Source organism: Pleurodeles waltl, chromosome 1_1 (assembly GCF_031143425.1).
Source record: "Pleurodeles waltl isolate 20211129_DDA chromosome 1_1, aPleWal1.hap1.20221129, whole genome shotgun sequence".
Classification (NCBI taxonomy): domain Eukaryota; kingdom Metazoa; phylum Chordata; class Amphibia; order Caudata; family Salamandridae; genus Pleurodeles; species Pleurodeles waltl.
The window spans coordinates 261682792-261754880 of record NC_090436.1 but is presented as its reverse complement, the minus strand read 5'-3'; positions in this window follow the sequence as shown (position 1 = coordinate 261754880).

Sequence of the window (72089 nt, the reverse complement as noted above, 5' to 3'; positions counted from 1 at the left end):
ACAATCAGTGCTGCAACCATAGGGGCCCCTTTACAACCCTTGCCCTGGGTACCACTGGTACCAATTACTAGGGACCTACAGGGGTGGTAAAGCTCTTGCCAAGTGGCCTATGCAATTTGACATATAGTTTAAGAGAAAGAGCATAAGTACTGAGGTCTGTTTAGCAGGCGTCAGTACCCTAACAGGTAAAAAATAACAACATCAGCAGTTTAAGTAGGGCAAAAAGTGGAGGGGGCATCTGCAAAAGAGGCCAGTTTCTTACAGCATCCTTCCCTGATCCTCCCTTCCTTTCCCATGCATCCCCCTGTTATTGCAATAGCACGTGTGACAATACTGTTAGCCCTTGTTGCACTATTATATATCCCTCTTCACTTTGACTTATACTTAGTCTCTCTATCTTACCATTGTTCCTTATATTAAAATAAATAAACAAAAGTTGCAAAAATAAAATAAAAGATCAACATCATGAACACAATTTATAATCAGTTTTGTGTTCACACATAATCAGCATTGGCTACAATTTTGGCTGATCTTAGGCGTTTGGTCAACAAGTTTGGCAAAGTTGCCCTTGTACTTCAAGGTTTGTCTGCAGCCTTCGATACAGTACCATATGGCAGCCTACTTCCTATTGGCTAAAATGGCCACTACAGGTCATGATCCTTTCTGAGTCACCTTATATCTGGCACACCAAACAGGCCATTCTTTTCCCCCATGTGTACTGAACTGGCACTAACATAGTTAGACAGAAAACACAGTATCCTTCTGTTGTTTTATTGGTAACTGTTCCAAGTTATATTTTCACTTAATCAATAGATTTTTCTCATTTGTTTTTGTAGTGTTGCACAATAGACAGCTTCACCGCCGAGACAATTTGTTTGCAGTAACTCTAGCAACTGGCAATAGTCGGAAGTACTTCAGTCCATGAGTGTAAGTGTAAACATCTGCACTGAGAGTGCACACCCTGGGAGCAGCAAGTGCCTAAAATCAAGCTGTGGTCAAGGTAGTGAAGCAAAATGGTATGGAGGCTATTTTTCTCACTGACATTCCATTCTATTGCACCTGGGAATACACATTCTTCAAATGGCTCCCTTCAGTACATTTCTGTGTGCAAGCATTGATAAAATGATCTCCTCCCACTAGAAAAACAAATATTTATTCCTCTGAGTCGATATGTTCATTCTTCATTTGAAAATAATGGGAGTGGAGTGCAAAGCATCTTTGGAAATGTGCTGTAAAATGGCCACACTCCCTTCAGAGGGTTGCTTGCATGTACAGCAGCACCAGTTTTCATGATTTAATTCACATGGGCATGAATTATTTTAAACAAACTATGGGGGTTATTCCAACTTTGGAGGAAGTGGTAATCCGTCCCAAAAGTGACGGTAAAGTGACGGATATACCACCAGCCGTATTACGAGTCCATTATATCCTATGAAACTCGTAATACGGCTGTTGGTAAATCCGTCACATTTGGGACGGATTACCACCTCCTCCAAAGTTGGAATAACCCCCTATGTCACAAATTTTGTTGACACTATGGCCCTCATTCGGACCTTGGCGGGCGGCGGAGGCCGCCCGCCAAAGTCCCGCCGTCAGGTTACCGTTCCGCGGTCGAAAGACCGCGGCGGTAATTCTGACTTTCCCGCTGGGCTGGCGGGCGGCCGCCTTCAGGCCGCCCGCCAGCCCAGCGGGAAAGAGGCTTCCACGATGAAGCCGGCTCGGAATCGAGCCGGCGGAGTGGAAGCTGTGCGACGGGTGCAGTTGCACCCGTCGCGTATTTCACTGTCTGCGCAGCAGACAGTGAAATACATTTAGGGGCCCTCTTACGGGGGCCCCTGCAGTGCCCATGCCAGTGGCATGGGCACTGCAGGGGCCCCCAGGGGCCCCGCGACCCCCCCTACCGCCATCCGGTTCCCGGCGGGAGAACCGCCGGGAACTGGATGGCGGTAGGGGGGGTCGGAATCCCCTCGGCGGCGCAGCTAGCTGCGCCGCCTTGGAGGATTTCAATGGGCGGCGGTACACTGGCGGGAGCCCGCCAGTGTTGCCGGTCCGACCGCGGCTTTACCGCCGCGGTCGGAATGCCCATTGGAGCACCGCTGGCCTGTCGGCGGTGCTCCCGCGGTCCTCCAACCCGGCGGTCATGGACCGCCAGGGTTGGAATGACCACCTATGTTGAAAGGTTATATTTTGTGGTAACGTTGACCTAATTTCCACTAGCATATACCTAAAGAGGAATACATACATATCAATCAATCAATCAATCAGAGTTTATAGAGCGCAGCTACTCACTCGTTAGGGTCTCAAAATGCTGGGGGAGTGGGGTGAAGGATGCAACGGAGGTGGATTAGAAAAGCCATGTCTTCAGTTCCTTTGTGAAGCTGGGGAGGGAGGTGGTTTGTCTGATGTGGATGGGTAGAGTCTTCCAGGTGGTTGCGGTGTGGTAGGAGAAAGAGCGTCCTCCTGTTCTGGTTTTTCTGATGCAGGGTACTTCTGCGAGGGAGAGCTGGGCTGAGCGTAGGGTCTTGCGGGGGTACGTGGAAGTTGAGTCACTGGTTAAGGTAGGCAGGTCCGGTGTTGTGGAGGGCTGAGAATTTTGAAAGTGATTCTTTTTTCGATAGGGAGCCATTGCAGTGTGCGTAGGTGTTGTGAGATGTGGCAGTGTCGGGGTAGGCCGAGGATCAATCTAGCAACGGCATTCTGGATGTTTTGCAATTTGCGGGTGAGTGTTTTGTTGATTCTGGCATAGAGTGCGTTGCCGTAGTCCAGTCTGCTGGTGATGAGGGCATGTGTGACGGTCTTTCTATGATTGAGGGTAATCCATTTGAATGTCTTGCATAGGAGGCAGAGGGTAGAGAAGCAGGTGGAGGTGACTGGGTTGATCTGATGGTTCATGTTGAGGTCGGGGTCCAGGATGATTCTGAGGTTTTGTGCATGGCTGGTGAGGGTGAATGAGTTTCCGAGGGTGGGTGGCCACCAGGAGTCACTCCATGCATTGGTTTGGGGGCCCAGGATGTTTACCTCATCTTGTTTGTGCTGAGTTGAAGGCAGCTATCTCTCATCCAGTTGGTGACTGCTTCCATGCCCTCATGGAAGTTGTGTCTGGCTTTGTCTGGTTCATTGGAGAGGATGAATTGGGTGTTGTCAGCGTAGGAGATGATGTTTATTCCGTAGCTTCTGACGATGGTAGCTAGCGGGCCATGTAGACATTGAACAGCGTGGTACTGAGGGAGGATCCTTGAGGCACTCCGCAGGTGGAGGGTGTGGGTTCTGAAAGGTATGGAGGGAGTCACACTCATTGCATTCTGCCAGATAGTAAGGACTGGATCCAGTTGAGGGCCTTGTCTCTAATGCCGGCTTTGTGAAGTCTTCTTTTCAGGGTGTGATGGGAAACTATGTCGAACGCTGCCGAAAGGTCAAGTAGGATGAGTGCCACCATCTCTCCCTTGTCCAGTAGGGACCGGATGTCATCTGTTGCGGACAGGAGGGCTGTTTCGGTGCTGTGGTTTCACCTGAATCTGGATTGGGAGATGTTGAGGATGTTGTGGCTTTCTAGAAAAGTGGTGAGTTGGCTTTGACAGTTTTTTCTATGACTTTTGCAGGAAATGGAAGTAGGGAGATGTGCCTGAGGTTTTTGAGGTCGGTGGGGTCAGCAATGCTTTCTTGAGGAGGGGGTTGTTCTCGGTGTGTTTCCAGTCATCGGGGAAGGTGGCGGCAGCTAGTTAGCAGTTGATGGTGAGGCAGAGCTTGGGAGTGATGGTGTCTGCAGCTCTGTTGAAGACGTGATGAGAGCATGGGTCCGTGTGGGCCCCGGAGTGGATGGACTTTGTGGTTTTCAATGTATCTTCAGTGGAGAGGGGTGTCCAGGTAAGAGATAGTGGGTTTGTTGGTGTTGATTGTTGGGCGGGGGTTCGGCGCATGGGTTGTCCTTGTTGAAACTGTCATAGATGGACTTGATTTTATGGTGGAAGTAGGTGTTGAGTCTGTTGCATAGATGGGATGTCCATTGTCTCGTTGTTGGGTTAGGCAAACTCCTTGATGATGTTGAAGAGTTCCTTGCTGTTGTGTGGTTGTGAGGAGATCCTGTCTTGGATGACCTTCTGTCTGGTGTTTCTGATGAGTTGGTGGTCTGCGGTGGTGTCAGCTTTGAAGTTGCAGTGGGCTTCTGGGGATTTAGGTGGTCATTATGAACATGGTGGTAAACACCACCCCGCCGGTAGTGGCAATAACTACAGCCAACAAGCTGGCCGTCCGGACCGCCAAATAATGAAGCACAAGAGAAACAAGTAGCGGTCCATCCACACCCCGCCATAATTGTAGTTCCGACGAGGACGAAGGAAGCCACCCACAGGCCAGTGGAAAGGACCTACCTGCCCACCAAATATTGAAGCACAAGACTGCCAGCGGTTCCAGGGCGGGAACCACAGAAACAAACAAAATAAAAGGAAACACTCACCGAAGGCACACACAACACGCCGACATGGAGAGAGAGTTGAAAATAATTCCAGTGCTGCTCCTTGCCCTTTTACCTCCACGACCGTCACCGCCGATGAAGACGACAAAGGTAAGTACCGCAACTTAGTGCACATGGGAAGAAAGGGCACAATTACACACCCCACCCTGCAACGCACTCCCAACCCCTCCCACCATCGCACACCATACACACCAGAGCAAGATGTACTTACCCGAAACAAGGCAACAAAGACCTACACCAAAGTACACACATGTGCACACAACACCCCCACAGTGAAACGATGAACAACACCACCATATTGGGTCAATAGCACAACTGGGCACTGAAAGTTTATTAAAACAAAAGAAAGTATTGGCCAAATAAGGCCATTGGCCAGTCCATTGTAAACACCCTGAAGTGGCAAAATAAGCCAGACTTGACTCCCACATGTACACAGGGTACTCCACTGTAAAGGGACATGAATGCGGCAGCCAGGCACCTCAGGGAAGAGGGGCAGGGGTGGCAGGGGTGGGGACTTACATTTGGAAGGGGGGCTTGAGCTTAGGATTGGGAGGTGGAGGGGGTTTGGGCTTGCACTTGGAAGGTGGGGGAGTGGGCTTGGACCGGGGGGGTGGCAGAGAGACCTGGGGCAACACGGGCTTCTTCTTCCCTGGGGAAGGGGCACAGGAATGGGAAGGGTGGACTGGGGTGGACTTGGACGTGGAAGAAGTGGACTGGGCAAGAAGATGGGCACGTTAAGAGACGAGACGGGGTGGGCCAGTGAGTTCAAACAGGTCAATACGGTAGAGGAAAAGCTTCTTAGGGGCAGTTGGGGGGGATTTGGATGAAGGTCTGGGAATGGAGGTTGAGGGAGTGCTTGTACCAGGTGTAGGTGTGCCAGACGGGGATGCAAGTGCCTGTAAGGTATGTTGATGTGTGGTGGATGTGTGTTGTGTGGATGTCAGAGAATGTCTGAGTGTTTTTGGAGGAGGGGGTGTACACAGTGGGAGAAGACCGGCTGCTGGTGTAGATCGATGTTGTCTGGGTGTCTGCAGGTCTGGTGAGTGTGCTGCAAGCGTCTGTGAATGTAGTTGTGGTGAGTGCAGATGTGGTATCTGGGGTGCATGTCTGGATGTCAGATGTTGTGGTGACTACATGAATGGGGCTAGCAGCAGTGACTGATGGTTCAGTGCTTGTGGGTGTGCATGGTGAGGTGACAGACAGGGAGACGGGGTAGGTTGATACTCTGGGTGAAGTGGATGTTGTTGTCTCTGCTTTGGTATGTTGGGTGTGTATATGCCTGTGGTGAGAAGTGTGCTGCTTGTGTTTCTCTGTGTGCTTCTTGTGTGTTGATCTGGCTGCATGGCTGTCTGGACGTGTGCTTGGGGTGGGTGAAGGGAGTGGGGTGCAGGAAGGGGTAGAGGTGGTGTGAGGGGTGACGGAAAGACCAGGGACACTGGCTGCCCTCAAAGAGGAGGCCAGAGCCTGAAAAGATCGCTGTAGGCCAGACTTGGCACCGAGAGTGCCTTCCAGGTATGCATTGCTGCATCTGGGATGTTAGCCCCTGGATGGCATTCATGATGGTTGTCTGCCCTACAGAGATGGTTCTCATGAGGTCAATAGCCTCCTCCGTGAGGGCAGCAGGGCAGACTGGGGCAGGGGATGAGGTGCCTGGGGCTTAGGAGATGCCCACCCTCCTGGGTGAGAGGGCATGGGCAACTAGGTGTGAATAAACTGGGAGGGCGGAGATTGCATGGGGGGTGGCAGAAGATGACATAGAATGGGTGTGCCCAGTAGGGTCTGCCACCACCAGGGAGCTGCCATCGGAGGAGGTATCAGAGTCACCACCTCCAGTGGTAGTTGCCTCCCCGTGGTACTCCACTTACCCTTCAACCCCCTGGTCCCCTTGGCGTCCACCAACTCTGCCTCCTTGGAACCGTGGGCTGCTGCATCCCCACTCACGGGTGCCACTGCTCCCTCGCCAGTTGACGCTGATGTACACAAAAGACACAAGAACACAGGGGTGGAGAGACAAAACATAGGAAAACTTTGTAAATACCTGAAAGAATGGACATCCCTGGCTCACACACACTCCCATCAAGGTCCCACACCGACATGCAGCACCTACAACAATAGTCATGACTGTGCCCCTGACTAGTGGCCACTACCCCAGAAAACACCACATTATTCACATGAAACACGGACCAGTAAACTGTGTGGTGTACACACATGGGAGACCATGCCCAGATAATGCACTCACCTGTCAATGAGCCCACAAAGTATCCCAGATTACAGAAAGGTGAAACCCCCATGGGCCTATTGGTACTACACAAACATGCCCTCACACCATCCCCGGGTCTTTGAGGGGGCAGGACTGCAGGAACACACCTGTCCGAGTGCCTGGCACTAGACAGCATACATACCACAGCACCCAAACACATCCATCACAGTGGTATCACAACAGTGTTGTTACTCACCCCCTTGTGGCTGCTGTGCTGCCTTCAAACGCCCATCCAAATCCAGATAGGCCACCGCCAGAATGCGGGCTATTAGGGGGGCAGGGTCCGACGGGCACCCCTTCCTCACTGGGAGGCCTTCCCAGCTGCGCCTCCCCGGTCTTCCTCACCCATCGCCTCAGGTCCTCCCACCGCTTCCGGCAGTGGGTGCTCTGCCAGTTGTAGACCCCCAGGGTCCACACTTCCTTGATGATGGATTACCCCAGACCCCTTTTCAGATGAGCACTGGCCTGCATGGGACACAGAGAGCAGAAAAACAGACGTCAGTATGTGAACTCCGAATATAGATGACATGTCGTCCCCTAGGGAACGGCCATTCTTGAAAGCCATGTTATCAACTCACATACAGTACTTCCCAGACAGTCTACGGCTGGGCAGACACAAATCAAACACACATGCATACAGGCATCCGCCACAATCACATACATCCAAGGATGACATCCACCAACTCACCTGCTCCTCTGGTCACCCATACAACTTGGCATATAGGGGTAGGACGCCTTCCACCAGATTCTCCTGTTCCTCTGTGGTGAATTCCAGGACCTGTTCCCCTGTGACCCGTGCCATCTTAGGGACCAGAGTCAGGACACAACAGCACACGCAGTGGAGTACTGCCCTGCACGGGAATCAGTAGTCAAGTGTCAAGGGTCTGACAACATGGCATACGTTCCTCGGCGGTGTGCTCCATCACAGTACATTACACTCGGCGACAATCATGATAGACCCATGTTCTCCATTGCCAACCATGTTATCCGATGATTGGGTGCACAGCGGTGGACACCGCCTTCCACTGTGACGACTACCCCCAGCGGAATGATGACACTTCCACTCCCTCATACCTGGATGGCAGAAGGCTGCCATCTTGCTACTACTACGTCATCATTACCTGGCCAGGGGCCCCATTACGAGCCTCCTAGTCTCCGACCTTAGTCGCTTGCTGATATGACTTTCTGATCCTCACAAGCACCCATCTTTGGAAATGTATTCACACTGGGATGCCATTACAACAGAGTTGACTCTGCACACATTTGCCTGACGGTGTACTTAACACTTAGGCCCATATTTATACCTATTTAGCATCGCATTTGCGCCACTTTTTGACACAAAAGCAGTACAAACTTACAAAATACAGTTGTATTTTGTAAGTTTGCACTACTTTTGCATCAAAAAATTATACAAATGCGGCGCTAAAAAAGTATAAATATGGGCCTTAGCGTCTGTCTGTGTAACATACGTGTCCCACATTAATTGAAACAGTAACATCATGTGTTGCAGGTGTATGTGTGCCCTTCATATGTGTTCCTTCCTCCCCATAGGTACAGACCCATGTGGCGAAGGAGAGCCCCATTTGGAAACCGTGGATGAACATCACATCATTGTCACCTACAGACTCAATCGTGCTACAATCTAAGATCTTTGTGCTTTACTGGACCCTGTACTGAGACCGGCTAATCGTAATCAGCATGCTATCCCTACTGAAGTACAAGTGATATCTGTACTCCATTTTCTGGCAACGGGCTTATTTCAGGTGACAGTGGGCATGGGGGCAGGGGTCTCACAGCCAATGTTTAGCCTCATCCTGTCAAAATTCTTGGATGCATTCGTCCAACACAAGCTGACATATGTACAGTTCCCCATAGGGCTGAACTTTCTGCAATCAAATCTGGATTTTATACCTTTGCTAACATCCCACATGTGATAGGTGCCATTGATGGAACCCACACAGCTCTCATACCCCCAGGAGTGAATGAACAGGTGTACAGGAATCAAAAGAACTTCCACTCTATGAATATATAATTGGTGTGTACTGCTGACCAGTACATATCACATGTAAATGTCATGTTCCCAGGCTCAGTCCATGATTCCTTTGTCCTGAGTAACAGCAGTGTACCACACTTGATGGGACAACTACAAGGGAACAGAGGATGGCTCATAGGTGAGTGTGTATGACAATGGTTCTCTACATGGGTGACAGCCATCCAATATGTATGTGCAGTCAGTTCATTGTGGTCCTGTTTACGTCCACTTTTGCAGGTGATTCTGGCTATCCCAACTTGCCATGATTCCTGACACCAGTGAGGAATCCCAGGACAGATGCAGAGAGGAATTATAATGAGGCCCATGGACGTACTAGGAGGGTGATTGAGCGCACTATAGGTCTCCTGAAGGCTAGATTTCATTGCCTCCATCGCTCTGGGGGATTCCTGTGCTATGTCCCTGACAAGGTGTGTAAGATAGTGGTGGCAGGCTGCATGCTGCACAACTTGGCTGCGAGGATAGCCACCCCCCTTCTAGAAGAGGAGGGTGCTGTCCAACCAGCCTAGCAACCTCAGGGAGGGGATGAGAGTGATGGTGAGGAAGAAGAGGGGGAAGATCTTATCTCCAGGACCCAGCTGATCTGCCTGTACTTCCAGTGACCCTAAAGTACTGTTGAATGATGATGTTGTCTTCACTGCATAGTTTCAGTCTGACTCATGTAATTGGCAATGTGGTGTCTATGGTCATTGACACTGTTAACTGAGTACTGAAGTGGCATGTGCCAGGGAACCCAATATTGTGTACACTGTGACTTACTTCAGACACTACAGTGCGTGGGATGCCCTCCTGCAAATAAAGCTACGATTTCGAAATTGACTGGCTGATGCATACAAACTCAATTTTATCTCATAATGACGAGGGACATTCGATTTGAGTACATATGTGTTTTTATTAAGTGACACAAATTTGGTATATCATTCTACAGTGATAGGGAGTGGGCTCATGGTGCATATCCATGCTCTGGTGCATGTGCTCACCTGTTGGTAGAACTGGGTTTTGGTCCATGTGTCCATTGGTAGATGGAGTTTTGGTTGTGGCAAGTCAACAAGGTAGCACAGTGGCACACACGGGAAACAGTTCAGGGCAGAGTCACATCTTAGCGGTGGCCTTGGTCTTCGCTGGTGTTCCAGTGCCATGTCTGGGTCTGAGAGCATGTTTGAGTGACTGGAGCTGGGCTGCATGGCTAGGGGTGCTGGTCTCTTCTGGCCGTGCCACCAGTCCAGTAGCTGATGCAGTTGTAGATGGCAAGGCAGTGTCCTGGCTTGCAGGTGGTATGCTCCCAGGACCTCAGAAATAACCTCCTGGACTGCAGCATCCATCCTTTGGCTTCCCCCCTGGGCCACTGATGCCATCCCACTGGCCCATGTCCCCTCTGCCTGTGTCCCCTGCAGGGTGGGGTGTACTGCCTTTCCACCTTCGTTGGCCCTGCCAGTGGGTGGAGGTTGCGGGATTTTTGGATATTTGTCTCTTTGGCATCATAATCCGGCGATGTCCAGTTTTCCACCACTGGCGGTCTTCTGTTCTCCGTTGCCACGATGGTTGGCGGTGTCTGCCGCCGTGTTCACAATGAGGGCCTTAGTGTTTCTCCAGATTTTATCACAGCGGTGACAGGTGCGTCTTGATTCCTGGAGTTCGTGGGTGAAACAGATGACTGTCTTTGCATGGGTGTTGTTGTTCTTTTTGAGGGGGGCTATGGTGTTGGCCTAGTCGGTGATTCACTTGTGGAAGGTGCATGCTGCGGTGTTTGGGTTCTCATAGCGTACAATGATGGGTGTGGCAATGGAGAGGGCGGTGGTGAGCTGATTGTTGGTTATTCTTGTCAAGTTTCTATGCGATTGCTGGGGCTGGGGTCTGGTGATGGTGGGTGAGTTGAAGGTGAAGTGGATGCATCAGTGATCTGCCAATGGGAGTTCTGTGGTGTGGCTGAATGTAGCGGCAGTCCCTGTGGTGAAGATGGATCAAGGGTGTGTCCTGCCAAGTGTGTTGGCTCTGTCAAGATCTGTCAAAGTCCTATGTAGTGCAATGTGTTGATGGTGTGCCTGTTAGTCGAACCTATGCAACTTGCTCTTTTACAAGACATGTGTGTCTTAAATTACTGACTATGTGACAGATTCCATTGTGTCTACCAACACTGTTTGTGTGTATGACAATGCTTTTTACATGTATGATGCTACTGTGTATCTGTCATCACTGTCCTTGTGAATAATATAGCATTCTAAACATTTGAAATTGCTGTCTATCTGATTTCACCACCTGATTGTCTCCCATCAATGTGTTTTTACATCACTCATTGGGTGTTTGCCAACACTGTGTGTCTGATGTTAGTACCCTTGTGTCTAATATAAACTTGCATGGATCTGCCATCTAATTTGTTGCCTGCCATCACTGTTGGAATATATGTGACTGCTGTCTGCGTGTCTTTCATTGATCTATGTGTTTGCCGTCACTGTCTGGCAAAGTTGTCTGTATATCTTACATTATTTACGTTAGCTGACATCACTCGTCATGTGCCAAATATTATGGCCTGTCTGACGTTGTTGCCTTTCTGACTGACATTGAGCTTATGTGATAAATAGTGTAGTGGAAGGCTACTCCCATTTACCACGGAATTGAAAGGGCCCCAAATACTTGTAAGAACGTGGAGGAAATATCACATGACCACCTCAGATTTTCCAGGACCTTGTTTCTGGCTTATATTAGGAGTCTGGTCCCTGTGACACTGCTATTCAGTGCAACAGTGGATGTGCTGTGGCTCTGAAAAATGGTATGGGCAAAATAGTTTTTTTTACCAAATTAGTCTATTTTACTTTCCTGTAGGGCCACAGAGCAATATGTGATGCTAGAATGTACCAATGGCATACTAGGTAAATGCCATGTGTTGACTACAGTGCATTCTTTCACCACCTCTACATATGACATACAACGTACCTTGAAGCACCACCATGCTCTGGTACTCCTAAACTTTAAAGTCATTGCAGTAACACATGACAAGGAAAAGTGACTACTTGGTCTATTTGTATAAATCAATGTCACCCCTTTGTATGCCTTTCAGAAACTTATAGCAGAGTGCTTAATGTATAAAAAAGTGTTGCACTATTTATTTGAAATATGTACCCTTATAGTGACATAAGGCTTAAAACTAGTTTTCACAGTGTAGAGAAGGCTAGATTTTCCATGTGGAGAGTTAGGTGTGATGAAAATATTTATTTCACATATTTGCTTGGGAAAATGCTAGCAAAATGAATCAAAGTTAATTTTCACTTAGTATTCAAAATAAGATTTAATGGTGTGATTAGAGTTTGATAACCTTAGTGGAAATGTAATTTTATTAAATTGTAGTTTGGAGTGCCAGAGATGCGTAATATTTTTTATTTTATTTATTGCACCTCCAGAGGCCAATACACACTCCTGGCTCGAGTTAACAAGAGGGCAACATCCTAGGCTCTGGATTCAGCAGAGTAGGGGTATTGTTAACAACTGACCACTTAACAGGGATTGTCCCTGCAAGAGGGGTACAGATCAACTGGTAACAAAAATGACATCCTTAGCACATCTTTTTATGACTTGCTTATTCCAAAATGGGCTGACAGGATCTGCCTCCATTTATATACTCACTCATAGATACTTTGGCTCCCACCACAGCAGGAGGGAGAGCACATTTGCACCATGACAAAGCAGTGGAAACCTCCTCTAAATGAAAGAGAGTCTAGGGGCCTCCCTAAATCTATGCTAGAGTGACAAAAGATCCATCCATCATGAATTTAATGCTTCTAAGAATTTGTGTAGTAAAATTTGAGAAAAATGCTGCTCAATATAGTGGACATATGGCACAAAGTTACCAAGGCCTCAGCAGGGGAATTTATCCGATCTATGGCTAGAGTGCAGGATAAGACTGCCATCTCACGACTAGCTCATCAAGACATACCTGGGCTTGGGAAGACTACTAATGAAGAAGAAGCTCTTCTTGAAGAATAGGATTCAGACATTCATGAATCCTGGTAGAAGAAGAGAAATTAAGGCACCCCACCCTGTCTGGCACTCAGAGACCTGAATTGCTCTCTAAGGGTCCAGTGACTGACCTCTTATTTATTTTTTTTAGGCTGGAGAGAGACCGTGTCCCTGGAAACCTGCCCTGAGGACCTGGGGACTTTCCCAGTAGTTGGGGAAAAGTGGGAAATATTTCAACCTCATGACGACTGGGAAGAGGTACTTAAGTTTAACCAGTGAAGCTACACCCAAGGCTGGCAAGCAGGTCAGGGTCTCGTGGTCCAGGTTTTCTGCCACACAGGGAAATAGGTTCAGGGTAGCCTCATATAAAACATAGCTGACCATGTGGCACCCTGCCAAATTGAAGCACATAAGGACATATTTGCTAAGATTTTGAACCATGTTTGCACCACAAAAGTGAGGCTAAACATTATTTACTAACACTGGTAGAGCAGATTTTGCATCAAAAGATTGCACCCATTTCAAACAGGTGCTATCATGGGAAAATTATTTTATTTCGCCTTCTTTCCCACTTTGCATGTGTGTTGAACTGTACAGCACACATACAAAGTGGGAAATGTTTTGAAGTTAGTCTAAGCATAGTATTTAGTGCTGGAAGGGTATCCTTCCAGTACAAAACCTCTGCTAGACACATGCAGACACCCTTGCACTAAGGTGATAAAATATGTGTGTGGAGCACAGCAGCAAATTTCTACAGCAGAGCTAGGGACTGAGGAGGAGAGTGCCATGTCTCTGTAAATATGGCGATCTCCTGCTCTCTCCTTTTCATGCAGCGCAGTGCAGTGCAGCATCTTTGGTTACTGTGCTGCATGAACATTGAATATATCTGGGTCTTAGTCTGGCCCTTCTGGAGGAATCTGAGAGCCAAAAAAGTGACAAAGTTCCAGGGTAAGACAGCAAATCCACCTCGTGGGTAGCTATGAAATTCAGGGCTAGATTTATTAGAAAATAATAGTGCACTGTGCCAAATTTGGAGGCGTTTCGCACCGTCATTTTCAAAATGCAGGGATGCACCATATTTACTAAAATATGGCACACCCCTGTGCTTCCCCCTGTGCTGGTGCTAAATTTGATGCTGTGCGCCAACGCAGCAACACTTGCACCATAGTGCAAGGATGGCTGCATTGAGGGAAGGATTGTTTTTGTGCAGGAAGAAACATCTTCCTGCACAAAAACAATCTTAAATGGTGATTTGTTCTTTCTATGTGTGCTGCAGAATTGCAACACACATAGAAAGAGCAAAAAACAAGGAGAAATTAAAGCATTTCTCCTCGTTGTGCCATGCCCCAGGTATTGCATTAGATTTTGGCGCAGCCTCAGGTTTAGGAAAACTCGTAAATTAGAGGCAGCATCTGTTAGGACTGGGGTCTTTTGTTGGCAGTCAGTTTACCCCCTGTCCAAGCAAGGACCCTCACTCTAGTCAGGACAAAGGAGAATCGCACTCAGTTAACCCCCGCACACCCCCTTGGTAGCTTGGCACGAGCAGGCAGACTTAACTTCAGAAGCAATGTGTAAAGTACTCGTACCAACACACAGTAATACAGTGAAAACACTACAAAATGGACACCACACCAGTTTAGAAAAATACGCAATATTTATCTAAATCAAACAAGAGAAAAATGACAAAAATCCAACGTACACATGTCAAGATATGAATTATAAAAGGGGTAGGGCCCATAATTATACTTTTTGACACAAAACTACGCGAATGCAGTTTTGCAACAAAAAGTATAGCGCCAACTTGCGTCATTCAAGAGCGCCAACCGGGAGCCAAATTTATGGAATCCTGCAAGCCGGCGCAAAGGGTGGGCTAGTGTCTGGGAAAATGACGTTAGTCGGGTGCGGGTGACAGTATAGGGGATAGGGGTTTTGCACCAAAAAAGTATGCTAGGCTGGTTAGAAGCAAAAAAAATGCCTTTAACCACCCTAACATCATTTCCTGACTCAAAACCATCCACACCAGATGACTCCTGTCTTATAAAAGACAGGAATCATGCCCACCACCTCAATGACCAGCACAGGGGCCAAGGGTCCACTGGGCATGGCTATTGAACCCAGAGAAATGTGGGGGGGGGGGGGCGTTTCAGGGCCCCAATGGCAATTAAGAAAACATTTTGAAATACTTACCTCTACCTACCCTACTTACCTGGGAGGGGGTTCCCTCATCCCCTGGTGTCCCTCTGGCGTGGGTGGGGGTGTTCCAGGGGTTTGGGGTGGGCACCTGTGGGCTCTTTCCATGGTGTTTGACCATGGAAGTGGGTCCACAGGTCCTCTAACACATGCCCTTACACAGGTGATAAATAATGACACTAAGCAGCCTTAGCGCCATTATTTAGGCCCACATCCCCCCATATGCACCATTTTGCAGTGGAGGATTAATAAGGTGCTAGGGGCTTTGAGTCATGTTTTTTGACGGTAACGTCTACCTTGCTGATTGACGCAAGGTAGTTTCATGCATCCAAAAAATGACTTTAACTCCAATATTTTGACACCAGACGGGTCTAGAGTCAAAATATAAATATCGAGTTAAGTTTGAGCTGAATTTGCGTAGAACAAATTACGCAAATTCAGAGCAAACAAAGTATAAATATGCCCCTAAGAGTCTTAATCCTTAGAAAATAGTGAGAATGCTGTTGTTACACAAAGAACCTGGTTAGTGTAAAAAATAAAGAAACACGGGTGAGCGTGCGTCGGGAAAGGGTAGCGATGCGTCGATTCCTTACTTACAAGTGAGGCCGTGCGTTGTTTAATTCTCCGATCGTGTCAACGATGCTTCGTTTTTCTCCCTTGCATCAGAGCAATGCATCAATTTCTGAAAGGAGCACATCGGATTCGCGCAGAGTCGGGTTCAATTGGACGCCAAGGGACGATGCATGGGAAATCTAGTCGCACAGTGTAAGAAAACAGCATTGCATGGGGTATGCATCTCATTATCAGCCTCCGTAAGCAGGTATTGCGTGTCATTTCTCCAACCGCAATGCATCAATCTCCCAGCCGCAATGCACATGGAGCATAGATTTTAGCCACAAAGCTGGTCGTGCATTTTTTAGCACCGGCATTGCGGAAGGTGCGTCGAAAACTTCCCTGCACGACATTCTGTGATTGGTTTTTCAGTTCTTCTCTGCCAACTTCACCTTTCAAGGGCCCAGGGACTGCATAGGGCACCATTTGGCAGGGCAAAAGTCTCAGCAGAGAGTCCAGGTGCTGTCAGAGGAAGTCTTTGATGGCCCTGAGTGTTCAACAACAGTAGGCAAGCTCAGTTCAAGCCCTTTGAGATTCTTCTCAAGCAGGAATGCACAATGAAGTCCAGTCTTTGTCCCCTTTCACAGGCAGAAGCAGCAACTGCAAGATAGCCCAACAAAACACAGTCACAGGCAGGGGCAGCACTTCTCTTCAGCTCTTCTCTTTGGCAGAGATTGCTCTTGAATCCAGAAGTGATCTAATTTTCAGGGGTTTTGGGGTCTACTACTTATATCCCTTCATGCCTTTGAAGTAGGCAAACTTTAAAGGAAAGTCTCTCCTATTTGTGAGATCTTGCCTTGCCAAGGACAGGCCCCGGACATATACCAGGGTGTTAGAGACTGCATTGCGGGAGGGCCAAGGACAGCCCTTTCAGGTGTGAGTGACCGCTCCTTCCCTCCCTCCCAACACAGATGGTTCATCAGGCTATGCAGGCTACACCCCAACTCCTTTTGTGTTACTGTCTAGAGGAGAGGTGCAAACAGCCCAAATGTCAAACTGACCCAGACAAGGAATCCACGAACAGGCAGAGTCACAGAATGGTTTAAGTTAGAAAATGCCTAGTTTCTAAAAGTGGCATTTTCAAACCTACACTCAAAAAACAACCTTTACCAAAAGATGTATTTTTAAGTTGTGAGTTCAGGGACCCTAAACTCCCCTTTTTTATCTGCTCCCAAAGGGAATATACACTTTAACAATATTTAAAGGCAGTGCCCGTGTTAACCTATGAGAGAGATAGGCCTTGCACAGTGAAAAAAGGATTTGGCAGTATTTCACTTTTAGAACATGCAAAACACATTGGTATATGTCGTACCTTAAACATACACTGCACCCTGCCCATGGGGCTACCTAGGGCCTACCTTAGGGGTGCCTTATATGTATAAAAAGGGAAGGTTTAGGTCTTGCAAGTGGGTACACTTGCCAAGTCAAATTGGCAGTTTAAAACTGCACACCCAGACACTGCGGTGGCAGGTCTGAGCCATGTTTATAGGGCTACTAATGTGGGTGACACAACAAGTGCTGCAGGCCAACTAGTAGCATCTGATTTACAGGCCCTGATCACCTCTAGTGCACTGTACTGGGGACTTACCAGTAAATCAAATATGCCAATCATGGATAAGCCAATTACACATACATTTTACATCAGAGCACTTGTACTTTAGCACTGGATATCAGTGGTAAGGTGCCCAGAGTATCAAAAACAGCAAAACAGAGTCCAGCACACATCAACAACCTGAGAAACAAAGGCAAAATGTTACGGGAGACCACACATAGGATGCCAAGTCTAACACGTGCCCTCCCCAGCTGAAAGTGGGGAGCAACTACCCAACCTCATGGGAGTTCACATCACTAAGGTGGAAGAGTCTGGACTGACCATCAGCATTGGCGTGTTCTGTACCAGGGCGGTGTTCCACCATAAAGTCCAGCCCCTGTAGGGAAATGGACCATCCTCAACAGTTTTGAATTCTCACCCCTCATCTGCAATAACCATCTGAGGGGTCTATGGTCAGTCTGAACCCAGAAGTGAGTCCCAAACAAGTTGGATCTTAGCTTCTTCAGCACCCAGACCACAGCAAAAGCTTCACACTCTATTGCACTCCACCTAGGCTCCCTGGGAAGTAACCTCCTGCTAATGAAGGCTACAGGTTGATCTAGGCCCTTTCCATTAAGCTGTGATGGTACTGCTCCCACCCCATGCTCTGAGACGTCTGTTTGCACAACAAACTCCTTGGAGTATCCGGTGCCTTTAGCACAGGTGCTGTACACATGTCAGCCTTCAGGGCATCAAAAGAGGTCTGGCAAGCCTCTGTCCAGATCACCTTCCTGCGTTGCTTCTTGGAAGTCAACTCATTTAAGGGGGCAACAATGGTGCCATATCCCTTGACAAACCTCCTGTATTAGCCAGTGAGGCCTAAAAAGGCCATCACCTCAGTCTGGGTCTTGGGTGGCTCCCAAGACAGAAGGGTGTCAATTCTTGGCTATAGGGGTGCCACCTGACCACTCCCTACCTGGTGTCCCAAATACACCACTGAACCTTTCCCTATTTGGCACTTAGAGGCCTTAATAGGGAGGCCTGACTTTTGCAGGGCTTCCAACACTCTGCAGAGGTGCTGCAGGTATTCCTCCAAAGTGGAACTGAGCACTGCAATGTCATCCATGTAGGCTGCCCTGTAGTCATCCAGCCCAGTCAACACCTGGTTGACCAACCTCTGAAATGTGGCAAGTGCATTTTACATCCCAAATGGCATCACTTTAAACTGGAAGTGCACACCTGGGGTAGAAAATGCTGACCTCTCCTTAGCCCCCTCAGTTAGGGCAATCTGCCAATACCCAGACTTCAAATCAAATGCGCTGAGGTATTTGGCAGCTCCCAACCGATCGATGAGCTCATTAGCTCAGGGTGATGGGGTAATTGTCAGTTTTAGTGACCGCATTGAGACCCCGATAGTCCACACAGAACTGGAGTTCTTGGGGGGCAGCAGGCACACCTACCTTTGGGACCAAGACCACAGGGCTGGCCCGTGAACTGCTAGAAAACTCAAGTACCCCTAGGGTTAACATCTTAGACACCTCATCTTTGATGCTAGCCCTGACCTTATCAGTCACCCTGTAAACTTTTTGTGTAATGGGTGGACTGTCCCAGTGTACACGAGTGGGTGACCCCTGTGATCAAGGAGAACAGGGAGGCAAACGGACTGAATACCTGGCGACAGTCCCTCTGGTGTTCAGAGGTCAGGGAGGGGTCGAGGTAGAGGTTCACTGCCTCACAGTCCCATCCTTCTCTCCAGCAGACAGGAGGTCAGGAAGAGCCTCACTCTCTTCCTCAACCCCATCATCTGTCGCTAGGAGCATGGACAATTCAGTATGGTCAAAGTGTGGCTTGAGGCAGTTCACATGCAGACCCCTCAAGGGGTTCCTGGGTGTCTGCAAGTCTACCAGGTAGGCGACTTTGCTTTTGCAGTCCACCACCTTAAATGGCCCAGTCCACTTGCCCTGGAGCACCCTAGGCTCCACTGGCACCATTACCCACACTTTTTGCCCATGCTGAAAATCGATCAGAGTGGCATTCTGGTCATATCACCGTTTCATGTCTTCCTGGCAGGCTACTAGGTTCTCTTGTGCAAGAGCTCTGAAGCGGGCAGTCGGGTTTCTGAAGACCAGCATGTAACTAAATATATCCTGGGGAGGTTTACTGGCGGTTTTCACTAAGCCCTCCTTCACCAGACTCAAAGGTCCCCTGACAGGATGGCCATACAGTAACAAAAAAGGACTAAATCCAAGCATTTTTTGAGGCACCTCCTTGTAGGTGAACAGAAGGCATGGCAAGAGGAAGTCCCACTTTCGCCTCTTTTAAGGTGAGGTTGAATCTTTCAAACAGACCATTGCTTTGGGGGTGATAAGGTGTGGTGAACTTAAACGTTTACACACTCCTGCCACAGAGATTTCATAAAAGTAGATATGAAGTTGGTACCTCATCATATACCACTTCGTTGGGGAACCCCATGCGGGTAAAAACCCTCATCAGCACATGACCCACCACAGGGGAAGTGATTGACCTCAGAGGAATGGCTTCCGGGAACCAGGTGGCATGGTCCACCAAGACCAGGATGAACCTGTTGCCCATGGCTGTCTTGGGATCCAGAGGCCCCACAATGACAATACCCACCCTTTATGTGTGTTGGTAAAAGTACTTTACACATTGCTTCTGAAGGTAAGCCTGCCTGCTCGTGCCAAGCTACTAAGGAGGTGAGCGGGGGTTAACTGAGTGTGATTCTCCTTTACCCTGACTAGACTGAGGATCCTTGCTTGGACAGGGGGAATCTGACTGCCGACCATAGACCCCATTTCTAACAGCATCAAAATGCAATGGATGTTGCTGTGGCACACCCACAGCAACACCCATTACACTCCCCTTCCACACAAAGTGCTGCTTGTGAAGGGGCTGTATTTACAAGGTGGCGGTAAGCTACAAAAAGTGGCTCTTAAATATGCCCCTCAGATTTTTAATATATAGAGCTTTTAGCACTAAAACCAATAGCTGAAGCTGGAGCATTATGAAGATGTATCTGGCTCTCAAAGATAGATTTTTACATTCAAGTCAGAAGATAAAAACTTTGAAAGAGATGGCTCACTTGGTGTATCCGACCTCTGCTCAATCACTGTTGGCCTGATATTGTCGTAGGTCCTTATCAACTATAAACTGATATGTGCTTTATTTAACTAGGTGCTTTTTTGTCCTAAAGCTTTAGAAAATCATATATATAGTTCACCTAATCCAATTTGAATGATTCTAGCCTCTTGTTGCTCATTATTATTTTCTCTATTTTTCTAAATTATGTGTGTCCTTTACTTTAAAATTGTTGATACACCTTGAACTGACCAAATGCGTCCTTGGGGATTGCCTGCTGCTTATGCCATAGATACCAGAGACTGAGCAAACATTCTGTAAAACTGTGTTTGTCTTCACCAGATAGTGATTATTTAGTTGATAAGAGTCCCCCCAATTATTTACCCAATTTCTGCATAAGCATTACCATCAGGATGGTAGAACAGTCACAAGCCACCAGCAGGGCCAACAACATTGCAGCAAATTTGCCGCAGTCATCTGTGCACTCATGTTACCTGTCCAACTATACATACAACCTCAACCATAACTCTTTCATTGATGTAATTGCTCACCATTTATTACTAAATGCACTTAGCAAATCATGCCGAAAGTTTCTTGTAATCACTTGTCCATTTACTAATGTCTCACCTTTCATTTGTCCATGTACTCGGTCTCTCACCCTTTCATTCATCAATGTACTCAATCATTAGAGCACTTAACCATTGATTGACTCAGTTGGCATTCACCCAGTTTCCAATTTGCATGATCGAACATAAAGAACTGCCAAAGTAATGAAGAAGTACTTTCATTTTGAAAATCCGCTGCTTCAAGTCTAGAAAATGCTTATATAGAAGAACCTTTTAAATACCAGACACAATGCTTTTAAATGCCCTACCATATCTATTTTACCTTACATAATCTACCGTTGCACAACAGTTGTAGCATACCTACATGACTAATGTACTGCACCTGCCATAAGTCACCTACCACATGTACCTACTTAACCTACCGACCATAACACCCTTACATACTAATCCTATGAAACCTACCTACTATCCCTTCCAAATCTTACCACAGTTTCAACTTATCCAACATACATACCCTACATACCTATGTGTTGTACCTACCTACCAACTGTGCCTACATATCTATGAAACCTACCTACCACAACTTCCATACCTACCTACCAGCTATGCCAACCTGCCATGTCTACAATACCATAACTAGCTGTTATATTTACCTATTATGCCTACCATAGCTCCTACAGCCTGCTACAGCAACACAATTTGGCAGCCGTAAGGGGCATCTAGTAACAGCCTAAGGTACTGCTTTCTGCACTGAGATAATGTTGATTGCAGCTTTTAAAGGCCCATTGGCTTTGTCGATGCTTTTTACAGTTATAGTCCATTCATAAGCACACACATAACAATTTTGTGCTTCTACTTGCCTCTCTAGGCTCTAAAGCCCGCACTCAATGCACATCATACCATGATTAATTAGGCCTGGGCTAAACATAATTTACACTGGAATAAGTTGTGTAATTTATACCCTTGTTAGGAATTCCTGACCTCCAAAAAAAACATTATCCTACATCGTAGAACTCTAAGTGTGGCCGTGTGGAAGCAGTACAAATCACCAGAACACAAGCAGCTGTTGTTTGTGGTGCTTGGGCTTTTCAAACTATTTTTTAAGCAAAATGCATTTTTGCGTCAACAATTGATGCAATGTAATGACATTTTCCTGAAATTTAATGTAATTATGCGAAAGCGAAATTATGCACACCCCTCTGCAAAATCCCAGATTTCTCCTAATATATCCTACAATCGGACAGTAGACAGAAAAAGAGAGCTGGTGGCACTTCTAGGACATAATGATCTTGATTTTAGGGAATGAGTCCTGAGAAGCTTGGGTTTCATTACATTAAGATGAGTAACCATAAACATTTGTCATTTTAGCACCAAGAGACCCAAGACTTGGGTAAACTTGCAATTTACAAATACATGTTATGTTACGTAAAGTTGTATTGCGTTTGTTGGAAATGGCCTTTTTTGCAGGGTTATCCCCAAACTTTTTGCCTTCTTCCTCCTATTTTTTCAGGTCTGTTTTTGCTGTTTTATTGTCTCTGCGCACTTTACCACTGCTAATCAGTGCTAAAGTGCAAGTGCCCCTACAAAAATTGTATTGTTGATTGGTTTATTCATGATTGGCATATTTGATTTACTGGTAACTCCCTAGTAAAGTGCACTAGAGGTGCTCAGGGACTGTAAATCAAATGCTACTAGTGGGCCTACAGCACTGGTTGTGCCACCCACATTAGTAGCCCTGTAACCACAGCTCAGACCTGCCACTACAGTCTCTGTCTGTGCAGTTTTAAACTGCCAATTCGACTTGGCAAGTGTACCCACTTGCCAGGCCTAAATCTTCCCTTTTCCTGTATGTCAGGCACCTCTAAGGTAGGCCCTAGTTAGCCCCAGGGGCAGGGTGCAGTGTATGTTTAAGGTAGGACATATACTAGTGTGTTTTATATGTCCTAACAGTGAAATACTGCCAAATTCGCAAGGCCTATCTCTCTAATAGGTTAACATGGGGGTTGCCTTTAAATATCCTTAAAGCGCAGATTCCCCTTGAGAGCAGATTAAAAGGTGGAGTTTAGGGTCTCTGAACTCACAATGTAAAAATACATCTTCTATTGAAGTTGGTTTTTAAATTGTCTATTTGAAAATGACACTTTTAGAAAGTAGGTATTTTCTTGCTTAAACCATTCTGTGACTCTCTCTGTTTGTGGATTACCCACCTGGGTCAGTTTGACAGTTGGGCTCTTCATACCTCTTCTCTAGACAGTGACACAAAAGGAGGGGGGAGGTGTAGTCTGCATATCCCGATGAGCCATCTGAGTTAGAGGGGAGGGAGGAGTCGTCATTCACACCTGAAGGGACTGTGCCTGCCCTCACACAATCAGTCTCCGACCCTTCTGTGTGTGTCTGGGGCCTGGCCTGGACAAGGAAGGATTTTGCAAACACTTGAGAATTTGCTTTGAAGTTTGCCAACTTCAAAGGCAGAACAGGGTATAAGAAGAAGCCCCAGACTTTTAGACTCTTTCTGGAATCAAAAGGAACCTCTGCCCAGGAGAAGAGCTGAAGAGCTGAAGCAGGATTACTGTCCCTTTGCTGTGCTGCTTTGCTGGACTGGCCTGCAGTTGCTGCTTCTGCCTGCAAAGAGTGCAAAGGGTGAACTTTGCTGTGTGTCCTGCTTGAGAAAGGTCTCTAAGGGCTTGGGGTAGAGTTTCCTCCTGTTGGAAGTCTCAGGGACACCAAAGACTTCAGTTTCCTCGACCTGCAGAACTGAGACTGTCGACTGCAAATAACTTGCAAAAAAAACCTAGAATATCACAGAGTCTTGCACACCAAACCACAACACTAAGAACCAACTGGAATACTCTCAGTATTCAGCTCCAAAACATGCAAAACCGCTAACTATGCTAGGCCCGATCGACCTGTAATCGCATTAACTCACTAGGCCCAAAATAAAACTTCCTTTGGAACGATTCTCTCCTAAAAATGCACACTACTATTTCACATCCCCAGCTATCAGTGACAGTAGCCATACCACTCTGCTATGAGCAGAACACACCCTAACTGAACAGCAAACACATGACAAACTGGGCCTATTGAATAACATTGGAAATACAAACTTCAAAACAGGCCATTCTCAACCTCTTCCACTGGATTGATTCTTATGAAACTAACAGGGACATAACTCCCACTCATCCCCAACTGGCACAAAAATCCACAACCCCCTAGCTTCACTCCAACCGACTTGCACCCCAGCCCTGCCCATACATGAGCAAAACATTTCCCAGCCGAAAACAAACACAGATGCACGGAAACACACTGAGACAAGCTGAATCACAGCTCAATTCATTCCAATGCACGGAAACACATCCTAACTCTGAACCCAAGCCATTTCGGCCCGATAACGCACACAAAACCATGCCAAATACAACCCACTCTCATTCCAACAACCCAATTCTACACATAGCTGAGATAAACACCCAACCCTGAGCCCTTAAATACAGGAACTTAGCCCTGAACCCTAAAATCTATCCCTGAACCCTAAAAACCCAGCCATGAACCCTAAAACCCAGCCCTTGTTGTCTCAGTTGCATCACCAAGATGCTCCCGCCTTCTCCCTGTACTCGTGCATGATCTGCCGTATGTGGGTCAGTGCCATCTATGCCACCACCATGTACAAGCTATTGACTTCAGGTTTTTTCCCCATTAGGGGCAGTTGATCCGAGGGGGTGGGGTAGGCTTGACATGTCTTTGAAAAGATTTGTTTGTCCTTTTCCAATTAAATCCTCTTATCAACAGCTTCAGAGTGTGCAATGCCAACACCCGCATCAACATGCCTTGTACGTATGCCTTCCCCACTGCCCCCCCAAGAGCATTTGGGGGTCAGGTGTGTGACAGAGTCTTCGCCAAACCGCTCCAACATCAATCTGACACATGCAGGTCAGGGTCACAGTGGAAACCCAGAACAGGTCGTGCCATGACTCTGAGCCGTGAACAAGAGAGATATCAGTATATTCCCTGTCCATGGGATAGAGGAGGTGCCACACATTATGGAAGGAGTGATCATCCATGAAGTTACAGAGCACAGCTTGGTCATTATCCTGTCACAGGGTGGGCTTTGCTGACTTACCCTGAAGAGGATCCAGGATCAAATTCCAGTCACTACCAATGATGAGTTTATGGGAGCCAAATTACATAAGTAACCTGTGGAGATGGGAGAGCCAAGGGTGTTTAGCTTCCTCTCCCTCAGGGTAACAGATGGATCAGGCAATCAGGGTTTGATTCAGCATATAGTGATCATGGTCATCCGACAAGGATATGAGGTCTCAGACCGCAAATCATTTGTGGAACAGGAGCACCACTTTTTCCTGAGAGGAGAGACTTGTCGGGCCTAGTCATAGGCAGGCCCTTATTGAATCCAGTCTTGTTTGAGTTGCACCGATTCCTCCGCTGTAAGATGCATTTTCTGCATAAGGACAATATGCAGATGTTTGAAACCTAAAAAGGTGAGGATCTTCTTACTTTGATGAAATGGGTCATATCCTTCACATTTAGGGTCAGATGTATCAAACGCTTTTGCATTAGCAAAACATCATTATTCTCACAACGTAAATACTTATAAACAAGATATTGATGTATAAGTTATAGGTATAAGTCCATTTTCCCTCATGTATGATAGGTTTGGTAACAGTTATCTCACACTGACTATCTGGCTCTGTATATATGTAAATTATGTGTATCAATATCATTAATCTGTCTTGGCTTTATATATATTTCCGTATTTAAGATTTAATTATAGCTTTAGTGATAATAATAATAGATAAGCTTAAGTGGATTTTATTATGCTTTGATTGTTATTATATAGTTGTAGCGGACTACGTGTCCCAAAATGCACTTGGGTGGTGGTAGGAAAATGTATTATAAATAGAGACTCATGGGAAGTTTTTTTTTTGTAAACTGTGATCAAGACCGATAGGTTGAAACGCGTTGGTGGTGTCTTTTTATACTTCTTTGGATTGAAGCAATAAAACTCTCCTGGAGTGCAACAAATCAATTGTCTGACAATTGTTGGTTTTGGAGATTGTAGAGGAATGGTCCTTTCCTCACGTTTGCACCCGTAAAATTTGCGCGCCACATATACATATATATATATATATATATATATATATATATATATATATATATATATATATATATATACACACACACACACACACACACATACATACACACATGAATACACACACATATGAACACATAGATGTACATACATATACATATTTAAAACCATGAGTAAATATACTTAAACAGTTTTAAAGAGTGTGTGTGTAGTTTATTGTTATGGCATAGTACCGACACATCGTTTCTAAAGAACTATATATAATTAGAATATACACATAATCAAAAAAAAATTATTTATAAACATAGGCATATGCAGTCAGTAGTTGTTTGAATATGGTGGTTATGAAGGAAAGAGCCAACTCTTGAGTAGTTTTCTGAAGACAAGAAAGTTATCTGTGGCTCTTATAGTTGGGGGCAATGGATTCCACAGTTTGGCTGCTTGAACGGAGAAGGATGTACCACCTGTAGTTTTTTCTTGTATGGTGGTGTTCTAAGGTGGGGTGCCAATCTTGAGCGGAGGTTTCTTTGTTAAATGTATTTGGTTATTTTGTTTCTGATAAAAAGTGGTCCTGTTCCATGTATAGCTTTGTGGGTGACACAAAGCAGCTTGAAAATGCATCTTCTGGCAACGGGTAACCAGTGTAGTGCTCTCAAGGCAGGAGAGATGTGGGCTTGTGGCTTTGTGAGAGAACAGGGCTGATTGCAGAGGCCCCCTAACTTTTTGCCCCCATTTTCCACTTGTTGCTGGTGTTTTCCTGACTCTGGTGGTGCCCTGGGTACTGCTAACCAGTCCCAGGGCCTGTGCTCTGTGTAAAATCAGTATGCAAATTAGGCTAATTATAATTGGCTAAGTCAACCTACCTATAAGTCCCTAGTATATAGTAGGGCATGTAGGTTTAGGGACCCCAGCATAGGTAGTGCACCTATAGGTGCACAGCTGAGATGCCCAGTGTCATTTTAAAGGCAGGCCTGCCTTGCTGGCTGCTTTTAAATAATATGCAAATTCGACTTTGGAATTAAAAGTAGTTCCAAAGTCTTAAACTACCTTATTTTTACATATAAGTCACCCCTAAGGTGTGCCCTATGTGCCCCTAGGGCTGGGTGCCATGTAACTATAAGCAGGGACCTTATGAAAATAGTTTTACAAGCCGTGGTGAGGCACAAAACTAGGGAACCATGGAGCTTGATCTGGGTAGCCTACCCACACTGACAGTAGTCCAGCTTAGGGGGTTGTGTACTGCAAGAGGGTTGCCTGCAACCACTGACCTCTGGAAGCATGTCCTGATTAAATCCCTGACAGCATGGGCTGAGGCCCAAGAGGTAGACTCAGAGGAAGCTCCAGAGGAGGAAGAAGCAGGAGAGGATGCTAGCTCCAACCACTCTGGGGAGGGAGGGCATCTGAGTCTAAGTGAGGATGAGGAAGACCAGTCCTCACTACACACAGTCACTAGGGGCAGACCCAAAGCTAGTTGGGGGACGGGGGTCCCTTTAGGAGGAGAGAACCTGTCCCTCAGGGAAAGAGAGCTGGAGGCCCAGCTAGCATTTATAGCTTTGGAGGCAGAAAAGCTGTCCCTAGAAAAGAAAAAGTGTGCAAGGGAAGAGAAAAGAGATGGTGGCAGCGACAGAGAAGCTGAGGTGTCCATGGGTGGGTTTTTTTGCCCCAGATTACCCAAGGGGGTGGTTCCTGCTTATGTAGAGGGGGATGAAATAGACAAGTGGTTGGAGGCCTTTGAGAGGGCACTCCAAATGAGAAGGGTTAGGCCTCAATACTGGGGTTCACTTTTATGGCAGTTGGTCCCCAACTCAGGGAGGGATAGGCTTTTGACCTTAAGTGGGAAGGAGGCAGATTCATACCCTGGAATGAAGAGGTTCTTGGTCTGACCCCAGAGCAGTATAGGATGAAGTTCAGGGACACCCAGAAGGCCAGTACCCAGTCTTGGGTTGACTTTGTAGACACCTCACTTAAGGCACTAGAGGGCTGGATTCCTGGTAACAAAGTAAATACTTATGAGGGGTTATACAATCTGATCATGAGAGAGCACATCTTGACCAGTCCAAGGAAGGTTACGCCAGCATCTAGTGGACTCTAAGCTGACCAACCCTAGAGAGCTAGGGGAGGCAGCTGATGAGTGGTCGAGAACCAGGGTGGTTGTCAAGTCCCAGGGGGGATACGCCAAGAAGGGGGGGTCAGGTCCCCAAAAACGTAAGGAGGGAGGTGGTAAGCCCACCACAGAGACTCCCTTTGTACCCCAGAACCCTAAGAAGGAGGAGAGTAAATCCCACTCCCACTCTGACATGCAGAGACAGGGAGACCCAGGGTTAAAAAAGCTCTTGGACAGTAAGGCTTGCTTTGACTGTCAGCAGACAGGCCACTTCAGAGGAGATGCAGCCTGTCCAAAGAAGGTGGTTAGCACTGGGCTGTCCAGTGTAGCCATGGAGGAGGACTCCTCAGATGATGAAGTCCTCCTAGCTTTGGGCTGGGAGACAGGACCAGATGGTAAGCTGGTGATCCCTGAGGGTGGAAGTAGGCACTTTCACCCCATTCAGGTGAATGGGATCCCTACCACTGGCCTGAGAGACACCTGTGCCAGTCACACTATAGTGAGTGGCTGGTTAGTGACCCCAGACATGTATGTCCCAGGAGAGACCAGGAAAGTCAGGATAGCCACAGGGGAGGTCACCTACAAACCTGTAGCCATAGTGCCCCTAGAGAGGGTGGGTATCCTTGGCTGGTTTAGGGTGGTAGTCAGTGCTGATCTCCCCCTAGATTGTATCCTGGGCAATGTCCTCCCAGAGGTGAGCCTGGTCCCAGATAGGGCGGTTGCCCAGGGCGCACCCCCAACCCAAAGTCTTGGGAAATCAGTCCCTACAGTTAGGAGACAGGGGTCCCCAGAAAACGGAAAGAAGAAAAGGAAGGGTGGGCCACTCTTTAAGAGAGTTCCAGGGAGCCAAAGGCCTTCTGCCCCAGTAGGGGTGGAGCCCAGAGTTGGCACTGGTGAGGCCTCACCTGGCCCCAAGGAAGTCCTGAGTAGTCAGGCAGCTGTCCAGATGCAGGGTGTTGCCCTTGAACTGACAGAAGGGAGGGTGGAAGGAGGGTGTCTTCCACAGGAGGTGGTAGCCCCCCACTCTAGACAGCAAGAGGGGTGCCAGGACCCCACAGTTGTCCCTAAAACCACTCGGCCACCTGTTAGTGGAGAGCTTAGGGTGTGGTTCTGGGTACTGCTAGCTGTCAGTAGCCTCTGCTGGGTGCTAGCCTTCCTGTCAGCACTGTACTTGGCCTGGGAGGCAGACCCCAGAGCCAAATGCAAAGTAGGCCCCCTGACCCTGTTGGTCATGGTGGGGTTGCTCAAATGTTGGGTGACCTCTTTGGGTAAGCTAGGTGTTGCCCTAGCAAAGTTAGGAGTAGGGGAGGTGGGCACCTCACTACCCAAGTTGGCAGAGAGAGAGGAGGAAGACCCCCTAGAGGGAAGTTTCAGTTTAAGATGGGTCCTTTCACTGTTGGGATGGATTCACTACCCAGAGGGAGTGACCATGGCAGGAGGATGTAAGGCAGAGTAGGCCCTAAAAAGGGACAGCCTGTTCTCTTCATTGTCTTCCTCGCTTGACAAGCCAGGAAGACTCTCCCAGGGTTGGGCTAAGTCTCCTGGGCGTGTGGCCTGGGGGGGGGGGGTGTGAGAGAACAGGTCTGTTTGCAAAGACCCCTAACTTTTTGCCCCCATTTTCCACTTTTTGCTGGTGTTTTCCTGACTCTGATGGTGCCCTGGGTACTGCTAACCAGTCCCCGGGCCTGTGCTCTGTGTAAAATCAGTATGCAAATTAGACTAATTATAATTGGCTAAGTCAACCTGCCTATAAGTCCCTAGTATATGGCAGGGCATGTAGGTTTAGGGACCCCAGCATAGGTAGTGCACCCATAGGTGCACTGCTGAGGTGCCCAGTGTCATTTTAAAGGCAGGCCTGCCTTGCTGGCTGTTTTTAAATTAAAGTTATATGCAAATTCGACTTTGGAATTAAAAGTAGTTCCAAAGTCTTAAACTACCGTATTTTTACATATAAATCACCCCTAAGGTGTGCCCTATGTGCCCCTAGGGCTGGGTGCCATGTAACTATAAACAGGGACATTATGAAAATAGTTTTACAAGCCCTGGTGAGGTAAAAACAGCCAAATTTGTTTTTCCCTCGTTGTAGTGAATGGCCTCCATAAGCTAAGTCGGGGAGACTTTATTTTAATTTTTAAAGTCCCCTTAAGTAACAGATACCAGAAGTTTGGTATCAAATTAATTGTTATAATAATCCCACAACTTCCAGTTGTTGGATTTAATATAACTTGTTCAGGTAAAGAGTTTTAAACTTTATCTGAAAAGTTGCCAACTTCAGCCCTGCAGTGTTTTTGCTGCTGTGCTCTGATTGGCCAGCCTCTGGCAGCCTGGCCAGGCTGCTTGATGAGGTGTGAAGAGGCCTGGCTTCACACAAAGAGATGCGCCTGTGGGAGGAGATCTCCCCTCAGCAGATGGTGAGGCAGGAAGGGGGAGGGCTGCCAAACTGGTCTTCAAAGGCAGAGAAGGACATTTGGAGCAACCCAGCAACACTCCCACATCCTGCAAACCAAGACAATTAGGTGCCCCCTTGATTAGATTAGGAGAGGGCAGGAGAGGGGTTTGTTTAGGATTTTTAGCCACACCAGTGGATGGGTTCAGCCAGATGTAACCTCCAAAAATCACTTTCAATCATGATGGATTTTTGAGGAATGTTGCTCCCTGGGATTGATTTTTGCCACACATCCCAGGAAGTGGTCATCACAGGGGGAAGGACCCTGCCCCTGATTGGAGAACCAGGACCCCCCTGCTTTTCACCCAGGAGCAAGGATAAAACTGGCAGACCTGCACCAACACCTCAGTTCCCTACCAGATCCCTATCAGATTCCAACAAGGAAGAACTACAGGAGAAGAAGGACTGCCCTGCTGGACCCCTTACCTGCACCTGGACACTGCACTCTGGAGGACTGCACCAGCTGCACACTTGGGCTTCACCACTACACTAAAAGGACTTTGGGGGTCATTCTGACCCTGGCGGTCGGTGACCGCCAGGGTCACCGACCACGGGAGCACCGCCAACAGGCTGGCAGTGCTCCGTCGAGCATTCTGACCGCGGCGGTTCAGCTGCGGTCAGAAACGGAAAGTCGGCGGTCTCCCGCCGACTTTCCGCTGCTCGGGAGAATCCTCCATGGCGGCGGAGCGCGCTCCGCCGCCATGGGGATTCTGACACCCCCTACCGCCATCCTATTCCTGGCGGGTCTCCCGCCAGGAACAGGATGGTGGTAGGGGGTGCCGCGGGGCCCCTGGGGGCCCCTGGGGGCCCCTGCAGTGCCCATGCCAATGGCATGGGCACTGCAGGGGCCCCCGTAAGAGGGCCCCACTGTGTATTTCAGTGTCTGCAATGCAGACACTGAAATACGCGACGGGTGCAAACTGCACCCGTCGCACATACCCACTCCGCCGGCTCCATTCGGAGCCGGCTTCCTCGTGGGGAGGGGTTTCCCGCTGGGCTGGCGGGCGGCCTTCTGGCGGTCGCCCGCCAGCCCAGCGGGAAAGCCTGAATGGCCTCCGCGGTCTTTCGACCACGGAGCGGCCATATGGCGGTTCCCGCGAGGCGGGCAAGAAGGGACTCCCTGTTTGCTACAGGTACAAAGGAGCTGCCCAGAGTCCCCTGCATCAAGTCCTGCAAGCAGAGCCCAGCTGAACAGCATCCAGTGGCAATTTGAGGATTCTTACCAGGTGCATTCTGGAAATTGTAGTCCCAACTCCCAAGGAGCAACTCAGAGCTTCTGGAACCTCGGATCAAGTTGTGGACACTTCAAGGACACAAAAAGGACCTCTGGAAGAAGATCCAGAAGCTTGGAGATGTTTGGAGCAACTCCATAAGTTGAAGAGGTGCATTGTGGGAGTTGTAGTCCCAGACCCCAAGGGGCACACCAGAGCCTCTGAACCCTTGGCTGGTGCTGTGGACCACTTTCCTGAATCAAACACTTCTGAAAGTAAGAGTGACAGTGTTACCTCATGGGTGGCTTGAACTCTGGACTATGGGCCAGATGTAGGTAGGTTTCCTTTTGCGAGTTGCAAATTGCGAGTTCAAGCGACTCGCAATTTGCAACTCGCAAAAGGAAATGCAGGAAGGTGTCTCAGACACCTTCTGCGACTCGCTATGGGGTCGCAAAGACCCACCTCATAAATATTAATGAGGTGGGTCGCAGTTTGCGACCCCATAGCGAGTCTAGGCACTCACGGGGATGGTGGCCTGCTGGAGACAGCAGACCACCATGTCCGTGACTGCTTTTAAATAAAGCAGTTTTTTTTTTCTCTTTGCAGCCCGTTTTCCTTAAAGGAAAACGAGCTGCAAATAGAAAAAATACCGAAACCTTTTTGTTTCGGTTTTTTTCAGAGAAGGCAGTGGTCTAGAGGACCACTGCCTGCTCTGAAAAAATATATTTTTTTGCATTCACAAAGGGGAAGTGGCAAATGAGTTACCATCCACTTCAAGTGGATGGTAACTGCGAGTTGATTTGCGACCGCTTTCGCAGTCACAAATCAACTCTACATCGCGATGCGGTCGCAAATAGTAAGGGAACACCCCTTCCTATTTGCAAGTCGGAAACACATTTTGCGAGTCAGTACCGACTCACAAAATGTGTTTCTGCATCGCGTGAGGCCTTTTGCGCCTCGCAAACGGCATTTTTCACCTTTTGTGAGGCGCAAAAGGCTACCTACATCTTGCCCTTTGTTCCTTTCCAGTGTGACCTTTGTTAACCCTTTGAGCGCTAGTTGCTTCTATGCGCCAGAAAGCATTAATTCTTTTTACAATTCATATCTCCGGTTCCCCTTATCCAATTTTATTCGTTTTGGTGTCATTTTAAAGATAACAATATATTCTATTTTTATAAATTGATTTTGGATTTCTAAACTGTTTCCTGTGTTTTATTTAATTATTGTTTTGTGACATTTGAATGCTTTACACTCTGTCTCTTAAGTTAAGCCTTATCGCACGTTGCAAAGCTACCAAGGGTTGAGCTGGGTTTAATTTACTGAGACCTAACTGGACCTAAGTGGAGGTTAGTGGCCTATTGCTAAGTGTAGGTACTTACCTGCCCTTACCAATAACCCATTTTCCAACAGGCTTTACATGTAATAGTAGCCTGGCTGCGGAGTTCTGAATACGTTGTAGTTTTTTCATGATAGATCGAGATAATCCATGGTAGAGGCCATTGGCAAAATCCAGTTTGGATAGTATAAGCGAGATAGTAGCTTGCACCTTGTGAGGAAATCCGAGGTGGGGGAAGATGCGTCGTAAAGCCTACAAGGTGATGAAGCTTGTTTGTGCTAATTTGTCCACTTGGGCATTCATAGTTAACTTGGAGTCCATGATGATTGTACATGGTTCTCTGTATATGTAAATCTCTGTATCTGTTTCATGATTTTCTAAAAAAAAATGCAATATTTAATTTAACAGAGAGGGAGATGTAGTGTCTTGCATGATTTAGAACAGAACCGTTCTGGCTCCCTGAGGACTCCGTATTAGCATGACTTAATCGCTAGAACAGAATTTATGAAAGCTTGGCTTAGGAAGTTGGAGTTCACAGGAGCACTCAGAGGAATAAAGATATATGGTTTACAGCTCTGTATGTGCCCTAGTTATTCAGTGGGTAACAGGCTGGGGAAGACACTACATAGGTGATCCTTCATTAATTGCTATTGTCTGCCAAGGCTGAGGCTAAAAACCTAGAAAGAAGAAAAGAAACAGATTATGGTCAGTTCACATATTTCACATTTTACAGTTGTCATAGAGATTCGCAGGGACAATGCTCTTCAGAAATGAGACAGAGAAATTCATGAGTTATAGGAATAAACGGAAAAATGTTTCAAGAAATGAGGGGAAAAGATGAAAAGAGAAATATTTGTAGCAGGAACAGGGGGTTTTTAAGCCTCCACTCTCCCTTCTTCTACTACTTCTCTAGCCTTTGCATTCTCTCTTCACCTATTTCTAAGATACTAGCAGCGGTATCCCACATTATCTCCCCAATACACACTTCCTCACTTTCTTCAACATAAACACCAAAATACTTGATTCACTTATCTCTTGCATAACCGACTACAACCAATCACTGATTGTATATGTACCTTCCTCATCCAGTTATACATCATTGTACTCAAATGCATCTTCGACACCCATCACAACTTTGTTCCCTTCTAATATATATACCTTTTCTGCACCTTCTTTGCTGGTTTAAACTCACAATAAAAATGGTTTTGAAATAAAAAAATGAAAATGAGTCAGACATTTCTTAATAAGTCAACAGTGTATTACCGAACTCAGGGGTGCAACAAAGGCCCCGGCAGCCCCTGCCGTGTTGGGGGCAAGCCCCAGGGGGTCACCTCAGTACAGTAACCTAGCATCAGAGCTCCTGAGTGAGTCTGGAGGAGGCCCCTCCATGTATTTTGCAGGGGGGCCCTAAAGTTTCGTTACTCCAGCGACTGAAAGACACAGATTAAAGAACTATGAGCAAGAGATTAGCCTGTGAGGAATCAAGAGAGACTTAAGTGATGGACATCGTGAGAATTTTGTGGTCAAGCGCTGTGTAATGAAAGTTGGAACCAATCAAGAAGCATAATAATCACTGAACAACTCTTAGCCTTTGGCAGAAAGCAACAGGTTTACTTCTGCGAACATTGAATCTACCGCTTTCTCACGTGAGAGTCAAATCCCTAAGTCTAAAGAGATAATTTTCCAGCTGGCAAATTCACAATTACTCATTAAGTTGGTAGAGTGAAATGTTGGGTATTAATTGGTTTAGTGGTAAACAACATTGTATTTACAACTCATATAAGTTTCTCTTACTGGCCTTCCACCTGCAATGTAGACGATCTGATTTAGCAGGGGACCAGATAAAAAATCAACATCTCCAAAATACAATTTTCCCATTTGTCTTTCGCTACCTTGTGATTTCGCTAGAAACCAATCTCAGGGAGCAACGAACGAGGCCCAGCAGCGCTGGGAGCCTTCATTGCCCTACTTCTGATAGAATCACAGGTACATGACACCTCACACAGTACAATATGAGGTAACATGAACACATTTTCCAGGAATTTGTTTATCTCCCAGACCGCCAAGGATAAGGTGTGCATTGACGTGGTCTAAATAATCAGGGCACATACAACTCCTTTTTATCATTGACCCCCTGAATGTGATGGCTGAAATGATAGCATGGAGGAGGTTAAATCTAACCCTCCTGCCTGGATCCTTTATTACTCCTACTTCCTCGTGGCCCCACCTTTCTCATGGCTAGCTCTCCAAGTCCAACATTTGGGGTCATAATTATACTATGTTTGTGCCAAATTTGTGTCATTTTTTTATGCAAATTCAGCACAAACCTAACTCCATATTTATATTTTGATGCTAGACAAGTCTAGCGTCAAAATATTGGAGTTAGCACCATTTGTTGGATGCGTGCACCTACCTTGCATCAATGAGATGCAAGGTAGGCGTTTCCATCTAAAAAATTGTGCTAACCCCATTGCCCCATATTTATCCCCCATGCGAAAATGACGAACAGGGGGTAGGAGGGGCTAAATAATGGTGCATAATGGGTCAGATCAGGCATTAGGGGACCTGTGGACCCATTTCCATGGTGAAACACCATGAAATGGGCCCATAGGTGTCCACTCCAAACCCCAGGAACACCCCCACCCACACTAGAGGGACACCAGAGGATTGGGGACCCTATCCCAGGTAAGTAGGGTAAGTATAAGTAAGTGTAGGTATGTATTTTTTTTTTTTAATGTAAAGTGCCACTGGGGGCCCTGACATGGGCCCCCCTGCATGGCACTAGGTGTAATGGCCATGCACAGGGGCCCCCAGTCCCCTGTGCTGGCCAATGGGGTGTTGGGCATGACTCCTGTCTTCTATTAGACAGGAGTCATGTTGTATGGATGGTTTTGCATCAGGAAATGACGCTAGGCTGGTTAACTGATATTTATTTGCCTCTAACCAGCATAGTGTCATTTTTTTAAGCAAAAACCCCTTCACCCGTACCTTCACCCCCACCCAGCTAATGTAATTTTCTCTAATGCTAGCCCAACCTGTGCGTTGGCTTGCGGCATTCCATAAATGTGGTGCCCGGCTGGTGCTTTGAAATGACTCAAGCCGGCGCTATACTTTTTGCAGCAAAACTGCGTTTGCAAAGTTTTGTGGCAAAAAGCATAAATATGGGACTTGTTATGATAAAACCAAGGTTTTTTCTATATAATGATGAGTTTTAAACCTGCAACTAGAACTGCGAATACACGAATACACTTTGGTGGAGTGGGTATTTGTTTCACTTCATGAGCAGAAAATTATAACCTGCCACATTTGTTAAAACAACCCGTGTCTCCACAATAGTTGATGTCTGAAAACATTTCTTTATAATTTGATAAGTATAAAATTAAAGATATTATGAGAAGTAAAAGGATGATGGATCTTTATTAAAATTCCATTCAAATTATGTGTATTGTGTTCCCAGACTATTACATTTAAAGCACAATAAAATAAATCAGATAAATACAGAATTCTCAAATAAGACTGAAGTCTTCAAATTAAGACACATACTTTTTCAAGGCAATTAAAACGCGACCAAACCATGTAGTAACATCTTAATAAAACATTTCCAGGAGGAGACTCTTTGCAGAAGTCAGAGACACTGTATAATATTCAACAAATATTGTTTTGCAAAATCGAAAATGTAAGGCGGTGAGGAACAAAGACAATCTAACAAAATATGATAAGTTCAGTTTATCTGTAAAATACACGACTGTTTTCCACATTGTGTCTCAGTTTGACGTTATGACAGGGATTAAAACAAGCATTTGCAATGCAATGGATCTCGCATTTGCTCGAGTTAGAGCTATTGGCGTTGGAAATGCATAACTGGACTTTCTTGCCACATAAATTGATTAACCCTGCCACATAATTTGGTCCTCTCTGCTACATAATTCAAGTGGTCCTGCATATAACTTAAACACTTCCAGTATAGCATTACAGAGGGGAAACCCTGAAAATGATACTGCGTGGCTAGGGTAAAGGTGGAAGTGGGTGAGAGATACAGGACCGGGTAAGTAAAACGGATTTGCTTAACTCACACACTGACACCCCACTTATCAACCCCAAGAGATTGGGAGCATCATCCAGATACATGGGTATCCTCTCCTGTATCAATGTGGATGTCTCCTACTGTGCTACCTACCCGGGGGTGAAAGTGAACAGCAACCGGTCACTACAGACAGACATGCTGGCAGGGACGTAGAGAACATAAATGGTAACAAACAAGTCATGTACAGGCTATGGGATGACAGCCAACGTCAGACAGTGTAAAACACAGCTGCAATAATCTCTATACAAAGTGGACACATAGAACACCTATTGCCAATGTTCAATGTATCTTAATGCCTACCACAATTCAAAGCCACAAAGCATTTTCATAATAGTTCACCAGCATCTAATTTATAAAGGACACAATGGGTCCATAATTAGAGCAATTATGACCCTTATCCACTCAGAATCTGGTTGCAAAACCAAAATGAACAACACTGGCAAAGCCAGTAGGTTTGGTGTTTTGTTCAGCTTGTTATTTTTGAGTAATACTTGTTTATGTGCTGAGGCATGATCTCAGGCTAAATCATCTAAAAATGGATTACACAAAAAAAGGCAATGATTTGTTTTGTATAGCATCCACTATACAAATGTTTTTTATCAGCGCTCACGTCTCACTGCTGTGAGGCTGATCACAGACTCTTGACCAGTCCCTCAAGCATTATAATTGAGGCAGAAGAACACACCCAAAATAGCCAATTGAAAATGGCAAGACTGTCTTATATGAGGGGGCTGACCATGTTTCACGCCAATAGATGATGGTTCCAGAGCAAAACAAGCGAAAGGTCACATGAGCCTGACCCAAGCCCCTTAAACTAAGTATAGGATACAATTTGCTTTAAACGCACCGGTGATATACACATCAATACAATTAAAAGAATCTTGTGGTGAATGGAATGAAAAAAAAATCTGTGAGCAGAAGATCTAACAACTCTAATTCATATTTTATGCCATTGCAAGTACCTAGATCATGAGAAGTTATAGCTAGAATTTATCAAACATGATGGTCGTATGTGTACACAAACAGTGAGTCTGCGCCTGCAGTCTGATAAACCATGCATATTAGCAAAGGTAGTTATTTGTGTTTCGATACTGCAAAGATAAAAAAAAAAAACGCAAATGCATTTTTTATCTTTAGTCACTGATGCAAGTTGGATTGGTAAGTAAAAAAGAAAAAAAAACATTGGGTAGGGGAAACAAAACGGGGGATGCGATCTGCGAAGCAAAACAGGGTTGCAGGCAGGGGTGAAGAAGCAGAAGTGATGAAAACAATCTTGGAGGGGCAGAAAAGCACATGAGATAAAGCAACACAGGGGAGCAATGAAGCACAGTGCGAGACAGAGCAACACAGAGGGCAAGAGGTGTTTATTATTGACATCAGCTACAGCTTTGGTTCAGAAGAGCTGCAAGTCGGTTAGATGACGCAGTATCGCTTAAGTAATATATTTTAGTGCCCATGATATTTAAAAGCAGTAGTGACTGCAATAAAACGTATCACTTAATGGTTGTGGCAACGTTTTTACAAATGTATGTCCATCGATTACAAGTTCACTTTAGTTGAGCTGCAAGCACATTCATACTAGCATATGTACATCAAACACAGTGTTGTGGTACTTTTTGGAATAGTGTCAGGTCTTGATGCACAAGGACTGCCTGCATGTGTGTGACGCTCTTGCGCTTGTGTATGTGTGTGTGTGTGTGTGTGCTTGTGTGCACGGGCATGTAGGTTCAGATCCACCCCTAAGTGAAAGGACCTATAATAAAGAGGAGCGACAAGGTAATGACACCATCCATACTAGCATGTGTACATCAAACACAGTGTTGTGGCATTTTTTGGTATATTGTCAGGTCTTGACGCATGAGGACTGCCTGCACGTGTGTGAAGCATGCACGCTTGTGTATATGTGTGTGATTGCGCTCGTGGGCGTGTAGGTTCAGATCCACCCCAAAGTGAAAGGACCTATAATAAAGAGGAGGGACAAGGTAATGGCACCAGATAAAAGGTTTAATGAGTGACCAAAGCAGAATCACCATGTCATCTCAAACTAAATAAAAAATAAATAAAACTTGCATTCATGCTGGACTATATAGTCAAGCAAAATGTTTAAACATGGTAAAGCGAGCTCCATTTCTCTGTAAAGCTTCTTCCTGCCCCTCTCTGCCCACCTCAGTTGAAGAAAACAATCTTACATTATTTCACACAAAACTATACCTACAAAGGCACTGTTTTCATTCCTCCGATAAAAGTTTGTACGTTTGTTGTCTTGAGCTAGAAGACCCAATGAAAAACAACAGGAGCGAGACCTCCTGAAGCGGCCGCCATACTCAGTGGCGTAGCGTGGGGGGTGCAGGGGGGGCCGGTCGCACCGGGCGCAACATCTTGGAAGAGACTCGAGTGCTAAAATCCACGGGTTAGGGGGCGCAAATTACTTGCCTTGCCCCGGGTGCTGACAACCCACGCTACGCCACTGGCCATACTTAAAGATAAAGTGCAGCAGCCATGACCCGGTGCCATGCTGATCATCATCAGAATGTAACATGAGGGCGTGTACATAAAAAAGGAAAGGCGCTCAGCCTCCCAAAGTGGCTGCCATGTTTGAAAATGAAGTTGCCTCAGTGTTCGGTGGCTTGTTGACTTTCAGTCTGTTTGCCCCGCAAAGCATTATGGGGCGAGTTTCACCGAGTGCTGTGAATATTGTGGTATTGGTTCTCCCGCTGTACCAAGAAAGCTGCATTGAGGATTTCTCTTTTATTTTAGGTATGAAACTGCCTCAAAATGCAATGGCTGCCATGGAGCGCAAATTGGGAGAGACAGGAGCAACAATGGGAGGGGCGAGCAGGAGTGGGGATAGGACAAACAATAGAATTAAACTCATAGTCATGCAAAGCACTCAATTACTGCACAGCAAGATTGTGCTGCATAGGAAATAAAAAGAAAAAGTAGTACAAAAACCATATGGAGCCTTGCATGTTTTCAGTAGTTGGCCGGTGAGCTCCAGGAGGGCTAAACACCGAAAAAGGCATGATTTATGCATGCCTTTCACAAATTAAATCAAGCGAAATTTTAAAAGACAAGCACACGAACCACCGAAAGTCATGGGCATGACATGAGGGTGGTTAAAAGCCCACAGAGAGATTACAACAGGCCAGAGCGCTTGCGCTCTCGACCCTAAAGAAGGGGTTGAGGCGTAGTCTAAATTTAACTATTTCAAAATGTATTTTCAGGTAAAGGAGGCTGCTATGGAAGATTATATATCCCACTTAGCAAGTTAAAGAAAACAAGATGGAGTGCTTAGTTTCCAAATTACTTCTGTCTCTAATAAGTGACACGTAAAAAGATTTTCATCTCTGATTTGGATATAAGCAAAGGCTGAATTGCCCTGTGATGGACATAATGGGGGTAAAGACCAATCAAGTTCCATCGCAGACCGTTCCAATACACCACTGACATTTTATTATAGTCCTTAAGTGAGAGGAAGTACACGTAGTTAGAGGGGTGATATTAACTATTTCCTAACTCGAAGTGAACGCTCGTTCTAGTCTAAATTCGATATGAATTTCCACATAAGATTCACCAAAACATCCCAGTTGTATCTAAAGACCCCTATAATCTGTGTTATACATCCACAACCCCAAAGGTTGACTGAGACCGCACTGCAACCTGATCAAACTGGTCCGAACATCGAGACAGTCCTGTCTGAGGCACAGGTTATGATCTTCAGTCACAGAAAGAGAATTCGAACCCATTTTAGAACCAGACTTACCTACCTCATTATATAATGAGGCGTTGAAACTCAGATGTGCAAGTTTTCCAGAAAGTGCTAATTTTAAAATGTGTGACTCAGAGAAAGTTCATGTCTCAACTGAAAATGTTTACGCACTCTTGGAAAAATAACTTTAGGTTCTGGCAGTAATAATGCCCCACCCAAGTCATGGAAATCAGCCGTGAAGTTTAACTTGTCTGAGCTTTTAAGTGGTACTGCTGTCAGAGCTCCAAATCCATGCTTAGAGTCTGTCTGGGTGTTTCAAAAATGTGTTTCTCTACATGGGTAGAAAAGAGTCACCAGACTCTTTCAAGAAAACCCACTTCCTTATGGACCAAAGGTCCTCAAATAATTATTTCAAATTGCATTTTATTACTAATAAGTAGTTATTCTATATTTTCAACACTATGTATAACTGGACTTTGGAATGATGCAAGTCACTGCGCATGATAGTGTTGGGCTCAGACCTGATATGGTAAGTGTGTGTTTTTTCTGACTTTAAGCCCTAAGCTGGAAGGCTGGCTCAGTGAGTTAATTTTCGCACAAAGACGTAGCTTCACATCTAGCGTATGCAACAAACATCATGTAATAATACGATAAAGTGGCTTTAAAAAAGTGTATTTATTTCACATTCCGTGGCACTTCACCTTAGTCCTTCTGATATCACTGCACTGAGAGGCATTTATAAAAAGTGATACAAACCTAGAACTATTCATGCGATCCCCTGCCCTGACAACAACAGCATTAGTGTAATCAGAAGTACGTCTTTTCTCATGTTTATTTCATATGTGGCCTAAAAGGGGGTTTTGCACCAAAAAATGACGTTAGGTTGGTTAGAGGCAAAAAAAATGCCTCTAACCAGTCTAGCGTTATTTTCTGATGCAAAACCATCCATACCACATGACTCCTGTCTAACAGAAGACAGGAGTCATGCCCACCACCCCAATGACCAGCACAAGGGAGCAGTGTCCCATGGGCATGGACATTTCACTGAGTGCCATGCCCTGGGCCATCAATGTCACTTTAATTTAAAAATAATCATATTTAACCATACTTACCCTACTTACCTGGGATGGGGTCCCCAATCCTCCGGTGTCCATCTGGTGTGGGTGGGGGTGTTCCTGGGACTTGAGGAGGGCACGTGCGGACCCATTCCATGGTGTTTAACCATGGAAATTGGTCCACAGGTCCCCTAGCGCCTCCTCCCACCCATGCGTCATTTTATCATGGGGGGATAGATATGGGGCTATGGGGTTAGCACCATTTTTTAGATGGGAACGCCTACCTTGCATCTCATTGACACAAGGTAGGTTCATGCATCTAAAAAATGGTGCAAACTCCGATATTTGGACATTAGATGTGTCTAACATCAAAATATAAATATGTAGTTAGTTCTGCACCGAATTTGCATAAAAACAAATGAAGCAAATTTGGCGCAAACAGAGTATAAATATGCCCCTCAATATGGACGAAGCGATGTTCTAATCTCTTAAATCAAACACAAGAGGTAGAACGACACAATTTGTTCTAGCTGGGAAGCAGGGATTGACTCCAGATTTTCTGGTTTCACAGTCTGCAATTCACGTGGATCCCGGGCTCACTATGTCACAGGATCAAGCTAGGCTGTCTGATGACGGGTGATACCATGAAACCTGTTGAAGGATGCTTGTTTCCGGTCCCGGGAGGACCTGACCTGGCAGTTCGGGCTGGACTGTTCCCATGGGGTACAGTGTCAAGACTGATTTGCATATTGCTGGGTCCAAACTGGGGTGGCATGGTGAGGAGAAGAATTAATGGATTAAACCCAGATCTGTGACTGGGGGTGAATGTTTGATTGGTTCCACATTCCGTCCATCATTTGTACTTCTTTCATTTTTACAGCTCAGCAAATGCTCAAGGGGTCCACCTCCAAATGCACAATATTCAAGGTAATTCAAGGTAATTTGCATACATCCTTCCATATACACTTCCATTTGGGCACATGTAGACACTCACACACAAGACCCATCCAAACATACACATATCCATACACACACAATAGCTATACACCTACACCTACACCACATACACAGGAACATTTAATCCACCTTTTCAGACAGACTAACCATCAGATATCATTGCATAAGTACTTATCAGTCCACAAACATTTTCCTTTCACAAGTATACCCCATCAACATTCTCCATTCGTCTACTCATCCATCTGTCAACACAAGTGTAGCATTTATCAAAACATAAACTCATGAGTCATCCAATCTCTCACTCACCAAATTGTCCACCAATTGACACCATCATACAGTTCTCCATCCATGTACTCGTGTATCAATACAGCCATTCACCCTTCCACTTATAACATAAGATGACACATGTATTGATAAGCATGCTTTCAGCCCTTGAGGCACCTTGGCACTGAAATAACAGATGTTTGGTATCAACCATTCATATTTAACCATTGTACTTTCTCAAACTTTTAGTTAACAGTTCATGCAACCATACGGAAATGTCCACATCAAGTAAGCAAGGGTGTCCGCTGCAGACTGAGCGGTACCTGTTATTTGAGTGTGACAGTAAGAAGCTTGTACTGCTGCTGTAGTGTGAGTGGAGGGAAGCGTCTGATGCTGCGACGATGCTGCACCTGTTCTGTGAAAGAGCGAAATTTGCACTTCTGCCCATGTTGTTCCTTTTACATGAGTAATGGAAGCCTGCAGTGCTGATGCCCAGCTGTAATTGCTATGTGAGCGATGGCACAGTGTACCTGTTCTCTGAAAATGAGAAGCTTGGGAAACTTGCACTGATAATGCCCAGATGCGTCTGTTCGTGAGTGGCACTTGCACTGCCGATGGTGTGCTGTACATATTCAGTGAGGGAGGGAAGCTTGTACTCTCATGAGTCAGAAGCATTCATCACACTCATGATTATGTAGTTGTCTGTTGGGATCTTGGCGGAGCATCAAACTGTGAATTGTACCCATGACTGTGAGCATCCAGTGGGTAGCCCTGTCTTCAATGAAGACCTGCAGGAAGGTTGCCATCTTTCTCAGCAAAGAATACTGGAAATGTTTGTTAAGGCTGTTGTTATTGAAGGGCAAGGAGGTGGCACGTAAAAAGCAATTTGTGCAGAGTCTGCTCCATTTTACTTCTTCAACATGGCAATTTGCATTAAAATATTAAGTATATATCTAGACATCTCTAAAATACTTGTGATATGTGTGCATCTTGTAGTTGCTTCTCCGTGTGCATATTTAAATCGGAAAATACTTAATTGTAATTACTGTTAAGATGTGTTTTTTATCTGACTTGGTATGAAAATACTGGCTAAGCTAATGGTCACAGTTTCAGTCATTCTAAAATAATTTGGGTAGTAAGTGCATCTGCATAGTGCAATGTTTGAACTCACATTTTAGCCTCATTAAAACAGCGTAGGGGGTAAATGCCTTTGATACATATATCCTGTGTAAGCCTTTCCTTCATGTACCCCCTTCCTTTTGTATCTACCTAAAGGTTCCTCGTCGTATTCTGCACATGGGGTGATGGTGTTGAATTGGAGTCTCCCGTACTTTTCCTGCCTCAGCCTGATTTAATCTACTATTTTCATCATGGCATCTCTTCAAATCATTGCATTGAGGTGTCCTGTCACATGCCAGTGGGCCAGGAGAAAACTGGTGGGACATTCAATCAGCTACAAGCCAGTCAGATATTCCAATGTTTGCCAGATCAGTAATGCATCCCGCTGAAGTCAAACTAAGACATCACCCTAAAACAACACGACACAATTCCTATGACCATATGTGATCATATGCACAATACATCTCATACAGTTGTCTAAGTGTTTGCTCTTTCAGTAATACATCCTTTTAAGTAGTGCTGACATACGCTATCCAGTCATTAACCGACGTATCCATTGTGAAAAAAGACAGATTAAACCTTCTACGTCTACAAACACTTGTTGCATTCATGTCACATAATTAGGAAATATAGCTCAAAATGAAACAGCCACTTAAAGCAGGGAAATGGACAACTATGCACCCCAATAGAACAAAAAATGTACTGTGTCCATCAGCACATTCATCCACACAGATATACCTCATATCTTTACATTTGTGATACCATTTTAATATTTGCTGTGTAGCTCGCCTAGGTGCACAGGGTATGATGGTCCAGGTAGTTTCAAACTTTCCTTTCTTGAAGCCCTAGTTTTAGGTGTTTTATGTAATTATACTGTGCTTGGTGCTCTCCAAACCTTTCTTTTATTCTGTACCTTTCACATCGCACGCTCTTCCTGATTCCTTTCTTCTTTCAAGCATGGTTTGCTGCTGGGCCTGGGCTACTAAAAGGCATGCTCTCACTGACCGTCCTAATCCTGACCTGCTGATGTTAGGTATGGGCTTATGTTAGCTTGGTCTCCTGGGACTCCGCCCTACATCACTATGAGGAGTGGACAGCATTGTCCAGACTATCCCATGGAAGCCCTAACACTGAACGGACTTACACTTTTCCAAATACCTGAACACCGCTAATTCTCTCCGTTACTACTGGCCAGTGTTGCCAGATCCTCTCATCATTTTTGATTGACTACACCTCATTGCTTGATGGAAAGCCCAGACTCACACCCCCACCAAACATTATTGACTAAGCTATGCCCTAGATCAACGATTAGAAAAATATACATTAAATTATTCCTGAATTATGCATTCCTGCAAGAAGAGACCATTATTCACAATCATTCACTCAGAACAAATGCAAAGGAAAGTAATGAAAATAATTAGAAAATAAATAGGTTAGGGTCATGGTAATTTTCAATTTTTAATAACAGAGGAGGGATACATGGTGGCTTAATACTGTAAAGAGTAGGAACAAAACGTCTAATTAATGAGAAAGGAGTCTGCTTCAGAAAGGAGAGGAAACAAAAATAGAGGTTGGTGGGTCAGTGGACAAAAGGAGGTGGGACTCTGGAAGAATGAGAAGAGGAAGTTACAAGGTTTGGAGGCTCTCCTTAGAAATGGAAGTAAAAAGATGAAAAAAAATGCATTGGATGAGTAACAGAGTAGAATAAAAGAAAAGGACTATTATTTTAATTTTTTAAGAAAAAAAGAATGTAGAATAAAATTTTAGGATGAAGTGCATTCCCTGAATTGGATTCTTAAATTTGGTGAGTCTCGGTTAGCTTGAAAAATGTGAGGAAACAGGTTTGGTGGTGTGAATTTGCAAAATTCATTGTGTACACGTTTGTTTCTATTGGAGATCACATACAGTCTATAGGGTCCAGCATTGCTACTGTGCACATAAATCAAATTACATGGGTAAATGGCTATTATTCATGACACAAGTGGTGGGGCATCTGGTAAGGCATCATAGTTCAAAACGTACTGCACAAAGTGAAACCAGCATTGCTAACACCTAAAGGTGTATGTGCTGAAACACATTTGCTCTGCCAATTACTTTTTAAATATATTCGCACATGTGTAATAGCCATCTTGAAAGGGTATTTTCTAAAACATAACCAATGCATGGAAAGATGGTGTCAAGAACTGTTACGAAGTGGAGATTTGGTGACAGGATGATTTGGCGCAAGCCCTGCCCTTCCAAACGAGTCTGCCTGTGGAGGTTCATGTGGCTCATAAGTGCGGACCCCAGGGAAAAGAAGGGATTAAAACAAGGGATTGGAGACTTTCTTCAATGACTGGTACAATGTGATGTCAAATCTCAGCTCAAGTTGGGTAGCGATGAACATTGAAGTAAATGAGTCAGATTCCATACCATACGCCAATACTAACACAGCAAAAGTAAAAAAGGACACTAGGGTGCCAATTACTAAGCCCTGGTGCTGGCCTCATGTTATGTCTTGCAGGACACCACAAGGACAGCACAAAGCCAAGCAAGGGGGTATTTGCACCACACTGGGTGGCTTTGAAAAGTAATGTAACACAAAGCAGCAACTTGTGTTGCAATACAGCACATTTGGAGCTGGAAAGCATTGAATAAATGGAGCATGGGGGTTTCCCGCATCCACAAGACTCCAGATTTATAAGGCTCGTGAACCTGGAATTGCAACAGATATGTACACCTCCGATGGTGCATTTGTGCTCTGTATGTTTCACACAGTGCTGTACAGTAAGGGTGCTTGTTTCCCGGCATTGGGTGAAACATTAGTAAAAACGCCCCTAGACCACTTATCAATGTGTACTCAGGTCAAGCTGTAATGAACCCCAAGGAGTACGGGGACACCTCCTGGAACCCATTTACTGTTGGAGCACACCTGCAAGGTTGAAGAGGAACACAACACAACAACCAAAAAACATGAACATGGAACACAAGGATACTGGGAATCATCACACACGAGTCCTTAAGAAGGGACAAAATAACAAGGGTGTGTAGGAGGCTGGACTGGCTTGTAGTGAGTACCAAGGGGTACTTGCACCTTGCACCAGGCCCAGTTATCCCTTATTAGTGTATAGGGTGTCTAGCAGCTTAGGCTGATAGATAATGGTAGCTTAGCAGAGCAGCTTAGGCTGAACTAGGAGACGTGTGAAGCTACTACAGTACCACAAGTGTCACTTGCACAATACCATAAGAAAACACAATACACAGTTATACTAAAAATAAAGGTACTTTATTTTTATGACAATATGCCAAAGTATCTTAGAGTGTACCCTCAGTGAGAGGATAGGAAATATACACAAGATATATATACACAATACCAAAAATATGCAGTATAGTCTTAGAAAACAGTGCAAACAATGTATAGTTACAATAGGATGCAATGGGGAAACATAGGGATAGGGGCAACACAAACCATATACTCCAAAAGTGGAATGCGAACCACGAGTGGACCGCAAACCTATGTGACCTTGTAGAGGGTCGCTGGGACTATTAGAAAATAGTGAGAGTTAGAAAAATAACCCTCCCCAAGACCCTGAAAAGTGAGTGCAAAGTGCACTAAAGTTCCCCTAAGGACAAAGAAGTCGTGTTAGAGGAATAATGCAGGAAAGACACAAACCAACAATGCAACAACTGTGGATTTCCAATCTAGGGTACCTGTGGAACAAGGGGACCAAGTCCAAAAGTCACAAGCAAGTCGGAGATGGGCAAATGCCCAGGAAATGCCAGCTGCGGGTGCAAAGAAGCTTCTATTGGACAGAAGAAGCTGAGGTTTCTGCAGGAACGAAAAGGGCTAGAGACTTCCCCTTTGGTGGACAGATCCCACTCGCCGTGGAGAGTCGTGCAGAAGTGTTTTCCCGCCGAAAGAACGCCAACAAGCCTTGCTAGCTGCAAATCGTGCGGTTAGAGTTTTTAGATGCTGCTGTGGCCCTGGAGGGACCAGGAGATCGCAAATTGAACCAGGAGAGAGAGGGGACGTCGAGCAAGAAAAGGAGCCCTCTCAGCAGCAGGTAGAACCCAGAGAAGTGCCAGAAACAGGCACTACAAGGATGCATGAAACAGTGCTCACCCGAAGTCGCACAAATGAGTCCCACGTCGCCGGAGACCAACTTAGAAAGTCGTGCAATGCAGGTTAGAGTGCCGTGGACCCAGGCTTGGCTGTGCACAAAGGATTTCCACCGGAAGTGCACAGGGGCCGGAGTGGCTGCAAAAGTCACGGTTCCCAGCAATGCAGCCCAGCGAGGTGAGGCAAGGACTTACCTCCACCAAACTTGGACTGAAGAGTCACTGGACTGTGGGGGTCACTTGGACAGAGTTGCTGGATTCGAGGGACCTCGCTCGTCGTGCTGAGAGGAGACCCAAGGGACCGGTAATGCAGCTTTTTGGTGCCTGCGGTTGCAGGGGGGAAGATTCCGTCGACCCACGGGAGATTTCTTCAGAGCTTCTGGTGCAGAGAGGAGGCAGACTACCCCCACAGCATGCACAAGCAGGAAAACAGTCGAGAAGGCGGCAGGATCAGCGTTACAGAGTTGCAGTAGTCGTCTTTGCTACTATGTTGCAGGTTTGCAGGCTTCTAGCGCGGTCAGCAGTCGATTCCTTGTCAGAAGGTGAAGAGAGAGATGCAGAGGAACTCGGATGAGCTCTTGCATTCGTTATCTAAAGTTTCCCCAGAGACAGAGACCCTAAATAGCCAGAAAAGAGGGTTTGGCTACCTAGGAGAGAGGATAGGCTACTAACACCTGAAGGAGCCTATCAGGAGGAGTCTCTGACGTCACCTGGTGGCACTGGCCACTCAGAGCAGTCCAGTGTGCCAGCAGCACCTCTGTTTCCAAGATGGCAGAGGTCTGGAGCACACTGGAGGAGCTCTGGACACCTCCCAGGGGAGGTGCAGGTCAGGGGAGTGGTCACTCCCCTTTCCTTTGTCCAGTTTCGTGCCAGAGCAGGGCTAAGGGGTCCCCTGAACCGGTGTAGACTGGCTTATGCAGAATTGGGCACATCTGTGCCCAACAAAGCATTTCCAGAGGCTGGGGGAGGCTACTCCTCCCCTGCCTTCACACCATTTTCCAAAGGGAGAGGGTGTAACACCCTCTCTCAGAGGAAGTCCTTTGTTCTGCCATCCTGGGCCAGGCCTGGCTGGATCCCAGGAGGGCAGATGCCTGTCTGAGGGGTTGGCAGCAGCAGCAGCTGCAGTGAAACCCCAGGAAGGGCAGTTTGGCAGTACCAGGGTCTGTGCTACAGACCACTGGGATCATGGGATTGTGCCAACTATGCCAGGATGGCATAGAGGGGGCAATTCCATGATCATAGACATGTTACATGGCCATATTCAGAGTTACCATTGTGAAGCTACTTATAGGTAGTGACCTATATGTAGTGCACGCGTGTAATGGTGTCCCCGCACTCACAAAGTTCAGGGAATTGGCTCTGAACAATGTGGGGGCACCTTGGCTAGTGCCAGGGTGCCCTCACACTAAGTAACTTTGCACCTAACCTTTACCAGGTAAAGGTTAGACATATAGGTGACTTATAAGTTACTTAAGTGCAGTGTAAAATGGCTGTGAAATAACGTGGACGTTATTTCATTCAGGCTGCAGTGGCAGGCCTGTGTAAGAATTGTCAGAGCTCCCTATGGGTGGCAAAAGAAATGCTGCAGCCCATAGGGATCTCCTGGAACCCCAATACCCTGGGTACCTCAGTACCATATACTAGGGAATTATAAGGGTGTTCCAGTAAGCCAATGTAAATTGGTAAAAATAGTCACTAGCCTGTCAGTGACAATTTGGAAAGAAATGAGAGAGCATAACCACTGAGGTTCTGATTAGCAGAGCCTCAGTGAGACAGTTAGTCACTACACAGGTAACACATTCAGGCACACTTATGAGCACTGGGGCCCTGGGTTACCAGGGTCCCAGTGACACATACAACTAAAACAACATATATACAGTGAAAAATGGGGGTAACATGCCAGGCAAGATGGTATTTTCCTACAGGGTGGAGCAACAAAGGGAGCAACAAAAGGGCAAGGTGAATGAACTAAAGTGAACAACGAAGGCCAAAACAATCCATGTGCAATGTAGTCAAATATTTCTTCCTTTTTATACTGCTACTGCCAAGTGTGTTCCAGAACTACTGAATGGCCTAGGTTTAGGAAACCTGGGAATAACGCTTATTGAAACACACTAGTCTCTTCCCCATGCAACATTGGCCTGTTCTCTAAGACACCAATCCATATGCCCTAGTCTCTACCTGTTCCCTTTGTGTTATGGAAATATTTATATTGGTAAGTGTCTTTTCTTGAGCAATGTTTCTACCTTCCTGAACATCAGATGGGAATAATTGTCTTTCAACTCCCTTTGTGTGTGTTGTGTCCCTTTCCTGATTAACTGAGTTACTATAGATGGCTTCCAGAGATATATGAGTTTCCACAACTTCCATCTTTGAATTTTTTGTTGTATTTTAAGGTTATGTTGATGTCCCACACACTACCTTCATAATTTAGAGGACATTAATGGGTCGTCCTCCATACTGGAAAAGAAGATGCTTCAAGTCTTTCCCAGTGATGACTGCGCTGACAGCAAAGCAAAAGTGAAATCAGATCGTGCTAATTATTTTTGATTGGTGGTGGGGGCCCCGAGCGCTGATCAACATAGGAAAGTCAGCACTGGAAAGGGAGCAATCGGTGGCGTTGTTACCTTCAACTGGTCCCCACGATGGGAGCAGAAACATACTAGACAACTGGGATTATTGTTTTGCTGGTGTTTTGGGAGGGTTGGCCCCCATGGGAATAGACCTGTGCTGCTGCAATTGCTCAGGCCAATCAGATTTTCTGTCCCTGTTAAGTGCATATTTGGAGTGTTTACCCAAAGTCTGCCCCAGGTGGCAGGAAGCCCAATAGGCACTAGGGAAATGTGTGTGTGTGGTTTTCAGCAGAAGGCCTGCTGGGCCTGTACCCCTCCATTTCTGGGGCGTAACAGTCTTCTTGCATTTCCTGGGGGACCATCAGGTGGTGCTTACTCCCAATCTGCCCTGCTGGGCCAGAAAGTCCACTAGACATCAAGGAATATTATGTTTTGGGGGGAGCACACCCTTCCCCAAGGGCATAGGCCTTTGCTCACCCCTAGCCCCTGGCACAACAGAATTCTTGCCTCTCCTCCAATGGGCGGGAAATAAAGGGGGTTTATCCCCGATCAGCCTCCCCGATCACCTATGCCCATCCCCAGGTGTGAGGGGAGGGGGGTTACAAAGCCCTCATAGTCCCTACAGTTTTTCTGGCTGTCTGGGTGCAGTGTATCCTCATCCCCATGGCAAGCAAGACATACATTTGGATGATTTTGGGTGTAGTTTTGACGTATGCACAGCAACATTGGGAGTAAATCCAAATTGCCTCTTATTAGGGATCTAGTCCTAAAGGTTTCCCATTGTCCCTGGGCTGACATGTTCCTGTTTCAGGCATTATGTACAGTGTTGAGTGGTAAGAATTTTGTGATTCCATTTCTGTTGTAAAATCTTCTGCAAATGTATATTTTTCTGCCTAAAGATTAAAGTTTGAAGGATATTGTGAGTAAGAATAGATAGGGGGAGTCACACAAGCTAGGTCAACCTTGACTCCTCTGAGTATCTAGTTTTCAGAAATGTCTGCTTTGATAGTTTTCCCCAGATGGCACTTGAGCAAAGTCCCAAATTCTGCAGCTATCTACATTGTAAAAACGTGTTGATTTTGTAGGGTGATATGTGATTTCTCCAGCTCACGTTTTATGGTGTTTTATGTTGTGGCCACTACACCAAGCCACACTTGTGCGGTACCATTGGGAGACGTGACAACACATGCAAGTAGAACTTTTGTAATTATAATTCGATTATTTTGTAGTTTTTGCTTCCAGATGTAAGCCAGTGTGCAAGAAAGGAGACGTTTGTCAAATTTCCCCTCTGAATAACATGAGAGTTCAGAGGTGGATAAATATCCATTTCTCCTAAATTCAATATTTTGTACACATTTCAGAAATAAAGGGGTATCCTTTATATCCATTTTCCATTTGTTATATCATAACGTATGAATTGCTTTATGGTTGGTGAGCAATGAAAAATTAATATAAGCAGCAGCTCGGTTGCTGGCTCTGGATATTGAGTGATTTTGGAAAGTATCCAAACTCTATATATCCCTGCAACTAGAAGAGCCTCCTGAACATAATACTATATTGCTTTTTGACTACTGCAACAAAAAAAATTACTGATTACACTTTTCGTGCCAATGACTATTTTTTCTTACTTACTTCATCAATTAGGTTTTTTCAGAAAAACTTGAGGGATCTACTTAAATGACCACTTTCTGAATTCAAATATTTATCTACTTTTCAAAAAGGTATAGTTTGTGAGATCGCTCATGGGCTTAATACTTGTTTCCACCAGAAACTGCAGGTAGGGTAAAACCACAAAAGTAAAAAAAAAAAACATATTACCTCTTTTAAAAAATACAAAACTTCTGGTAAAAAAATGTTTTTAGTACAACTGGGAAGATGGTGAATCTGGCACAGCAAGCCTTTCACTGATGCTATGTTTTGAACAACACATTTGATTTGTTGTACACCACATATTCCTATTTCCCCCAAATTTGGTATGATTACCTTAAATGGAAAAAAGTTATGAGGGGGTAAGCATGATTGACGCCAAATATCAACAAAAAAGGGATCGGCACATGGGGTAAATAGTCATCAGTAGCTAAGGAATGAACAAACAGCAGTCAAAGATGTGTGGGCATTATTGGTGGGTATCTTTGAATGGGGTTTCTTTTAATAAACAAAACCAGTTTGGAGATGCTAGCCCCGCATGTCTGTGCATGTACACTCGTGGGAGGTTATCTTGGATTGGTCACAAAACAATTTTTTCCCCTCAAAACTATTTTAAGAAGAAAGCAAAAAGTGTTAAAGAAAACAAGGGGTTGGAGGGTGTGCAAGTGGTTGTTGTGAGGCAGGTAAAAATGCATTGGGGAGGAGTAGAAACAAGAAAAGAGTGAAACAGTACTCCCAGGCACAGCAAAACAAGCTCTTATGTCAGCAGTGAAGGGATACATCATCCATTCAAAACACTTTGAGACCGAAATCCTCCTGATTAGGACAAACACAGGATTAAGGATGGAAGCGACTGAATCAGTAAAAGGGATGTGAGAGGGACAACAAAACCATACAGTCCTGTGCAAATTACATGTATTGGATACAGCAGGTCTTGCCAACAGGCAGCTAAGGTTGCCTGTACCTCATACATATTTTCTGTGAATTTACATGCACACTTTGACCACACTTGTTATACTGCCATAGCTGGTGAAAAACCTCCAACCACAGTGTAAACGATTTCTTGCGGGGATCTTTATATGCTCTCACTAAATGGTATCTCCGATTTTTGCCTCTTGAAAGCAAACAGAGTCAAGTCAGGTTTCTATCCATATTTCATTCTGTTAGAATATTTTTTTCTTGCATCTGAAGTTGTGATGCAGATTTGTTTTTTTTATTGGTTGCTGTGTCCTTTGAATATGTTCCATTACCTGAAGATTTTGCATGGTCTTTTAATGAGGACGTATGAATATCTTAATTTTTACAGGCTTCAGCTCTCTCCAAATGTTGATTCCCTTAATACAGATTTTGATTGGGCAGACACTGGGCACTTCGACTGAAAAAGAGGCTTGTGTTGAAAGTTTTATCTAGTAGGCAACTTTATGCTCAATACAACAGGACAGGTTGATTATAGTGTCAAGCCAATGGTCAAGGCTATTGGTCTGACCTGTTTATTATGAAAGTTACAATAAAAGCAGTAGGCTTGACTTATTTATTGTGAAAAGCATATGCTATATGTCAAACTCATTAAGAGTTTGAGGGTAGATTGTCATTAAACTGTGTTAAAGCTTGTAGACAGGCGTGTTGTTACATATATACTCACAGATTACCATTCTAGGTAAGGGCTTTGGTGTTGGTTACTCCTGTGACAAACCTTTTAGGATATAAGGTTTGCACTTTGTGAATCCTTGTTATGCCATTTTAGGGAAGGTTAATATGTTTTTGCCGACTGCATTTTGCATATTAGTGATAGCACAGAGTACCGATAGTTGCCTTGTGAAAAGGTTTATGCAGAATAGAGTAGGAAATAATTGGCTATGGAATGTCAGTGATAAGGGCTACAGGCCTGATTAGTTCAATGGAAAAGGTACTGTCAGAGGCAATAGGTCTAATCTTTTTATCATGAAAATTGGTGATAAATGCATTAGGCCTGAATTATGTATTGTGAAAATCATAACTTAAAGTCATTAGGCTTCCACTGTTGGAGCTCTTATTGCAGTTTTCTAATTAGGCTAACTAGGCTGCAGGCAGGTATTGCATTACATGGATGGACAGATTACTGTAGTAGGCAAGGGTTTTGTCCTGATCTCCCTCTGGTTTCCTCTCTGACAAACACTGCACAGTAGAAGATTTGTAAATTTCTAATTCCTGTCAACCCTCTTCCCAACGGTTGAATATTGTTTTGCCAACTGTATTCTTGTGTAAGATTTATACATTTCTCAGTTCTAAAGGTTGTCTTAGTGGGAAGATTATGTAGTATACGGAAGGCTTGAATTTGTTATGGTAACAAGCAAGCGATAACGACCTTATGCCTAGTTGCTTAAAATAGAAGTATTTCAAATGCTATAGATCTGATCTGCTTATGAAATTATATGACAAATACAAACTTGACTAAATTATTGTGGAAACCGGTTGTTGAAGTCAATAGGCATTTATGTGTATTCTTGCTAAACTTCCTTAAGAGGTCACAGCAGGTGTAGTTGTATGACAGGCCTGAGTAAAAAAAGAAACTCGTAAACTTCATGGTAAAAGGTTATTGATCTCTTTGTTGAGCCACTTATGGAATAGGATCCGCACACATGAGTCAAACTAGTTCAGAAGCACATAATAAATCAAGTACGTCCATAGTGTAATCTTTCTGATGATGTGTGGTTACATGATAGAAAGAAAAACAGCAGTTCACTAAACTCGAGTAGAATGTAGCACTCACTAAGCTACTGATCTCGATGCATAACAAAAGTAAAATCGCATTATGTGTGGAAAAACATTGAGCCTTCAAATGCAAAGCAATTGAAATCAATGATAGCGTGCTTAAAAAACATGGGGAAGGTTAGAGAAATGGCCTGCCCTAGGGACCCGTTGTGGGTTTTGATGCTAATTGGATTTCGTTGCTTAATTGACTGATTTCATATGCTAACTATTTTTCAACGCCGAGATGTCCTGCCTATGGCATTGGGACATCCTTCGCCTGGAAAACAACAAAGGAGGAAAAGTGTGGCAGAGGACAATGCATTGAACAAGCTGGAGATGAGGATTATACAGGAGCTCTGGCATAATACAGAGGGTCGGGTTCGCCCACAAGAACCTTGCTCGAGTCATCTTGCAAGTCACAATGTACAGGTAGGGTGTGATGGTAGGGTAGGATGTGGAGTCTAATGGTGGGCAGCTTACCCAATGCCCCTGTAGCAGGAAGAACAATACCCTGCAAAGGGTCACTGAAGAGCACCTGTTTTTATGTTCTTACATTTTAGGAACTTTGTATTTGTGTATCACAAAGTTCACAAACTTTTTGAAAAATGGTCATTTTCGATTCTTTGGATTTTCCAGCTTTGATCACCCTTTCACTTTTTTCAAAGTTATCAAAAGATGGTCAAAAAATATTTCCTCCTGGAACTGCTCTTGGGCCACTTTTATGAAAGAGTTGAGTCGCTCTTGCACCACCCAACATGGTGCAAGAGCGATGCAACTCTCAAGACAGATTTATCAAGCCACGCAAGGCCACCTTGCTTGGCTTTGCAGGGCTTGATAAAAATAGAGTAATGCAAAGAAGCACAAATCGCTACATTGCTTTACTCTGCACTGTGAAAGCATTCCATGCCTGGATTGTGGGCATTCACACGCATTCGCCTGTGAATCTTGGTGCGTTCCCAGATTTACCATTACTGGTAGACCTGAGAATGCATCAAAAACATGTGCCTTCCCAGGTGAGGCAAAACAATGTGAAATATTTTTATTTCTCCTCATTTCTTCCTCTTTCTATGTGTGTGATACCCTGCAGAAGACATAGAAAAAAGAATGTGCCGCAAGGGATAGTTTTTGTGTAGGAAAGAACACCTTGCTGCACAAAAAAGTCCTGCTTACAGGGCAGGCACGTTGTGCGCCAGTGCTGGGAAATGAGTGAGGTTCATTTCTGCCCTTTCCCTATCATTCAGCAAGGTGACTGGCTGCACTGTGTGATATATTGGTAAATATGCACCTTGGACATCAGCACATGAGTGGATGCCTGCTCTTCCAGTTCTGCCATTACTAAGAAGCCCCTTCTCCATGCCATAGGGTCATGTCCAGTAGGTACAAAAATGGAGAGATCACAGTGTTTAAGCTAATATGGTTACACGTGTCATGGAGTAGCAAGACCACGCTACACTGGTCATCAGGTGTCACTGTCTAGATTTAAGTGGACAATGTTAATTCAATTTCAAACAGTCTTGATATATTTGCATCTTTGTTATATGTGGAAATCTCTGTGGAAAGTTTATGCTGAATTAACATTTTAAATCGCAAAATGGTGAACCCGGGCATACAAAGTGCACGAATTATGAAACATAAAGTATGCAATGCAATCGGAGTATTGCCATTTTCAGCAAATCTCATTTATAGCTGTGAGAGGAACTGCCATTGTGACAACTACCTCATCAGTTTTCTCTGATGTCCTTTCTTTGTGATTTACGTAAACTTGCAAGCTTATGTTGTTTGTTGATGAATGCTTTGAGTGAGAACTTGATGCAGGGCTGGGTCAACGCTAGCTTGAGACCTTTGCTGTTGGACAAAGGAGAGGTGATTCAATGAACTTTTGCCGCCATATAGTGAACGAGTGATGACTAGTCCACAGTTCATATTAAAGTCAACTATACTGATGAGCTTTACTGAGGTTGGTGATTTTCTTATTGTGATAACAAGCAACAAATACCGTTCTCAAACAGCCTCACAGAAAACGTGGGGATAAATGAGGATCCCATAGCAGTAGTCTGCAATTTCTGACCTGTCCTGAAAGGCAGGTCACTCAAGAAAAGGATATTGCAAGAGTGAAACTCAACATCATTGGCAGTTTGATATTAAGTAGGTGGTCACAGTCATTATTTTTGTGATACTTTTGGCCACAACACTACTCATTCACACTGGTCATATCTATTTGTGTTGCTACTTATCTGATTGCAAGTACTATTGATGCATGTTTAGTACACTAGATCGCTGATGTAAGTGCTGTCTACTGAACTGGTTGTGGTTATGTTTACATATTGTGCGCACTGGCACAACACGTTTCTGCTCCCTTACTGCTTGTTTTGCATTTGAAAGCCTGCTCATGTTTAGTTCAAATATGTTGGGACTCCCACGTCCTGTGGTTATTTATAGATAAAGATCCCTGACACACTCTAAGTTAGAATTTGTATTAATAATTTGGATGAGTGATTCCTCACAGCTCGATAAACAATTTAGCAAGTTCAAAACACAGTTCTGAGAGAATCCCTACTTAAACCCTAGTAACTGTGGGAAAGGTACCAAACAATTCCCCGAAGACATGCATGCTAAATTCAAGAAGTACCAACAATTTTAAAGTAACAAACACAATGCAATAAAAGTCTCAAACAAACTTGGAAAAATAGAGATAACTATAAGTAGTAAAAATATACAAAAGTATCAAAATAGTATAAGGGGTACCAAAGATAGAATTTTTTAAAACTTAAAGCAAAAGGCACCAAGAAAAAGTACAGATCATGGCTGATCAGGACCTAGTCACAATTTCAGGCCAACTGCAATAGACTTGAGACTGGCCAACTGCGATGGAGTGGAGACTAAGGCCCTCATTCTGACCCTGGCGGATACAATCCGCCAGGGCCAACGGGCGCGGGAGCACAGCCGACAGGCCGGCGGTGCCCCTAAGGGCATTCTGACCGCGGCGCTAACGCCGCGGTCAGACAGGGAAAACTGGCGGTCTCCCGCCAGTTTCCCGCTGCCCTGGGGAATCCTCCATGGCGGCGCAGCATGCTGCGCCGCCATGGGGATTCCGACCCCCTTCCCGCCGGCCTGGCTCTGGCGGTTCTTACCGCCAGAACCTGGCCGGCGGGAACGGGCGTCTTGGGGCCCCTGGGGGCCCCTGCAGTGCCCATGCCCAGGGCATGGGCACTGCAGGGGCCCCCTAACAGGGCCCAACTAGGCTTTTCAGTGTCTGCGATGCAGACACTGAAAAGCGCGACGGGTGCTGCTGCACCCGTCGCACGCCTTCCACTCCGCCGGCTCGATTCCGAGCCGGCTTCCTTGTGGAAGGCGCTTTCCCCGCTGGGCCGGCGGGCGATCTGAATCAGATCGCCCGCCGGCCCAGCGGGAAAGTCAGAATACCCCTCGCGGTCTATTGACCACGGGGCGGTATTCAGGCGGCTTCCGACGGGCGGGCGGCAACCGCCGCCCGCCTAGGTCGGAATGACCACCTAAGTGGGCTATCACAGTTTTTACCTTCGGACTTAGGGCCTGATTTAGTTTGGCAAATGGGTACTCCTGTACACCTTGTTACAAGTGCATCAGGATACAATGCACTTGTAATTAGTTGGATGGGAAAGTCTCACATTTGTGATGGAGTAACCTATTTGCTAAATAGTCTCTGAAATAGGAGTCAAAATCGTAATCTTCCAGTGAGGCAAGGACCAAGACTGTGACCTGCAAGGGTCCTCAAAGTCAAATATGTTGTTGCTGAGCTCCTACTTCTTCATCGGACAGTTAAATTTGCACATTGCACCAATGTAAGATATTACCATATGGCTTAGCCCCTTTTCTCATGTCAATATCCCCCACCATAACAGCAGTGGAAATTGTAGCCAGGCAGGGCTCTATGAGGCTGTGTACTTTACCACATGGACCTTTATCATAGTAGTTAAAAACTCCAAGCAGAAATATCCTAGCTTTGTTGCCACCTAGTGTGTGACATTCCTGGGTAAGTCTCAGCACATGGTCCCAGCTGCAAAAATTAAGTAGTTTCACTTTTCTCCAAATGCTGGGACATTTCATTCTAGTCAATCCTGCAACAACTATGTCCACAGGGCAGACTTCTAGGTGCACAGTCTCTCACCAGAGATGTATCCTGTGGGTCCAGTCTCTCTGTGGTCAGCAGGGACCTCTTGGAGTCAGGAACCCTACTGATTGAGTGGTTCCTCTTCTTCCAGCAGTAGTCCGGAGACTTCCCACACCAGTGCCTTCTTTAAATGAAGTCTTTCTGGGTCCACAAATGCTGTGAAGAGGTGGTGGCTGAGGTGCTAGATTTATTCCATGCACTATCCAAAGAGTTTTGAAATTCTGCCACCCAATCTTAGCTATTTTTTGTACTTCCCCAAGTCCTTTTACAGCACTTTCTGTTTGCCTAAAGTAAAATCATCCATGAGGCCCTGTTTCAGTATGACAGAACGAATCTGATGGTCCAAACTGATTTTCATCTCCACTGGAACCGTGTTCTAGGAGGATATTGGCAATGAATGGAGATGCCCTAATGGAATCTTCAAGTTAAAACAATGAAGTTTTTAAGCATAGGCTGTTCTTTGTTTTGCCAACAGTTCCTGGTGATTTCTAGCTACCTAATCGCTGCTGATTGATCAGCAGTTAATACCACCTTTCCTTTCTTGTTCATAGAGGCAGGCCATTATCTTCTGAGCTAGGGTTGTTAACTTTCCCAATCAAGGAAGTATATTCCAGCTCTGGGAGTGTGATGAGTGACAGATTTGGCTTTAAGCCAGCAGCCTAAATCATATTTTTATAGTTATTTTCAAGCTATGGAAAATCTGAATTCACCATTCTAATACAGTTTTGAAAATGAAATAGAAAATACATTTGAAGGGCTTTACTAGCATTTCCCAGGTGCAAAACATATATTGTAATCACAAGTAGGCATGCCCATTAGAAAATGTAGCTGGGCCCACCAAGTGACATCACTTGTAGGCTTTTAAACACTGTGAAGGCCCACTCTTTAACTATATAGGGTACAACCTTTTAACATATTAGATACCATGTACAGGTGTGTCAATTTCTTCAAAATAGCAAGTATATTACGACTGTTGGGTGCTTCAAAATTAGCAATTTTTTGAGGGGTTGTAATATTTTTATTTCCATTTTCCAGAACGATATTCAATTTACAGAAAACAAATAACAAACCTTCAAGATTCTTATACAATATTAAACTTGAGATCTAATAATACCACACAGGGAGGGATGAAGAGAAAAAAAAATAGGAAAGGGAAACATTCAGATTTAGGATAACATCCAAGAAAATCCTTAATTCTCCATATCTATACCTAAGATATCTATCTATTACTGATATAGAGCAATAATAGTAACCATATCGCAAGAGCTCAATAATACAGTATTGTCTTATCTTAGTATAATGATACATAGATACAATTAACTTAATTACGTAATAATAGTGCAATGCCACTATGCTACAATAGTACTCCTCCTCAGTCCCCCAGCAGTCCCCGATATTGGGCCTGGTTATGGATATTCCTAGCAAGGCTAACCAACCAGCCAATCTAGGCCACCGTTCCCCTTAGTGTTCCAAAATTCCAGAACCCAGCATCTAAATTGAGAATAGGAGGATGGGGAACAGTAAGGTGTCACTGAAGAATAGTGAAATATGGACTAAAAACAGTGTTATAGGGTCTTCAGACAGGAAACACAAGCAAAGGGTGAAGAACAGTGGCCCGATGGGTGTCTGAAGAGGTGATATCCGTCCTTTGGATAGAAGGAGGGGGCAAAATTAGCACTTTTAAAAAAATGTCTGCATTCAATAGTCTTCTTTCTAGGATCACAGAGTTGTAAATCTGTCATTGCTAAAAAGTATTTCAACCTGAGTTTCTGCATCTCTAAACACTGTACCATTTTGCTGAACCTTTTCCATGAGTTTGGAATCTGTATACTAAGAGATGTTGATCTTCTAATTTTTCTCCTGGCTGATCTTCCTTTGTTCTCTCCCATTGGTAATTTTTCTTTCCTCACCTATTATAAAAAAGGAGATCTGGAGGCACCCGGTAAATCATTTCTGTTCATTGGGTAATGTTTAACTGATCATTGTTAATTATCTGTAGCGTAGCTCATGTCCGTAAGGCACCTGATTAAGGTATATTGCTGTGATATCCTATAGTCTAATTCACAGATTCATTACATCTCACTCTCCTAGGTTGTTTTTTGTTCTTTTCTTCATCATTACTGAGTTCAGAGGAGTTGACATAATCACCTTTATCTTGACTTTGTAGTACTTTTGACAGATATGTGAAATGCCCAATTTGTAATTTAGTGCATCACTTTTGAATTGGCATAATTTCATTTGTTCCATCTCATTGTGGTAAGCCTGCTGGTTCCTGAGAGTGAAGCACATTGTTTCTGACCCGTTGGAGTACAATATAGAAGTAAGGAAGATATTGCACATATTCAACAACAGAGTATAATCCACGGACATTCTGGATGAATCAAAAAGATGTACCTTTCAGTTATTGCAGAAAAGAACGCAATCAAAGACTACCTGATGTACCATCCTATGACTGGTGTCTTCATAAAACTCATTTGTGTAACATGTAACATCTCTACTTATAGCTATCTGATAAAATGCTTATGCAGCAAGAGATAGGTGGAAAAAAACTCACAATATAAAGATCTGCATCAGGGAACACAAGAGTAATATCAGAAATAGAAAAAATAATTCTATGGTGGCACCACACTTGGTGAGTATGTAACCTTTACACCACAACTTTTTAACCCACATTTACCTAACAATCTTTACCACGGAGGTGAGTACCGGCATGTAAGTGATGCTAATGGGCTTTTACCTTTAGCCCACATCCTCTACCACACAGAACTTTATTCTGAGGTAAGTATTTTTTTTAAATAACATTATGTTAATGTTATTTAGAAAAAGGGATAAAGGTGTACGTAGAGGTAAAGCGGGGGTTGGATGATGGATGTTGGTTAGATGAAAAAGAAGGTAAGGATGACTTTAGGGGTAAGGGGTGGGTAAAGGTGAAGGGGAATAATGCTCATTATAGGGATAAGGAGTGGGTAAAGGTAAATGGAGGTAACAGTGATTTTAGGGATTTTAGTGTTAAGAGGTGGGTAGAGGTGGGTAGAGGTAAAGGGGCATAAGGCATTTTAGGGTTCAGGGACAGGTAGTGTTAAAGGGAGCATTTTTTTTTTAAAGGGGTGTTTGGGAACTAGTCCCTGAAAACAGACCAAAAAAAGATGGGTTCTGGGTGTTACTTCACCAAACAGACCAAACAAAAAGAGGGTGTTTTGGGGTGCCTCCTGCAATATATATTTATATATGTATATATATATATATTTATATATATATATATATATATTTTTTTTTTCTTCACTAAAAGAAACAAAGGTTACAGGGACATTAAAGTTAGGCTCACATTTTAAACGTACAAAACCATAGAAATTCTCATGTTATAGTTAGAGTTATCTCGACTATAGAGAGTTAGCTCTATAACTCGTGCCCTAATGTAACTATAACTCGCACCCCCTCCATGCATAGTTTATCTGTAAAAACATTTACTGCAAATCTTACATTGATATTATCAGTGATGTTTTAAAAAAAAAATCCTGAGTGCTATAATTTGTCGGCTAATTAGCAGTGCATTGCTAGGATGCGAGTTATTGTTATCTTAGAGACTTAGAGACCATTGAGATAATGTTTTTTTATGTTCAAAATGTGAGCCTAACTAAAACATCCCTGTTACCTTTGCTTTTTTTTCAGTGATCTTCTATGTTTTTTTAAATTCTAATTCCTTACTATAACGTTCATGTAACCTTTATTTTTTCAGTGAATTTCTACAGGTTTTTTGAACCTATAGTAATTTTCATTACTATAGGTTAATACAACCACTGCCGTGCACAGCGTAGTACTTGGCAAGAGGGCGCCCTATAAGCACTCAACCTTTTACCATGCTCGGCATTCACCCGTACATAGCAGGGGTTGCTCGCAAGGTCTGGGCTGTAGCCAGACCCTGCCGTCAACCCACCTAACCACCCAACCCTACACTGAACACAGCCCTTTGGTCATGCGTGGCAGGAGTTGACCGCAACCTGTCTCTCTGGGTGTGAGAATAGGTGTGAGAGGGTGTATCTGGGGTGAGAGTAGCTGTGAGAGTCTCTGGGTGTGAGAGTTTATGCATAAGTGTCTTAGCGGGTGCGTCTGTGTGAGCGTAGGTCTGTGAGTGGGTACATGAGTGTCTCAGTGGGTCTGTGAGTGTCTGTTTGAGGGTCTGAGTGGGTCTATGAGTGGGTGTGCGAGTGTCTGAGTGGGGCTCTGAGTGTGTGCACAAGGTTGTGAGTGGGTCTGTGAGTGGGTGCGTAAGGGTCTGAGTTGGTGTCTTAGTGGGAGAAAGAGATTGAGGGAGAGAGAGCGAGAGAGAAAGGGAGTGAGAGGGAGAGAGATTGAGAGTTTTTTAGGCTTTGATGGATGACATACTTAGGATTAGATAAGTCTGGACAAATTGAAAAGAAAACGGTATTTGCAAATTTAAAAGAATGAGATCACCTTTCAGTATGAACCTTAAACTTTTGAAGTTTAAAAGAAATTAAAGTAGAAAAACGATCACAGAAACATCTTAACTGTTGGTGTGAGAGTCTGTGACCTTGACCATTAGGCCACAGGTGAGTTCTTGATGGACTGTTTCAGACATACCTATGACATGCAACCCACACATGTGAGAGGAAAGAAATGTGAATGTTCCATTACTAGAAAGGTTTAACAGTCAAAGCACTAGTAAATGAACAAACATGCTGTCAAGCGATACGAGGATTTGAACCTGCAGCCTACTGACTGACAGTACAAGAACATGGCCATTAGGCCAGAAGTGACTCTGTTCCCATCTGCATCCAAATGCATCTATTACATTTGTACCAAACATCATGCTGGTCTTACTCTTTTTATTCATTGCATGGAAAAATCATGCAGTGAAAATCTCTCTGAGAGAGAGAGAGTGACAGGACCGCGGGTGGAGCCTGAAGGTCCCCCCAGTCCTAGCCAGCTCCCCACCTCCTGCAGGAGCCGGCATTGCTAACAGAAAGAGGGAGCTGCTTTAAATAGCAGCTCCCTGCTTGTGGGAGCAATGTTATCATCTGTCTCCCCCGCATGCATATTGGTATGCAGGGAAGACAGATTAAAACTCTGCTTTCTGACAGCTGGAGCTGTTTGAAAGCTCCCACTGTCAGAAAGTGGACTTTGCTTGCTTTTGCTTGGTGGGAGCTGTCAGCTTCCACCAAGCAAAAGTAAACAGCAATGTCCCGGCAGTGGGCACCCTGAGTCACAGCAGGAGCCAGGGGGTGGCGGTCCCCAGGGCCATCATTGGTTTCTCAAGGGGGGCCGCATGGCCCCCTCTAATGTTGCACAGACCCAGGCAGGTGGTGGTCCCCAGGGCTTGGGTGTTTGAAATGGAAGCCCTTCATTCTTTTTATGATAGCCCCGGGGAGGTGGTGGTTCCTGGGGTTGCAGGGGTCCGTGCGACCCGTCCGCATCACATCTTGGGAAAACCACAGGGAGGTGTCCAGGCTTCGTTTTTTCAGTTTTTGTCAGACCTGCGAATGCACCTGATTCATGGCAAAACATTAAAAAAAAAAAAATGTTTAGCTCTGGGGTGTGATTGTACGACGGAACACTGACTTTGAAAACAACTAGTGAATTAACAACGAGGTCGGAACATCGACCTCGTTCTTACTACTAATGATTTTACTACGAATGCCTTAACAATGATATTTCGTTGTAAAGGCATTCCTGATAAAAGCATTACTAATAGGCACCATTCACGCTACATCCCTCACCCCACCCCACCCCCCCAACCCCATCCCAAAATCTAAAACCCCCTAACCCCCACCCCCTCCCCAAAACCAAAAACGCCCCACCCCCCCAACCCCACCCCAAAACCTAAAACCCCCTGACCCCCACCCCCTCCCCAAAACCAAAAACGCCCCACCCCCCCAACCCCACCCCAAAACCTAAACCCCCTAACCGCCCACCGCCTCCCCAAAACCAAAAACGCCCCGTCCCCCCAACCCCAACCCAAAACCTAAAACCCCCTGACCCCCCACCCCCTCCCCAAAACCTAAACCCACCACTTACCTTAGTCGACCCCTTGTCACCTGCGCCGTCCTCCTTCGCCAACTCCCTTCTTTGTACCTTAACAACGCATGTTCGTTGTTCAGAACATACGTAGTTAAGGCACAAAATAACGTAGTCGTGGTTAAGAAAAGCGTTGTTGCGCTTTCGTTAACCACGACTTTCGTTAAAAAAAAGTCGGAAAAAAGGATGTTTCCCCTGGGGTGTCCCTCTGGGACCCCAGCACCAGAGCTAAGGGGTCAGGGTGTCCCTACCCTGGCCCCTTGTCTTTTTTTTACCTTTTTTTGAGGGTCTCGTCTGAAGCTGAGCACAAGATGGCTGCCAACGCTTCCTGGTTTGAAGTGTTGGCAGCCAATTAGAACTGTGCATGTGCCATGCACAAGCTCTTAAGCTTTGCAAAGTTGTTGCGGCCAGAGATATACACATTTATTGTCCCTTTGATGTCTCTATAACTACTGAACGGATGTGCACGAAAAAGCGGAAATGTAATTTGCATACTAAAAGCTAGCTTTCTGCCACATTTGGTGTAATTCCGTCCAGTGGTTCGGGCTGTAGCCATGTTCAAAGGCCCTATGTGAATTAACATGGGAAACACAGCTTATCTGCCTCCCCTTTTTTCTCTGCGCCTTCTTGACCAATCACCCCAAAACTTTCCATGCTCAAGAAGAATCACCAGAGCACTTTTTTGGAAAACTGCATGAAGATTCGTCATACGATGCCAAAGATAGAGGCAACTCAGAAAATGCTTTTTCTTTGGAAATGTAATCCTATCTATAATTTCCTAATGATGACCGCCACTAGGTTATTTATTTATGTTTAGATATATATATATATCCAAGAAAGAAGTGACTCAAACAGATGATCTCAGTAAAGAACAAAAATATATTTCTACTACAACGTTTCAGCTTCCGCCTTCCTCAGGTAGTACAAGATGGTTTGCTCAGTGGCTGCACAGCTGACACTGGTGGATTTTCAAAAAGCATCATTGAGTCACTTCTTTCTTGGATATTACATTTTCTTGTGACTCATTGTATCCTTTGGGATCCAGATTTTTGCCCTGGCTGGCTGTTGTTTTCTTGTGATCCTGCATCTTCCAGTATATATATATATATATTTTATATATATATATATATATATATATATATATATATATATATATATATATATATATATATTGCTTTAGTAAATAAGACTGCATAGTCAAAATTTGCCTTTTTTGCAATAAACGTCTGATGCACACAGCACGCCTGAGTGTGCGCCTTTCAGTTACTTTTTGTGATGGTTTATTTTGTCTAATTACAGTTTTCCCCACCATAAGACGCGCCACCCCTGATGACTTCACTACGATACAGAAAAAAATGACACAACTGTAAAATTATACAAAAGTTCAAGACTGGCCAAACACAAAAAAGTTACTAGAGATGGTAAATGTCATTTTTTATTACTATACTGGGGGAGGTCTGGTTCTCGAAGGGTTTGGGGGTGGAACATTGTATGCGATGGAGCGTTCTGCATCGCGGAGCAGGGGTGCATCTTGTTGGCTTATCCTGTCGGCGGTCCAGTAGCAGTGGCAGCGGTATGACAACAAAGTATCTCAGAGCTGCCAAGTGCATTTCTGACTAGCATTTTGACTTTTGGGGCACATATTAAGACAGCAGACTGTGGCGCTCGCTGTGCCTTCTACATTCACGATGCTATGTGGTCACGTGATAGTGGTCATCATAAACACAAGTCTATTGTCCCAATCCTCAGATACCTTTTTGCCTGAACTTACCATTTGTTTACTTTCTTTTTTGCCTGATGTCTGACCTAATACTCAACATTGTCATGTGGAACGACATCTAGGAAACTTTATTGCTCGAACTGCTCTTCTATTTTGACTTCCATATTTGACCTCCATATTTGGTGAGTGACAGCCTCATTATTTATTTTACTAAAATAATGGATGGCATAATGGCTCCTGCTCTGTTGTTACCAGAGCCTGGAATACTCCCAATGGATTGGAAAAGGTGGAAGGAAGCAATTGAGGCATATCTCGAGAAGATAGATGGGGACACCTTTACTAATAAAAATAAAAGTGCTTTTAATTCATAATTTGGGCCACGAGTGAAGATCAATTCTTAAAACATTACTGATACAAGATGTAAAAGTACAAGTTATTCGGGAGACTGCCACAGGAGAATATTATGAGTGGAAGACATAAATGAATATGCCACCATTTTAAAAAACATTAGATAAAACGTTTTCTCTGGCAAGAAATGTTTTATTTCAAAGACACAACTTTCTACAAAGAGTCCAATTGCCTGGAGAATAAATAGATGATTTTGTGTCCCCTTTAAGAAGGTTGGCGATCATTTGTAATTATTGTGCTCTTTCAGATTAGATCATTTGCGGTCAGTTAATTGAAAGAACCGAAAATTATAAAAATAAAAAATAAAAAATTTCGACAGGCAATACAGATCTAGAATCTGCCTTGACTTTGTCATGAACATTGAAAATACTAACAAGTATTTCAAAGAGTTGTTGGAGTTGTCGGATGCTTTACAGTGCAAGGAGATTAAAGTTCAATGTGGGAAGGATTCCTACAAGGATATTGTCAGAAAATCTCAATCCAAAATTGACAATCAACAAGGATGTTACTGGAGATCATTAACAATGTAGTTTGTTTCAGGTGTGGCAGTCATAGCCACATGGGGTCGGCAAAGAATTGTCCAGCTATTCTTTCTATGTGTCTTAAGTGTAATCGCAAAGGTCATTTCGCGAGAGTGTGCTGTGCTGTGATTGTATAGAAGACATCTGTAGCCAACCTTAATGAGCAATATGACCACAATGTGGATACTGAAGTCTTTTTTGCACTGAGGAACATGAATGATTGTGATGCAAGACAAGCATATTCATTGCACAGCTGGAAGAGGAACCTGCCTAAGTGTGAAGTGCTAATTAATGGGGTAGAAATCTGCTTGGTGGCTGACTCAGATTCAGAGTTTACTCCTATTGGTTGTGACACTTTCAAGGGTTTGCAATCATTAACCCTGGATAAACCACCTTAAAAATTATTTGCTTACGGAGGTAAACAAATTGGGTTGGTTGTGGAGTTTCAAGCCACTTTGAGGTTCGAAGACAAGTGTGCATTGTGTAAAGTTGTTGTGGCTAAGGAAGGATCAAATTTGCTGGGTTGGAGTGATCAAGGATGCTAAATTTTGGGTCTCTAGTTGGCAGAGGTTTTAACCCTGTCCAAGTAGGGACCACAGTCCTAGTCAGGGTGAGTCACAACACAACCTAAATTATCCAGTGCTCACCCTCTGGTTGCATAGCACAGAGCAGGCAGGCTTAACTTAGAAGGCAATGTATAAAGTATTTGTTCAGTAACTGTTGCGAAAGTGGCTTATTGGTAAGGGCAGGTAAGTACCTACACTTAGCAATAGGTCACTGACCCCTACTAGGTCCAGTCAGTGCTCAATAAATTAATCCAAGCTCAAACCTTGGTAGCTTGGCAATGAGTGCCAAGGCTTAACTTCGGAGACAGGTGTGTAAAACATTTTAAAAACACAAAACAGTAAATAAGTAAAACACAAAACACAATAAAAATCCAACAACAATTTATAAAATTAGATTTTATTTTTATCTTTAAAATGACTCTAAAATGATGAAAGTTGGAAAAGAGGAACCGGAGATATGAATTTTTAAAGAAGAAATGTTTTTTAGCGCATAGAAACAAAAAACGCCAATCTAGACATCTGGTCGCACTCGTCAGGGGCAAAGTCACAATTTGAGGCTGACTGTGATGGAGCCCTGCTCGGCTCCAGCAAGCGGGATGCCTCAGTCAAAAGTTTACCTTCAGAGTTCAGGACATGTTTATGAAATGTGGCTTTGCACCTAGTGCAGCACCACTTCTCTTGTGCCCATTAGCACCTCCTAATGCCACCATGTGTGTGCTGTATTTAACAAATGGTGCACCATGGCGGTAGTTAGCGAAAAAGCATAAAAAATGTTGACACTAGTCATGTAAAGCACGCAGAGGTCCATTGTAATCAATGGGAGCCTCCTTTTAACGTCTGCTCAGAGCAGGCATTAAAAGTGCCAAAAAAAATGAAACAAAGAAATCTCTTAGATTTCTTTGCACCATTTTTTCGACTTCCCTAACAGGGGAACACCCTCATTGCGGACATAATGCATGGAGCAGGAAAAATGTAGCGCAAAGGGTTACAAAGTGGCACAATGCATGCTTTACTCCACTTTGTAAACACGATGTGGCATTTTTGGCCATCTAATGACACAATAGCATAAAGAAATTATGCCAATGTGTTGTTAGAATGGTGATAGGCCGTCTTAAAACTGGGCCTTGGTCATTTTCTTGAAGATTTTTCTCACCAGGACGAAGTCACCAATCCAATCAGACCTCCCTGGGGCCCTCTTCGGAAACAAGTCGCAGGAGACCTCAGAGAAGAATTCTACCTTCGGACTTAGATGATTTTTTGGGATGTAAATCTTCATATGGGTTGACGTTGAAATTGGATCCGATGTTCCCGGAGCCCTCCTCTGATATGCCGTGCGGGAAGTCCCTATCAACCTTTTACGTTAAAGCTCTGTAACTTTTTTGAAGCTTTTTCACTCTAATGTCAGATGACCCTTCATAGCAAACTGATTTCGAGTCAACTTCATCGGATTGCCTTTGCAGTAGCCGCCGGAGAAATCCTGGATGTCTGGGGCTCCGATGCTTTTCAGCAGGACAAACCTGCAAGTCAAGCCGGGTCGCGGTTGACATAAGCTTGCTTAACTCACAACGTCGGGTCAGGCCCTTTATGGAACTTTTTTCAAAAAGTTGTCAAATCTTCTCCAAACTTCTGCAGAAGGTCTTTGAAGGTCCTTCAGGAGTCCACAGGTCACCCCAAGGTTGCACAAGCTCTGAGTTGCTCCTTAAGGGTTAGGACTCCAACTCCCAGAATGCTCTTGGCTCAAATCCAAAAATGACCACTGGACAGTGGTCAGCTGGTCAGTTTCTTCAGGTTTTGATGCAGGGAACTTTGGTTAACGTTAACTATGTTCTACCTGTAGCAAACAGGGCGTCCCTTCTTGAACCAGCTGAAGGTAGGCAAAGTCCTTTCTGTGTTGAAGCCCAAGTATACAGCTGGTGCAGTCCTTCAGAGTGCAGTGTCCAGGTGCAACATCAGGGGTCCAGCAGTGCAGTCCTTCTTCTTCTTGTCTTGTTACTGGTAGGGATCTGAAGTGTGGGTGCAGCTCTGCCATATTTACCCTTACTCCTGGGGTGGAAAGCAGGGATGGGCAACTGTCCAATCACAAGCAGGCCACCACCCTCTTGGATGACCACCTCCTGGGAAGTGTGGCAAAAAACAATCCCAGTGAGCAACTCCAAAATGGCAGAAATTAAATTTTTGAAGTTAGGTCCATCCACCTAGGGCACAGTTTGGGGGTGTCTTATATCTCAAAATAATGTAGTTTAAGACTTTGGAAGTACTTTTAATTCCAAAGTCGAATTTTCAGGTAATTTTATTATGAAAGCAGCAAGCAAGATAGGCCTGCCCTTAAAATGACACTTGGCACCTCAACAGTACACCTATGGGGGTACTATCTATGCTGGGGTCTCAAAACCTACATGCCCTATCATTTACTATGGACTTCTAGGTAGGTTTGCTTCACTAATTATAATTAGCCTAATTTGCATACTCACTGTAATCAGAGCAGAGGCTCTGGGACTGGTTAGCAGTGCCCAGGGCACAGTCAGAGTCAGGAAAACACCGGCAAAAAGTTAGGGGGCTTCTGCAATCAGCCCAGCTTTCTCACAGTAACTCATCTGATAACACAGTGAAAACACCAAAACTTTACACCAGGTTTTAAAAAAAGAGAATATTTCTCTGAGTAAAACAAGACCAAAATTACATCCAGTGGAAGTCATGCATTGACTTTTTAAAGATTAAGGGCCTGATTACAACTTTGGAGGAGGTGTTAATCCGTCCCAAAAGTGATGGTAAAATGACGGATATACCACCAGCCGTATTACGAGTCCATTATATCCTATGGAACTCGTAATACGGCTGGTGGTATATCCGTCACTTTACCGTCACTTTTGGGACGGATTAACACCTCCTCCAAAGTTGTAATGAGGCCCTAAATGTGAAAACAGTGCTTTGAAGTCACTAGCGGTTAAAAGGTTCCTTGAGGTCATCAGGGACTGGTGCAAATCCAAAGTTTAGGCCAACAGTGCTGGAGGGTAGGCCGGCTACAGGACCCATGCACGGTACACTGAAATAGTTCCTTGGATGGAGCAAAGCACTGACGTGGAGGGCATGATGCTTTGGTATTTTCCACGCAGTCGGGTCACTGCGTCCTCGGAAGGCTCAGTTGAAGTGAAAGCTATGTATCGCTGTGGAGCCGAGCACGGTGTCGTCGGTCAGCTGCTGTGTCGTCTTCAGAGATGAGATGTGCAGATTTTTCTGCTGCACTCCGGATGATGCATCAATGTTTGAGAGCTCAGGTGGAAAACCCACTTCTAAGGCCCAGAGCTTGGAGGGGGCACCTCAGACAAGAGTGAGGCCCACAGAGAGAAGAATCCAGCAGCACCAGGAGAGTTATAGGCAATCCTTGATGTCTTCGAGACTTCAGGAGAATAGTGGGCAAGCCATAAAGCCCTTGATGATTACTCAGATGGATAGGCAGAGTCCTTCAAGCAGGGTCAGAGAGCAGCAGGTGGCAGGGCAACAAGCAAAACAGCAGTTATTCCAGTAAA